The sequence below is a fragment of the Amblyraja radiata genome, chromosome 1 (genome assembly GCF_010909765.2).
Source record: "Amblyraja radiata isolate CabotCenter1 chromosome 1, sAmbRad1.1.pri, whole genome shotgun sequence".
Classification (NCBI taxonomy): Eukaryota; Metazoa; Chordata; class Chondrichthyes; order Rajiformes; family Rajidae; genus Amblyraja; species Amblyraja radiata.
Window position 1 is genome coordinate 139,816,843 of NC_045956.1, and position 72,089 is coordinate 139,888,931.

Genomic DNA, 72,089 nt, shown 5'->3' on the forward strand with positions numbered 1-72,089 from the left:
GGTATAAGGACAGGCGTTGCAATATCCTGCAGGGGAACGTACCTGGGAGGTGGTGGGAAGGGATAAGTGAACCAAGGTGTTGCAGAAGGAGTGGTTCCCACGGATGGGAAAGGGAAATGATTACCGATTTGCATTTAAACCCCTGAAATCCTTGCACTTCAGATTCAATTAAATGAGATTTGTAACTGTTTTATACAAGAGTAAATAAATACTAAACAACCAGTAAATAATAACAACTTTTTCGACACTTTGTTCTAAATTATTATTTACTCAACTGTATTCAAGTTTAAGTCGACAAAAAAATCCTACAAACAATTTGCAAACAGTCAAAATGTACAGATCATTTTATTCTTTGTGGATTTAAATCAGACAATTCATTTGGTGTTAAATATTTGCTATGTACACAAAAGTATTTCTAAAATTAACCCGAATAGAAGTGCCTTATTTAAGCCTCTTTGTTTCAGTTACACTAGGAATACAAGCAGAAATACTTTAAATCAATATATTCACAACTATTTGGAAAATTTCCCAATTTTGACTGATTATATAAATAAATGTGCAAATATGCTGTTCATGACCGTACATATTCATAGATACTATATTTTTCAATTTTGACATTGCAATCAAAGCAAATCTTACCAGAAATGAAATTTGAAATCTGGATTAAAAATATTAGCAAATTTAATAATTTATTGATCTGAATCAGGAATCATTGACACTTTAGGCCTGAAAGCAAACAACGTTTAAATATTAACCTGCCACTCTACAATAATAATTGTTCTGTGCCAAAATAATCATGACTTTTGCATTAACATTAACAACTATCATGGCTGACTGAAAGGCCAATTCTCATGGTAAATACAGAGCCACAGTAAATCGGAGGATTTTCTATAGATTTGAATATGTTAACATGTCAGTTTCCCTGCATTACAATTTTTATTGTTCAGCCATTCTATTTTACTGGATATACCAATGCTTAAGTATAAAGGGTCAATTATGTATTTTTAAGGATATTAATTGATATAGTTGAAAGCTAGATAATCATGCATGCTCCTCAATGAATTATTACTCAAAATTATTCTTGGAATTAAGCAACAAAAAGGAATATACATGTTTTAAATACATTCATGAATACATTTAAAACAATAATAATGGTATATGGAACACATCCAAAATTGCAGTTGGGAGCAGTGGTACATTACTGAATGAACAAAGCAAAAGAATACAATAAGAAATGGCCTAAAAATGACCAATATCATCAAAAGATAACTAAAGGATCAGTTGACTCAGTTATGTATTTTGTTTAGTGCTAATTGCATACTCCAAATGCTTAACGGTCTCATATATGCCAGCGAACGATAAACGTTCTTCTTGCAGTAAGCTTCTGGGGTCTGAAAAGCCATGCCAAGCCGTTCCCACACTGTCCTGTAGGCACCTTCTGCAGTTTTGAAACCTTCATTGACAAGCCCCTGTAATCCCCAGAAAAAAAATTTATAATGCATTAGCCTTTATCAAAATAGTGTGGATATTGTTCAAAGTTTCCTCATTCTTCCAAATATACCATAGGGATTTCAATGATATACAAAGTAAAATGCAAATTTGTGCTCTTATGTTAGGTTTATCTTTGGGTTAATATTTTCAACATAAACAAGTTTTGGAAAGATTTTTGTGCATGTTTTTCATATTTGAATCCCATTTCAATGACATGATTGGCATTTCTATGTTGCACTGCAAGAGAAAGCGCCATCTAATTTTGTCCTTCCCCGAAAACCACAAGTGTAAATTCCAACTAGATTTTTTCAATCAAAATATGGCTTGCTGCATGGATTATTCATGACAATGCCCCAAGTACATGCATGAGATATGTCAGAACTACTAATTAAATCATTCAAAACTATTGGCACCATTTCAACACCATGAAGTTCTTCCAAAAAAATTAACATGCACATGAATACACTTCACATTCACCTATCCTTTAAACTGCTTATGGATCTAATTATTGATACTCTCCATTATCACTTCTGTCCTCTCTGGCCATTCACCCCTTATTCTTGACATTCCTTCAATTTATCCCACTATAATTAATTCCTACTCTGTATATGTTCTCTTCATTGTACCTATGCAAGGCGACTTTGTAGGTGGCACGGATGACAGCTATAATGAAAAAGATTTAGAAGAGTTTCAAAGAAAGTCAGACAAATGCTTTAGGAAGTTTCTAGCATTTACAAGGTGTTTCTGGATGGTGTGCAGGCAAAATAAAATTGCAGCAGCACTGGGAAGTATTAATTTGACATTTGCTTTGGGCGATTACTTGCATTAAATTTGTTCATATGAATTCCAGGATTACCTGTGGAAGATTTCAGCAGCCACGAAACTACACAAGTCCAGTATAAATTTAAAACAAGCGTATGCATACATTCATATAAAACTGTGGATTTCAATTAGGCTTCATCTTCCAAGTAGACCTCCAGTAAGATGTTTGATCAGCATGACATTCAAAATGTGACTAATATCTTGCAATCACTCATTTCTAAATTGTGGCAATTTCCATTAAAGGATTTGGATGAAATGGAGATTAATGAAAGTAGGTCTAATAGGCAGTGGCGGACTGGCCAGGGTGTCAGCTTGCCCGAAGGCAAGTAGGCCCCTGATGAAGTGATAGCAAGTGATGGCAAGTGGGCCCCTGTTAAATGATAGCATTGTAGTTGTGGGTGGCCCCCTTTGTCTCCTGGCAACCAATATTTTTAGACCCAGTCCGCCTCTGCCAATAGGTATAATTTGTAACTAAAATATGCTCAAAGCCAATATGCTCAAATGAACACTATTTTCAAACTACCAGTGTAGTTCACTATACACTGTAAATCTTGAAACTCAAACATGCAAACATTTCCTCAGTTATAAACAAGCAGAATATTTTTTTTTTTTTAAATGTTGGAGATCTGTGAAGGGGCGACTCTTCACCACAACTGATGAAGAGATGGAGGATCAACAAAAATAACAATTACTTTCCACATATCCTGCCTGATCCAGTGAGTATCCCCAGCTCTTTCACATTCCACCATTTCCAGTTAATTATTTTAGTCCAAAACTCAACAATATAAACATTTTACAGGAATAATGTGCGTAACCACAAGTTCAAAATTATATTTTAACAACTCACCTCTTGTATCATTGTGGCTGCCAGACCATAGACCACTCCTGTCCAAACTTCATCTGACTGGACACTGGATGTGTCAATTGTACCATCAGGTCGCATTCCATTCACTGCTCCCATTAATCCATTAGCAAAACTCATTACATTTAATTCAAAAATAGTCTTTAGTGCACATTGTATATGAGATTTTGGAAATACCTGCAAATATAAAGCAAAATAGTTCAGATGCAAATCCTTCAGATTCTCATTATTTTTATCCTAATCAGCTGAGATAATCAATTAAAATGTAACCAACTCGGAATTTGTGTTCAGATTTGGATTTCACCGCTCACTGACAGGTTTTATGAAATCAGCTGCCTGCACGTGGTCTGTATCACTCCATTTCCTGCCCAAAAGGCCCTTAAAAATGCAACACATTTTTTACAGATTTTACATACTGTACAAAATTTAAAATAAATTAAAGACACTGCAGAGACTTTAGAGATACAGTGCGGAAACAGGGCCTTCAGCTCAACGTGTTTGCGCCGACCAGAGATCACCCCATGCACTAATACTATCCTACACAGCCAATGAACTGAAAAACCTGTACATGTTTGGAGTATGGGAGGAAATCAGAGCACACAAGAAAACCCACGCCGTCAGAAGGAGAACGTACAAACTCTGTACAGACAGTACCCGTATTCAAGATCAAACCCGGGTCTCTGGCACTGTAAGGTAGCAGCTCTACCACTACGGCACTATCCCAGTCAAAAGCAGAGATCAGTACAATATAGTTTTAATTTAAGTTCATCTGAATCTACATGCTTTTTACTTTCCATTAAACTTTTTTACCATCTTGAAGTTTACTGAAGTGTTGCAGTTTTAATATCATTCAGATGGAATGACACATTTTTATTTAGTATTTAAAGACAATAGAGCTAATGAAACTCAAAATGAAACAATGGAGGTCAATAATGTTAATTATGCGCATATAGAACATTCAGGTTAATTACATGTCTTAAACCATATGCTGTCAATAATTCATATTTACATTTTTCAGTGACATTCAATATGAAGCAGCAGAAATTTGTGTGGATAAATACCAAAGAAGAGCTGAATAATCAAATGTTCCAAAACACTATTATGGCAAAGAAACCGAGCAGTTACATTTATCCTCAATTAAACATTTAGAATTTTAATTGTACTAATCAACTTTGAAATGACCAAGTTCAATAAAATTACCTCATATTCACCATCTCCCAGGCCACAGGCACGTACAAACCACTGTCCAGCACACTGGTCTGACATCACACTGTTTGAATAGCACTTTTTACTGCTGTCATAATTGTAGTATTTACCTAAAAGATTTCCAAAATTCATATTCAGTTGGAGATCAAACATAAAGAATGCCACTTCAGACAATTCTGGACAGATTGTTGCTAGCTATCCTGCACTTAAATGTTGGTATTTACTACTATAAATAACAGCAAGTTTGGAAATCCCATGCAAATATGCTAGCTTAAAAGTTGCTGAACATGCGCTGCCAGTGATTTCCCAATTAATAATATTCCTTCATTGCCACAGATGGCTGTAGAGGCCAAGTTCTTGGATATTTTAAAGCAGAGATTGACAGGATCTTGATTAGTACAGGTGTCAAAATTACAGGGAGAAAGCAGAAGAGTTGAAAGGGAAAGATAGATCAGCCATGATTAAATGGCTGAGTAGACTCGATGGGCCAAATGGCCTAAATCTGCACCTCTGACTAATGAAGTGATTGGTTGAAAGTAATTTTTCAGAAAAAAATGAAATCTCCAAGAAAAATCTGATAGCTCAGTTCACTATTAAAGCTTACCATTCCATAATAACCTCTCAAATGCTTCTTTCCCTCTTTTTAGTATATCTTGGTATTTTTTGTATTCATCATCTTTTTTCAGGATCTCCGCCATTTTGCACATAGCACAGACAGATGCCAGCCAGAGCCCTCCACAGTAGGCGCTACATTGTGTGTAAGAGGTAAATTATTTAAAGAGTAGGGACATGGTTTCCTTACAGAACTACCCAAAATAAAATTAGTTTAATGGACATGCATATCAATAGCTAGAATCAAAAAAGGAAGCAAAAAAAAAAAGAAAATACAACGCACGTTTGGCAGCATGTGGGGAAAAGAAATGGTTAAGATTTCAGGTCAATGATTAGTTTAGATGAAAAAAATTAATCGATCTTAAATGTTGACTATTTCTTTTCCTGCGGATGCTGCTTGACGTGCTGAGTATTTGCAAATTTTTTCTCCGTATTTCAAATTTCCAGCTCCTAGAGTATAGTTTTAATCAAAGTTAAATTTCACTTTACACTCAAAACTATCAAGTTGATCAGGTTTTTAAAAACAGATGTGATAATGCAATGAATTGGTGTATAACATACCAAATCAAAGTTCATATCCGAAATCTAACAGCATAAACTAACGCAGTCATGAAGCAATGAAGATCATGATTCAGTTTATTGAGCAATCAGCACATCTACTAGCTTAATTGTCTTAACATTTTTATCATCACTCTCTTGCAAACCGTTTTGGGAAATGTTACTGTGTTAAAACACCGCAATGTTTACAAATGCTTATTATCATCATTGAAAGAAACAGCCAAATTCAGAGGAGATTGCATGTCTAAGAAAAATTATTACACCAATGGAAGAGAATAATCTGAAAATCTGAATGAAAGCATACATTTTAATTATACAACAGATTTATTGGTTTTAAATAATAATAAATGACAAACATTTTTCCTACCTAGGTCCTGTTACAGCCCATCCATCATATGTCTGGTCTGCATAGCCAGAATTTTCAATAAGTCCATCTCCATCAGTATCAAACTTTAACTCTGACTCCATGACAGCCTACAAGTAACAATCATTAATTGAAGTTACATCCTCAGTTTAGCTGTTTAATGGTTTAAGTCCCTCCTACTGAAAATTTATAATATAAAATCCAGAATCCAGAGGAAATATGGAAGGTGTGCACTTTCGTCATTCTCTTAATGCTGTCAGCAAGAATAGGGAAATACCCAAATACCCAGCGCTAAGACGTTAAAGAACATTTCATTCTGTAGTCCATGTATCATTAACAATTTTCTCCCATCAACTTTCAATTGTAGTTCCTAGGTATCAAACGTTAATTTCCCACTGCTGTGAGGATTAAGAATAAAGATAACACTTAATCTAATCAAGAAAAGGATTGGATTAAATTTTGTTAGGCATATGAGAATCAGAGTTATACAGCAGAGAAACAGGTCCTTATGCCCAACTTGTCCGTGTCGACTACATTGACTATCCAAGCTAATCCTGTTTTCTATCTCCATCCATCTGCCAATCACCCCCTCACCTACGTCACCTATTATTTGCCAGGCTTTGCCACATCCCTACTTTTTGTTCCAGCTTTGTCCCCAAATCCTCTCCACCACTGCATACACCTGAAGGGTCTGACCCAAAACGTAATTTGTCCAATCCCTGCACAGATGCTGCCTGACCCATTGAGTTCCTCCAGCACTCTATAATTAGCTCCCATTTATCTACGTTTGGCCAACATTCTTATAAACCTTTCCTATCGATGTATCTAAATGTCTTTTAAACGTTGAAATTGCACTCTGCTCTATCACTTCATCTGGTAGACTGTTATATACCTACCACCCTGTATGAACAAGTAGTGCCCCTCAGATCTCTCAATTCTTTCCCATCTCACCGTAAATCTATTCCCTCCAGTTTTAAACTCCCAACTGTGCAGAACATTTCTGAGCATTCACCTCATCGATGTCCCTCATGATTTTATCTACTTCAATTAGGTTATCTCTCAGCCTCTTACGCTCTAGGACAGCGGTCGGCAACCTACGACCCACGGGCCTAATTCGGCCCATAACGCGAAATCATCCGGCCCACAGGTGTATTTTTTTTTCCTGTCATCTAGACTTCTTTAGACTGTTTAATACTGTTGGCCAACGAAATAAAGACTTGCTTTAATGCTCCTAGCAATCCAGTTGGCTGATACAAAAAATCGGAACTGATATAATCCCACGAACTGGGCAAAAGGTTAGTTGGATTGGTGGGTGCTGATTCACCGATATAAAAGTGCAGTTGCAGCGGCTGCGGTGCCTAGTGTGCCCCGGAACCATAGAGTCTAGGGTAAAAACCCCCATCTTACCCAGTCTCTCCTATAACTAAAGTCCTGCTAACATCCTTGTTCATCTTTTCTGTCCCCTTTCCAGATGAATCATATCCTTTCTTTAGTTGGGTAACCAGAACTTCACATAGTGCTCAAAATAGTCTCACCAATGTCTCATGTGACTGTAACATGACAACATTAACACAACAGCCTAAAGCATTTAAGGGAGAAAAAAAGAAACTAACTGCATTTAAATATCAGCAAATACACTTTCACTGCTTTTAGATGCACAAAATTGTAACTATTTATAACATTGTTTCTCACTTCATTTTTATTTACAGTGAACACTGATTGACCAAAAAAAATTCCACCAATACAGTTTGAAAAATATATAACCATATTTATTCAGAAAATAATACGAGTACTGTATTGCAATACATCTATTAGGAACCATAAAGCCAACAATTATTTTAAAGAAACAATTAATGTAAAAGTGGGAAAGGGGAAAGTGTTTCAAGTCATAGAGATGGTGGAAAAGGATGTTTAAACTGAGGGAAACATTTGCAATAGGTTAAAGGGGCTGTCCCACTGTACGAGCCAATTCAAGAGCTCTCCCAAGTTTAAAAAAATAATCAAACTCGTGGTAAGTACGTAGAATGTACGTAGCGGGTACATCGGAGCTCGGCACGTCTCTTAGCAGCTCGTAACACTAACGGCAGGTACTCGGGAAAAACGGTAAGTTCGTGAAGACTTTTCAACCTGTTGAAAAATGTCCACGAGAGCCCCGAGTACCTACGAGCGGCTATTACCATAATTCTCCGAGTTTGAATCAGGGGAAACTCGGGAGAACTCTTGAATTAGCTCGTACAGTGGGACAGCCCCATAAGGCTACGTTGTCAATGGGAAGGTTAGAGGATAACAAAGGAGTGTCATTTAATGCAAATCACAAGCCTGGATATGGTCATGGAAAAAACTGTGCCAGTATCATAGACTTACACAAAAATTACCAGTCCTGACAAACTGAAGCAGCAAGATTTGGAAAGTTGAAAAATTCGCTGTTGAGTCCAGAAGCCTTCAACATATCCAGACAAAAGATGAAGAGCTATTCCTTGAGACTGCATATGGGTCTTACTATAGCAGCGCAGGAGGCTACAAACAAATAGGTCAGAGTAAGAATGGAATGGAGAATTAAAGTAGCAATATTGCATCTACCAACTTGAATGCAGCACGCAATAAAGCAAACACCCAAATTTGTGCTCATGCTCTCATTTTAAACAAGATGTGTAAACTAGATTGGCAAACATGCTTCACAGGAAAGGCAGCTCAATTGCCTGGATGTGGAAAGAAAAGAGGGGGAAGGACACATGTTGGTCTTCTGCAGTTGCTTGGGAAAGTCCATTAGGACAGGAGTGGTTAATTGGTACAGATAATAAACACGAATTGTGTTGGAGCTAGCAAAAATTGTAAAAGAGGATCCGTTGAATCGGTTAGTTTGTGGGATGGAAGAGTTAAAGGACAACTCAATCCTTGCCCTTCCACAAGAAGGGATGATAGCAGAAATATGGAAATAAATATGAAATGGTCAAGGGCTCTGTCCACTGTAATAGTGGGAAGGCCACTGTTCAAGGAAGAAGATATTTCAGAGACAAATGTGGACTGTCTCATCACAGGGACCTGGACGAATGGAATGACACAAAAGTTTTCACTGTACCTCTGTGCACGTGACAATAAATTAAACTCAGCTCCTTACAGGAGACAAATGGGTGGAAGTATAGTTAAGATTGTTGTGGATGACAGACCCAGAAAGGGGATATTGTAAAGATAGAAGCAGGGTGGAAATTAGTACCAAATGTAATAAAACTTTCCCGTATAGATACAGGAAGCAGTATTAATGCAATTGCAAACAAACCAAAGAGTTGGCTGAGAAAGGCAACTAAAACAAATATTGTTCCACAAGGCAGACAGGCATAACTTGAGTCCATGCGAGATCTCTTTGTAAAACAAAGTGCTGGAGTAACTCTGCAGATCAGACAGCATATTCCTGGTGGACGTGGATGGTGACATTTCAGGTCAGGACCTTTCTTCAGATCCCATAGTCAGTCCCAGAATCAAAAGAAGGGTCCTGATCTGATACGTCGCCTACCCATGCTCTCTGCTGACTGATGCGTTGAGTGACTCCAGCACTTTGGATTGTGTTCTAGGCAAGATTCCAACATCTGCAGTTTAAGAGATTCTTAAGGTACTGCTTTGATCTGAAGAAGGCAACTCGTTTTAAAGTTCTTGTTCACTGCAACTTACATCTGTGGCCTCCTGCATCAAGATCCAATGCAAGCTTGAAGAACAACACCTCATCTCCTATTTGCACATGTAGCAACATCCTGGTCTCACTATCAAATTTGCCTCCGTGATATAGAAGTAGCAGTTAGTTATCGAAGGGACCCATCTGTGTTACTGACTCAGCTATTAGGCCTCACTCTCTATGCACATGACCATACTCAGAGACAGCTCCGATTCCATCTTTAAATTTGCCAATGATGCCACCATTGTTAGATACATTTTGGGTAAGGATGAGTCAGAATACAGGTGTGGTGCCAGAACAACACATTTGCTCTTAACGTAAACAAGACCGAAGATCTGGATGATGACTTCAGGAAGCCTGCATCGGCAGGGCATTGGTTGAGTCAACAGCTTCACGTTCTTGGCGTTCACACCTCTGATGTTTTGACCTAGGTTCAGCACATAAGTAAAGTAAAGTAAAGTAGCCTTTATTGTCATTCAGACCTTGCGGTCTGAACGAAATTTTGTTGCCTTGCAATCCTACATATAGTAAAAAATGGCAAAAACACACACAAAAAACACAAATTAACATCCACCACAGTGAGTTGAATACTCCTCACTGTGATGGAAGGCAAAAGTCTTAAGTTTTTGTCTCTTTCCTTCTTATTCTCCCTCTGCGCCGAGGCGATCCAGGCTTCCGATGTTGTGACCCCGCCGGGCGATGGTAAGTAATGTCAGTCCCGCGGCTGAATCCAAGCTCCGCGAACGGGCCGGTTCAGCTCCGCGGCCCGGGGTGGTCGAAGCCGCCGAAGTTGTGGCCCTCCAGTCCAGAGGACACAGCTGTTGTCGCGGGAGCTCCGTAGAACAGGCCACCAACCTGCGAGCTCCCGACGATGTCGTCCACCGGGCCCGCGGCCGGTCCTCCGAGGTCGGATCGCTGCTGCCGCTGCCGCTGCCCGCTCCGAGGTCTGGTGGCTGCTGCCGCAGTCGCTGCCCGCGCCGGGGTCGGGTCGCCGCAGCCGCTGCCCGCACCGGGGTCGGGTCGCCACTGCCGCAGCTCCGAGGCCGCCAGCTCCACTATTAGGCCTCGGTGCAGGCGGAGACGGAGACGGGGGATACGACAAGAGAAGTCGCATCCCCCCGAAATAAGAGACCGAAACCATGTTTACTCCCCCCCCCACCCACACACATACACAATAAACCAAAAATGAACTCAAACAGGGCAAAAGAACACAAAAAAAAATAAAAACATTGATGCTATCGTAAAAACTCATCAATACCTCTACTTCCTTAGAAGGTTGAGGAGATTTGGTATGTCATTGACTACTCTAATGAACTTTTAGAGGTGAATGGAGAAGATACTGTAAGTAAGCATGCAGGTACAGCAGGCAGTAAAGAAAGCAAATGGCATGATGGCCTTCATAGAAGAGGACTCGAGTATAGGAGCAAGGAAGTCCTACTGCAGTTGTACAGGGCCCTGGTGAGAGCACACCTGCAGTATTGTGTGCAGCTTCGGTCTCCTAATTTGAAGAAAGACATTCGTGCTATTGAGGGAGTGCAGAGTAGGTTCACCAGGTTAACTCCCAGGATGGCGGGACTGACATATGATGAAATAATGGATTGACTGGGTTTATATCCACTGGAATTAAGAAGGAAGATAGGGGATCTTATAAAAACATAAAATTCTTAAGGGATTGGACAGGCTAGATGCAGGAAAAATGTTCCTCGTGTTGGGGGAGTCCAGAACCAGGGGTCGCAGTTAAGGGGTAGGCCACTTAGGACTGAGATGAGGAAAAACGTTTTCACCCAGAGAGTTCTGAATCTGGGGAATTATCTGCCACCAAAGGCAGTGGAGGCAAATCTGGATCTTTTAATGGATGTACCAAGTAAAATGGATAAGGGAGAGCCAGTGTATGTGGTGTATCTGGACTTTCAAAAAAGCCTTTCACAAGGTTCCACACAAGAGATTAGTGTCCAAAATCTAAGACATGGTATGGATATTGACATGGATAGAGAACTGGTTGGCAGGCAGGAAGCAGAGTAGGAATTAACGGGTTCATTTCAGAATGGCAGGTAGTAACTAATGGTGCCGCGAGGCTCGGTGCTGGGCCCATTATTTACAATGTATATTAACGATTTAGACAAGGGAATTAAATGTGACATCTCCAATTTTGTGGATGACACAAAGCTGGTGGCAGTGAGAGCTGCGATGAGGATGCTATGTGGCTGCAGGGTGACTTGGACAAGTTGTGTGAGTAGGCAGAAGCATAGCAGATGCAGTAAAATGTGGATAAATGTGAGGTTATCCACGTTGATGGGAACAACAGGAAAGCAGATTATTATTTGAATGGTGTCAGATTAGGAAAAGGGGAGGCGCAACAAGACCTCAGTGTGCTTGCACATCAGTCACTGAAGGTAAGCATGCAGGTACAGCAGGCAGTGAATGAAGCTAATGGCATGTTGTCCTTTATTGCTAGAGGATTTGCGTTCAGGAGTTATTCAGGGCTCTGGTGAGACCACACTTGGGAGTATTGTGAGCAATTTTGGTCTCCTAATTTGAAGAATGACATTATTGCTATTGAGGGAGTGCAGTGTAGGATCACCAGGTTAATTCCTGGTATGGCAGGACTGACATATGATGAAAGAATGGGTCGAATGAGCTTGTATTCACTGGAATTTAGAAGGATGAGAGGATATCTTAGAAACATTTACAATTCTTAAAGGGTTGGATAGTCTAGATGCAGGAAAAATGTTCCCGATGTTGGGAGAGTCCAGAACCAGAGGTCACAGAATAAGGTGCAGGCCATTTAGGATGGAGTTGAGGAAAAAAAAGTTTCACCCAGAGAGTTGTGAATCTGTGGAATTCTCTGCCACAGAAGGCAGTGGACGCTAATTCACTGGATGTTTTCAAGAGAGAGTTAGATTTAGCTCTTCCGGCTAAACAAATCAAGGGATATGGGGAAAAAGCAGGAATGGGGTACTGATTTTAGATGATCAGCCATGATCATAGTGAATGGCGGTGCTGGCTCGAAAGGCCGAATATCCTACTCCTGCACCTATTTTTCTATGTTTCTAATCCACTGGATGTATTCAAGAGAGAGTTAGATATAGCTCTTAGGGCTAATGGAATCAAGGGATATGGGGAGAAAGCAGGAACAAGGTACTGTCAAGTCAAGTCAACTTGATTTGTCACATACACATACAAGATGTACAGTGAAATGAAAGTGGCAATGCTCGCGGGATTGTGCAAAACAACAGAACAGAACCCGTATCCACAGTAGTCCCATTAACCCCCAGTGGCATGTACTTCCTTGGTTGTTGTGCCCTTCTGAAGTCCACAATCAGCTCCTTAGTTTTTGTCACATTCAAGAGGAGGCTGTTATCCTGACATCAGAGTGCCAGGTCAGCCACCCCCTCCAGGTAGGCCTTCTCATCGTTATCAGAGATCAGGCCCACCTGTGTCATCAGCAAACATAATGATGGAGTTGGAGCTGAACCTGACCACACAGTCATGTGTGTACAGGGAGTACTGTAGGGGGCTGAGGACGCAACCCTGGGGGGATCCTGTGTTCAGGGTGAGGGAGTTGGAGGTATGTCTACCCATCTTGACCACCTGGGGCCTGGCGGTCAGGAAGTCCAGGACCCAGGCACACAGGGGAGTGTCCAGTCCCAGTTTCAGCAGCTTATCAGCAAGACTGGTGGGGACAATGGTGTTGAAAGCTGAACTGAAATCAATGAACAGCAGCTTCACATAGCCCCCCTTCTAGCTGTCAAGGTGGGAGAGAGAGAGTGGTGTGCAAAACCTGGGAGACCGCATCATCCGTGGATCTGTTTGGACGGTATGTGAACTGCAGCGGGTCCATGGTGCGAGGGAGGAAGGCGCAGATGTAGTCCTTGATTAGCCTTTTGAAGCATTAGATGACCACTGAGGTGAGGGCCACCGATCATTCAAGCAGGCTCGAGAGGCATTCTTAGGCGCTGGGACAATAGTGGATCTCTTGAAGCAGGTAGGGACCATGGACTTGGCCAGGGAGAGGTTGAATATTGTGGTGAATACTGGAGCTAACTGATTAGCACAAGACTTTAGTACTCACCCAGATATACCATCTGGGCCTACAGCTTTTCTTGTGTTCACATGCGTGAGAGCCCTGCTCACGTCATGCTCGGACACCGAGAATGTGTGCTCATCCCCAGCGGTGTACCTCACTCCAGCCTCGTTAGCCAGCACGCTGACAATGTTGTTGTTAGCCAGCGAGCTAGGGGTGTTGTTGCCCGCCTCAAATCGTGCATAGAAAGAGTTCAGGTCATCAGCTGAGGAGGTACCGGCACTCCCGGTTGGGGGCGGGGGAGGGGTGCTGATCTGGTAATTTGTTATAGTCCGTAGCCCCTGTTTCTGGATGATCATCCATGATCATAATGAATGGCGGTGCTGGGTCGAAGGGCCTAATGGCCTACTCCTGCACCTATTTTTTCTATGTTGCAACATGGTCGGATTTAGTAACTCGAATGCTCAAGATCATGGATGGCCGAAGGAGTGGACATTACCCAGTCTATCACATGCATTTACTTCTCCACCATCGAAGGAATATACTGATGTGCTTCCTCAAGGCTGCAGCGAATATTACCAAAGACCCACACCAACCTAACCACATTCTCAACTTGCTGATACCTTCGGGAAGGAGGTATAGGAGTCCAAGAACTGTTATCTCTAACATCAAGAACAGCTTCCTCACATCAACTTGTAAATCATACTCTACACACAATAACGAGCTACAACAGACTTTGTATAAAGTTGCACTACTTTGACTTGCATTATTATGGTCTGGTTACTTAATATAGTTGATAAATATATTATAAACAATAATACAAGTTATTTGTTGTAATTTTGCATAAATGCGCTTGTAAAGGCTGCAGCCAGTAAGAATCCAAAGGCTGCAGCCAGTAAGAATCCACAGGACACAGTCAATTAAACACTTTTGACTGTGGTTATTATACCCATCTCCTTTAGTGCACCTTAAAATGTTGTCTGCAATAAAACATGGTTGTTTGTTGCCCTCTAACTGCTTCTAACTTCGCACCAGAACCCTGGTCTCCTATCAGCTTTGTACTAGCCTTCTTCCACATTCTCCAAGTTAAAACAAACTTGTTTCTCTTTTCCACTCTTACACATGGTCGCCAACCTGAAACATTCTTCTATTGATGCTTTATCCTGTTATGTGTTCCTTTTCTCCAGAGATGGTGCCTGACCCGCTGAGTTACTCCAGTATTGTGTGTATCTGAAAGCCCTGCCCCACGGTACGAGTTCATTCCAAGAGCTCTCCCGAGTTTTTTTTAAAATCGAACTCGTGGTAAGCGGAGAATGAACGTAGCGGGTACGTCGGAGCTTGGGGACGTCTCTTAGCGGCTCGTAACACTAACGGCAGGTACTCGGGAAGACTCGCTAACGGCAGGTAAGCACGGGAAGACGTGAGGATTTTTCAACATGTTGAAAAATGTCCACGAAAGCCCCGAGTACCGACGAGTGACCATTACCGTAAATCTCCTAGTTCGAATCAGGGCAAACTCAGGAGAACTCTTGGAATGAACTCTTACCGTGGGACAGGGCTTTTAAGTGTTTCCAGTACTTTGTTTTTGTTTCTGATTTGCAGCATCTACCTTTTGCTTTTCAAAATATTCATGAAATGTAATTACACAAGTTCCAGCCAATATATGTATAATATAGTTCTCAAAGAGATTGTAATTGAACAGTTTGTCATGTATATTTTATACCCTAGGACCACACTTCCCTCCTCGTGTGCCACTTTGATCCCCATTAACAGCAGATAGGCCAGGAGGAGCTGAAGACCATAGTGGACGGCACCTGGCAGATGGAAAACAGCTGCACAAACAATTCTCTGGACTGAGCCGAGGCTACAGCCAGAGGAACAAAAGTTGCGTCCAATTAGCTGTTGTTGGATTGACCCACCTGCACTTCGTCACCCTCTTCCTTAAAAACTAAGAAAAAAGGAAGAAAGAATGAAAGAAAGTGGGAAATCTCCTATTTCGCAGTGTTTCTCTTTTGCAGGCTTGGAATGAGCCACCGCTACAAGCCCAAGATCGCCAGCTCCTCTTCGAGGCCAAGACTGAGTCACGGGACAAACCATAGTCAACCCACGCCTCCTCACCTGCCCAGAGACAATAAAGGCCTATGCCCCCACACAGAGTGCTGACTGAGCACCAGTACAAGCCCTAGACTGCTGGTGCCCCCTTTGAGGCCAAGACTGAGCTTTCAGAATGTCCAAGCCTAAATGCGCCTCCTTCAAGGCTAGGACTGAGCTGCTGCGACAAGCCTAACCATCAGAGCTAAGCCAAGAGCAAGCTGCCAGGGCATGCCCATGTCCACCAGCTCCTCCTCTTTGAGACCAAGGCTGAGCCGCCTAGACATGCTCGAGACTGCCATTGCCTCCTCTTTGCACCAAGGCTAAGCTGCCGAGACAAGCCCAAGACTGCGAGCATCTCCTCATTTTCCCACAGCCGACGAGGGACTGCGCCCCCACATGGGCACCTGTCACATTAGTTCTATGTTGTGTTTAATTTGTGTATTGGTGATGTCCTTATTATTTATTTTACTCTGACTATATGTTTTTTCTCTCTTGTTAATTTTCTGTAAGGTGTCCTTGAGACTTTGAAAGGCGCCCGCAAATAAAATTTATTATTATTATTATTATTATTATTATTATGATGATGATGTTGTCCCACTGCTACTTCCAGGTTATCATCCATGCCCTACACAGTAGGGGCAATTTACAGGTCAATTAACCTACAGATCCACATATCTTTGGGACGTGGGAGAAAATCTGTGCACGTGGAGGAAAGCCACTTGGTCACACAGAGAAAGTGCAAACTCCACAGACAGCACACAAGGTCAGGATCGATCCTGGATCTCAGGCAGGAGACATGAGCTCTCAGTGTGCCACTGTGCTACCCTGTAACATGATGCAGAATTTAGGTTGTAAATTACTAATTTTTAAAAGAGGATTTGTCAAAGTTAGTTGATACACCTTGCAAATTAAATTTGAAACCATTCCCAGAACATCTTGTTTTGTTGTTCATTCATCTTATACATAAAGAATTTGATTTCTTAATGTGAACAGGGTTCACGTTAATTGTTTCATACCACTAAACTTCATTTGTTGGTTTCATTATTTAAGTTATAAATCCTCAAGAGCAAGTCACCACAGCTAATTACCACACCAAAAAATACTGTGTTTGAATAAGCGGAGGTAAAATAAAAAATGGTCAACAATTAAAACATCAAAAATTCCAGACAAAATGGATTCCATGTAGAGCTCAATGTCAAGAGTGTAAGAACAAGATCTGGCACTATCAATTTTACACTTATTAGGATAAAGTCAGACTTGCATCACTTGGAATGGGTGAATGCCAGAGGTTCAAAATATTTGTTCTATAATATTCTAGAATATTTCAATTTTAATCCAGTTTGAATATTTACCCTTTCAATATTAATCCAGTTTTGTGTTTTGAATCATTTGCTCAACTGTGCAACTCAATTAATTTTGATCGGAGGCTCATCAAACATTATTCAAATTTATATATGCACACGTTTTTGAAACAATTAAAATAATTTTGAAACAATGTTTTGCTTGAGTTAGAAATTGGGCATTTTGGTATTTTAATTTAACAAGTTAGGAAAAGGGATCCAAAGCATTAGGTTAGCATTAGGTTAGATATTTAGCTTTAAAAAATGTCTCTATGAAGTTGTGGAAAATCTATCTAAAGTGTGGTGGGGATGCAAGGAACTACAGATGCTGGAATCTTGAGTAGAACAAAGTGCTGGAGTAATACAGCAGGTCAAGCTTCGCCTCGTGAAAACAGCCATAGGTGATAATCTGGGTTGGGAACCTTCTTTCGATTGGAGAAGTAAGGGCAACAAATCAATGCCTGAAAATGTGGTGGAGGCAAAAACCTCATCACATTTGATGCACACTTACACAAGCAACTGGAAAATTGCAAGACCACAGATAGAAAACAAGAGTAAAACACACAGTTCATCTTTGGTAGGAATGGGCTGATTGGACTTATGTGCTATATTTATTTTACGATTAAAGGATTTACAGAACAAAGACTGGTCATCAACATTAACAAATAGATTCCAATGCCAAAAGAGAGTTGAGAACCACTGGTTTAGGTCCATTGAAGCCACTCTAAATACATATTATTGCCCAATTAAATTCTACATACCTGACAGACAGGCCACATGTCTTCAAGGTAAGTGCCATCATCAGTTAGATAGTAGTCTCTATACACTTGTAGAACAAATTTCAAGTTGAGATCTTTCCAGTCAGCTGTGTCATGAATCAAGTAAGCATTGACTCTCTCCCAGGGCTCATCATCTGTTGGGGAAAAAAAAATAGTGACTGTTTGTTTTTAAAAACCAGAATCAAATTTATCGAGTATATATTTGAATAAGAACAGTATATTTGACAAAATAAAAACTGAAAGGCTCCAAGTTTAGAAGACACAGACTCACTCTAGATAGAGCTCCAAAGTATTTACTTTATCAAAAGACACACATGCAAGATAAAGTTGATTCATTTTTATTTCCTCCCTAATGGTACTCTTGATATTTCTATTTACCATAGACATTCAATAGTTGCATTTCTGAATTGTTAAACCAAAGTATTCATTTGTATTTAAACTGCAAAGTGAATATAATGTCGGTTGAGTTGTTAAGTTTGACCATCTGCTATCTTGTGCATTGAGAAAATATAAATCTCCAAGTTAATGATCTTCGTTCAAAAACTCCACAGCTAGTCAAATGAAAAAATAGTGTTTATATTCTCTAGACCTATCCATCATATTCAATTCCCAGCTGAACTTGGAAAAGCATAACTGCATTAAAGGTTTGATAAATGTTTTGTCCATTTAAGGAAACAGTGGAGGAACTGTCAAGGATATTATTAAATATATCTGCTGTTGTAGAGGCACCAAATGTGGTGAACAAATGGGTTACTTTATTCAGGCATAATATGTTTGTTATACATGCACGATGGTCCTCCAACATAAAGTTGTTGTTGCTGCTGTGAGGCTGTCGCCTCGTGGGCTCGAGCTGAGCCCCTGCTGAGGTGGAAGGACACTCACCCCTAGAGAGAAGAGTGCTGGTCAGCTCGAAGCAAGAGAGAGAGGGCAGTCCTGGAGTTCGTTATTTATACCAGGACACACCCCTATACCCCGTGACTACTCCTCCCTGCCATTGCCCAGTCACGTGACCTTACCCCCAACTGCTGAGGGTTCGTGTAGCTAGTGGCCCAACCACCGGGTGACGCTACACTATACCCATTTATTTATAACTTGACACATGCTTTAACTCTGCTGCCAAATATCTTGTACGTTTTAATAATAATATCCAAACTACAATTTAGAGAAAATTCTTAATCATATTAGCCAATTGTAAATATCTCTGGAAATAACTTGGGCTTCATTAAGTAAGTCTATTTTAAATATTTTATCCAATTATACAATTGCCTTGCCCATCTTCTGATGAAAAGTAATTAAATTGTGGGCACACACATTGGTCAATAGACAATAATAAATTTTATATTTAATGGGCGCCTTTCATACAAAATCTCAAGGACACCTTACATAGTAATCGAAATTAAAACATATATTCGCAGTAAAACAAGTAATTAAAGACATCACAATGACACAAATTAAAAACAGAATTCAATCCAAAAACAGAAAATCAAAAACACAGTGTGAAGAGAGAGCAGCGGCAACCAATTCGTGCCAGCGTCCACTCTCCCTTCACGGCAGCCATCTTGGACACAGACCTACAGGACTACAGTTAGACCAAAAAAAAAAAAAAAAAAATAGGTGCAGGAGTAGGCCATTCGGCCCTTCGAGCCAACACCGCCATTCAATATGATCTTGTCTGATCTATGTCTATGTAAAAGGGAGTAAAAGGGAGTATAATTTCAAAAACATTAACACCTATGCCTTAGTTTAACATTCAACAGAGCAAGCAACAAAACAGAGATCTTTCTCCATTTTATTGCTCCATCGCATTCTCTTCAAGGTTTGCCGCCTGAAGTAGTTTTCTTGTGCCACCAAACAAACATAGAAGTGTTTATGATTACTTCCTCGGATCTGGAAAGCAGTATGGGATTGGAATTTTGGATAGTAATAGCAAGGTGGATTAGTCTCACAGACAGCCTTGATCCACAGCAGTCCGCCTAATGTCGTAACAGGTCTGCGGCAGGCACCATCTCCCTGCCCCAAAATGACTGGAATTTCTAGATAACAAGGATACCCATGTCAGACTCCAATTTATTGATAGTACTCTGCCTTCAACACCATAATCCCAACCATACTCCTGGATCTATGGGGACAATTTGCAGATTAACCCACCAGCACATCTTTGGGATATGGGGAAAAAAAACTGGAGCACTAAGGAAAACCCAGCAAGTCAAAGAAAACCTACAAACATGAGACATAACAAGCAGTCGGGATCAAACTAGACTCATTAAACTCTGAAGCAGCACTACCAAGCCACCCACAATGATGTAACCTGATTAAAAGTACTTATCGCATTTTTTTTCTACTTTGAACTATTAGGTGACATTTCATTTACAGCTTGTATGCAAAGTTCCACTTCAGCACACAACATTTTGTAGGCTCTTTATAACCTTTCCAGTAAACAGAAGTGCAAAATTTCCACGAAATAATGTCAAACCATTCTGTAGCGCTAATACGTCTCATCAGGTGCACATGACTATACTTGAAAATTAATGTTTCCAAGATGCCAACAGAATTTATAAAGCTACCTTATATCACTAATATTCTGGTGACCATGATGATGTGTTTCTTAACTGTAAATGACAAATACATTCTGAAGCACTTCGGTACAGTCAACATCAGTGGGAAATATCACAAGCAAATGTGGAAAGAAATTTAATACACTGAAAAATATGCTTTTTAGAAGAAAAATGCAATACATGCTAAATAGTGATATTTTAAAGTTGCTGCAGGAATGGAGACAATATGAAGATGAATATATTGATAAGCCTATCACGATACCCAGGATCTTGGGCTTCAAAACACAGCAGGGAGGAGTGGAATTAAATACATAGTGCTGCCATTAGCACAATAGGTCAGATGGTCTCCTCCTGTACTGTAAAAATAATTGACATTTGTATCTGAAAAATATATCCTGAGTCAAGAAATACAAAAGCAATATGTTGGCCGAGAATAACTCAAGGAGTTTATTTAAAAAATGGAGATAAATAGATACTCACACCCTCAGTATGTGTCAAATTGTTTCACAGTTTAATGTTGAAGTACATTTTTTAAAACAAATGTGATAGAGAATTCATAGCTGCATTGTTAATAGGACTTAGAAAGCAACTTCTGACATCCGTAACAGTCATAGATTACAGAAATTTAGAACGCATCTCCACAAACTTCACTACATTGATGCCACACTGACAAATTCAGGAACAAATTATGAGCTGCAAATTACTAAACTATTTATTACTCACTGAATAGCCAGATATTAATTAAGGTTTAATGAATTTAAGTGACATTATAAAAACCACCTAACATGAAACCACTGAAAATCTACAAATGCAGATTTGGTAACCATTTTGCACAGCACATCACAATGCCAACAAACCTCCAAAACAAAAAGCAAACCTAACAGCTTTGTCATATGATAATGCAGCCTGGGCAGTTATGAATTTAAAAACATTGAAGATTTAGAAAAGATATTGGAAAATATAGGAATGGGAATTAGGGAAAGGAACAAAGAAGCAGGTCTAAATGAACTAATACAGTTGCCCTCCATAATGTTTGGGACAAAGACCCTTAATTTATTTATTTGCCTCTCTATTCCACAATTTGAGATTTGTAATAGAGAAAAAAAAATCACGTTTGGTTAAAGTGCACATTGTCAGATTTTGGTTTCACCATGTAGAAATTACAGCTGTGTGTATACATAGTCGTCGTCCCCCCCACATGGCTTCACAGGTGTTTGTAAATGCTCAGGTGTGTTTAATTGCCTCCTTCATGCAGGTATAAGTGAGCTCTTAGCACCTAATCTTTCCTCCAGTCTTCTATCACCTTCGGAAACTTTTATTGTGGTTTATCACGGAAACAAAGTTGTGTCAATGAAAGTCAAAGAAGCCATTATGAGACTGAGAAACAAAAATAAAACTGTTAAGAGACATCAGCCAAAACTTAGGCTTATCAAAATCAACTGTTTGGAACACCATTAAGAAGAAAGAGAGCACTGGTGAGCTTACTAATCACAAAGGGACTGGAAGACCAAGGAAGACCTCCACAGCTGATGACAAAATAATTCTCTCTATAATAAAGAAAAATCCCCAAACCCCTGTCCGACAGATCAGAAACACTCTTCAGGTGTGGATTTGTCAATGACCACTGTCTGCAGAAGACTTCAAGAACAGATATACAGAGACTACCCTCCAAGATGCAAACCACTGCTTAGCCGCAAAAATAGGATGGCCAGGTTACAGTTTGCCAAGAAGTACTTATCTGCTCAAGTTCAAACAAATGCCTCAAAACTCATTGACCGGCGGTTCATTCTACAACAAGACAATGATCCCAAACATGCTGCTACAGCAACAAAGGAGTTTTTCCAAAGCTAAAAAATGGCCAATTTTTGAGTGGCCTAGTCAATCACCCAATCTGAACCCAATTGAGTACGTCTTTTATATGCGGAAGAGAAAACTGAAGCATAAGCTAAAGATGGCTGCAATACAGGCCTGGCAGAGCATCACCAGAGAAGACACCCAGCAACTGGTGATGCCCATGAATCGCAGACTTCAGGCAGTCATTGCATGCAAAGTATATGCAACAAAATACTAAACATGACTACTTTCAGTTAAATGACATTGCTGTGTCCCAAACATTATGGTGCCCTGAAATGGGGGGGATTGTGTATAAACACTGCTGTAATTTCTACATGGTGAAACCAAAATGTGTAAAAATGGCCTTTATTAAAATCTGACAATGTGCATTTTAACCACATGTCATTTTTTTTTCTATCACAAATCTCAAATTGTGTAGTACAGAAGCAAATAAATAAATGACGGGTCTTTGTCTCAAACATTATGCAAGGCACTGTATTTCAGAGATACCCTTGATCAGCATCACGCAAAGTACAATTTCTCTTATTAATGCCGCATATCTTATACGCGACCTGTCGTCGCTTCCAAGGTGAAGTATGCCGGTGATTCTGACTGGACAGAGCGAAGGGAGCAGGTGGCGGCAGTCAAGCGGGGTGTGGACGAATCCACAGCCAACAGCAAATGACAGCAAGTAAGGTGGGAGGGAGTGCCATGGTGAATTAACACGTCCTGCCGGTGGAGGCAGCCTGAAGAAAGCGTTGCACCAACAGCGTGTGATGGGGTAAAGGATTCGCTGGTGCATCTTGTGAATCTGGAGTAGGGTCAGAAGCCAGGGCTCTAAACAGCTGGGGAGATGGTGGGAGCCTGGGGTGGGTCATTCCATACACATTCAGTTTACATTTAATATATTTTTTAATGAATTTTCTGGCACTCCATGGGACTGGTGTCATTAGCAGGCCAGTGGTGCATTGGCGTTTCATTATCACGTGATATCTGTTGGTATGGAAAGCAGATCATTCAGAAAAGCTGTGGAACCAAGGGTGCCGAAATATTGGTGTTCAACTTGGCCTGACATGTTTAAAAGACTCAACAAGTTATAGAAAGACAGTGATGGGAATACATTTGCAGACCTCCAGTTAGGGTAGTATCCTAGTGGCGGCGCGGCTCTGGCTGCAGCGGCTCTCCGGCAGTCCTGTTTGTTTTGTGTTTTTTGGGTTGTTTATTTTCGTTTTGGTTAGTCTAGTTTTGGTTTTTAGTTTCTGTTTTGGGGGGGGGGGGGGGGGTTGAAACGGGGCTTGCTGTCTCTCCCTGCGGGGGAATGCGACTTTGTCGTATTCCCCTTCTCTGCCTCCGTCTGCGCTGAGGCCTAATGGCGGAGCTGGCGACCTCGAGGCTCAGGAGGCAGAGCCCGCCAGGACTCGCACTGAGCTCGCTCTCGTGAGGGCGGCCCGGCTCGGGGCTGGAACAGGGCTTCCGTGAGGGGCTGTGACGCTCCCGTGAGGATGGCCGGCCCGAGGAAGGAACGGTGCTCCCGTCGGAGTGGCCGAGCTCGGGGAGGTACGGCGTTCCCAGCCCAAGGGAGGAGTGGCGCCCAGTCGGGGCGGCCCAGCCTGAGGGAGGAGCGGCGCCCGGTCGGGGCGGCCCAGCCCGAGGGAGAAGCGGTGCCCAGTCGGGGCGGCCCAGCCCGAGGGAGAAGCGGTGCCCAGTCGGGGCGGCCCAGCCCGAGGGAGAAGCGGTGCCCAGTCGGGGCGGCCCAGCCCGAGGGAGAAGCGGTGCCCAGTCGGGGCAGCCCAGCCCGAGGGAGTAGCGGCGCCCAGTCGGGGCGGCCCAGCCCGAGGGAGGAGCGGCGCCCGGTCGGGGCGGCCCAGCCCGAGGGAGAAGCGGCGCCCAGTCGGGGCGGCTCAGCCCGAGGGAGGAGCGGCGCCCGGTCGGGGCGGCCCAGCCCGAGGGAGAAGCGGTGCCCAGTCGGGGCGGCCCAGCCCGAGGGAGGAGCGGCGCCCAGTCGGGGCGGCCTGGCGCGAAGCTGAGACGGTAATGGCACTCACGTGAGGGCGATCCGGCTCGGGGCTGAAACGATGCTCCGGTGGCTGGAACGGTGTTCTGGCGGCGGTGGCCTGAGTCCGGGGTTCGGCCGCGGGCCAGCGGCTGCGTCAGCAGGACTGGTGGGCGGCAGCTTCGACCACCCCGGGCCGCGGTGTTTGAGCCGCGGGACAGTTGTAACATCGCCCGGGGGGTATCGCCTCAGCGCAGAGGGAGAAGAGGAGGGAAGAGACTGGAGACCTAAGACTTTTGCCTCCATCACAGTGAGGAGATGTTGGGTGGACTCACCGTGGTGGATGTTAATATGTGTTTATTGTTGTTTTTTATTGTATTGTATGTATGGCTGCTTCAATTTCGTTCAGACTTCGGTCTGAATGACAATAAAAGGCTATCTAATCTATCTATCTAATCTATAGATACAAATTAAAGAACACAAGGAATTTCAATATTTTAAAAGATATTCTGAATAAAGAAACGTTAGCGATTATGAACAAGAAAAAAGGTTACATTTAACACTGCCACAGAAAATCTCACCTGGATCTCCAATATCATGTGGAACCACATTTAGTGTATTCACTTTTGCTAATCTTCCAGTCATTAGGTGTATTCGTTGTGTACAGTCTTCCTTCATTACAACAGCAGCTAAAAGTAAAGTTATTTTTTGTCTGAAAACTACCAGGAGACTTTACAAAGACGTACTTTTATTTGCAAACTAAAATATAAGTTACTTGTCAAATGTTACACTAACACAATTTAAATTCAGATTAATTGGTGTTTTCATTAGCAAATCCCACCTGCCTCACAATTGAGTTTACTATTTTCCATGATAAAGTTCTGTGTTATTGATATGAAGGCATGAGCTCATATGCTATCTTGAGGTTGCTAAGGAGCACTAATGGGACAAATTAAACAGGTTGGTGGTTTAGAAGCTTGCTATCAATTTCTCCAATAAATAGTCATAGAGTGATACAGTGTGGAAACAGGCCCTTCGGCCCAACTCGCCCACACCGACCAACATGTCCCCGCTACACTAGACGCACCTGCCTGTATTTGGTCCATATCCCTCCAAACCTGTCCTATCCTGTTTTTTAAACGTTAGTATAGTCCCAGCCTCAACTACCTCCTCTGGCAGCTTGTTCCATCCACCCACCTCCCTTTGTGTGAAAAAGTTACTCCTCAGATTCCCATTAAATCTTTTCCCTATCACCTTAAACCCATGTCCTCTGGTCCTCGATTCACCTACTCTGGGCAAGAGACTACCCGATCTATTCCTCTCATGATTTTATACACCTCTATAAGATCACCCCTCATCCTCCTGTGCTCCAGGGAATAGAGTCCCAGCCTGCTCAACATCTCCCTATAGCTCAAACCCTCCTAGTCCTGGCAATATCCTCGTAAATCTTCTCTGTACCCTTTCCAGCTTGACATCGTTCCTATAAGATGCCCAGAACTGAACACAATACACTAAATGCAGTCTCACCAACATCTTATACAACTGCAACTTGACCTTCCAACTTCTATACACAATACTCTGACTGATGAAGGCCAATGTACCAAAAGCCTTTCTAACCACCTTATCGACCTGCATCTCGACCTTCAAGGAACCATGCAATTGCACTCCTAGATCCCTCTGCTCAACAACACTACCGAGAGCCCTACCATTCACTGTGTAGGTCCTGCCAATGTTAAGGCTTCGCAATGGCTTTGATTAAACCATTGAAGTTTGTCAGAAACAAAAGTTATTTTAAGGTGTGCCCTCAAATTTTCAGCAATCCAGTCAAAAGCAGATATTTACTACTCTGGAGTAGGAAACAAATTCAGTGATGACAGCTTTACCAACTTTCTGATTTAAATGTGCAATATGTCATGTTTGTGTTTTGGTATGCATTTTCTGTAAGGACTAAAATATTTGCAATTAAATATTAGTTTTCTAAAAGCCAAAAGCACAGAAAATAAAAAACCTAAATGGTTAAAATTAGCACTAGAATTTAATAAATGCAAAATAGATCTTAAAATAGGAGAAATACAATGGTGTTTTGATTACACTTGGACAAAATCAGTTATTTGCACAATAGGTTCATTGGCAATTCTTTAAATGGGTATTGTAATCTTTTTAACAATTTTTTTATAGAAGGTCAGGTAATTATTTTTGGACCATGAAATCTGAATGCTCCATTTTTGAAAGGAGCACTAAATATCACTTACCGATATCATATTGGAGACTAATTTCTAATTTGGGCCACAGCATGATTAGTGCAAATGATGCATAAAAATGTACATCATATGTATTGTACATTCGATATTCTTGTCCTACAATGCAGAAATAAAAACATTTACATTACAGTACATAATTCAATACGTGCATCTCCAACAGATAGTAGGAAATAATATGCAATTCTTTTGGGTACACATTTATTTCTATTCACTGTATTTTGCAAGATCACATGCTAAACTAAGAGACTAATTGGATGTTTGAAACTTTGGAATTGCTAATTTGATAGGAAAAGCCTTTTTCCAATAAAAACAATCTGATCAAAAGTTCAGTTAAAAAGGCACAATTTCTACAATATTTAAAAAAACATAACACTACCAATCTACAAATTATGTTTAATTTTGAAATATAATGAACTCATCATACTTGGGGTGAAAGAGTAAAGTACGTCATGCTAGAATGAAGGCTAAACTGAACCCTGTTGGGATACACGCACACACTTACGGAACATCTGCAGTACCTTCTAAATATGCAAATCGCCCATATTCCTTCAGCACTTTGGGTAAAGGTGGAAGTCCAGCCGTCTGACTACTGAAGTCATTTGTTATATTTAAATCATCAGGCACCTGTATCCAGATAGTCCCTCCATCAGATAAAAAATATAGTTCATTAAATAGGGCTGACTTATACCAGTCAGGCAATTGGCTGCAAAATAGGAAAATGTGAAATTAAAACCCTAAACCTTGTTCTATGTTAAAGGAAAAAAAATCAAGAAAATGTTTATATCAATGCAGCTTTGGGCACATCCAACCAAATAGTTACAAGTTAACCAGAAATAAAGAGATACTTTCACCAACTCAGAAATGGGAGATTCAATGTGATAATGGGTAGAAACACTTGAGGTACCTACAGAATGCAGTTTTTAAATAGTATCTAGCAAATAAACACATCCTTCCTATTCACTCCACAGGAATTCATATCCTTTGGGTTGACACTGACTTTGGGTTGCTCCCCCCTCCTCCTTGAGAATGTTCTGCAGCCACTCTAAGACATCCTGGACGCTGGAACGAGGGAGGCAACATACCATCCTGGAGTCTTCTTTGCTCCCAGAGAATATCCTATCTGTCCCCCTAACTAACGAGTCTCCTATCACTATGGCTTTGCCTGACCCTTCCCTGCTGAGTCAGGCCCAGTGCGACAGACCCAACTGCTGCTGCTCTCCCCTGATGGGTCACACCCCCCTCCTGAACTGTGACCAAAAGAGTATACCTGTGTTGGAGAGGAAGGATAGGAATTGCCATGGGGGTTTCCTGCACTCCCTTTCCTGTTGGCCACCCATCTATTCTCTGCCTGTACCTCAGGTGTGAGCATGGGGTGGAAGATTGCAACCTTCATGTGGTCCGCCCTGTTTCGACGAATGCAATCAACCCGGCGTGCACAATCAAATAAGATCAAATAGAACAAGTTGACCTACAACTTTAGACTGTGCAAGCCATACACAAGAAGAAGAAGGTGTGAGCACCTTACTTGGCATGCAGCCCTTTGTGCTATGTTTAGCCAAATTGGTGTTAAGCAGTCCAGGCAAAACCCAACTTGGGCATTAGTAAGGGAGTTACTGCTAATTGTCACAATACCAATAAACTTGCTATTCAAACTTAACTTCGGAAGCCCATAGAAATCTCAAATACTTGAGATTGTATTAAACCTTTATGACAATTTCAATATCTAGGGATAAAAATGTAACACTTGTTTCACATCTTGATAAGCAACAATTGACAGAATGTTTGTCGAACATCATAATCTCCAGAAAACATTTGAGCTCAAATGGTTAGCTCAAACATTTTTAAAAACAAGTACTTAATATTTCAATACTCACTGATTTTCTAAAATTGGACGCTGCCAATCATCAATCTTTTGCTCCCATTGTTTGTAATTAGCTAACGAGTAGTGACTTAAAGCAGGAGCAGCTTCACCATGTGTCCCAAAAAAGCGGGTGTACCATCTAGAAACAAAACTCAACTTAATAGAAAGTGCAGCAAATTCTCCAATGCTTTCAGTCTCCTTAATGTAATAAACATCCCGATTAATTTGAATTTAAAAAAGTACTTTGAAAATAAAATTTGGACCCACTGAATATTAATTCAACAGCTGAAAGCATTGACCACGACAAGATAATTTCTAACAATATCTCCTCTAATGACCTACTTTCAAGGGTTGGATTTAACAAAATATTTTATTAATTGGATAAGAAACAATGAACATCGACTTTTGTGATACATTTAGAATATGACCACGTAAACATACAGATGAGATCTGCAAGTAACGATAACTGGTTAATATAACACACTTTAGTTTTGATCCAATACCATTGGAATCTCAAACTAAATTAAGTCTTGTTCAGGGAGGATCATCAACACAACGCTGTCTCTTAAAGATTACATGATAAAGCAAGTGAAGAGACAAATGCAGCCATTTGAGTGTTTTATTCCTTTGTTTTTTTTTGCAAAAGGGAAATAGCGAAACTTTGCTTAACTTCTTAATGACTATAGCCCATTGATACAACAATTGGACAAAGGGGTCTGAAAGGCCAAAAATCATACAAGCTAGTCATGTGTTCACAAGCAAATGTGTACCCAATTCTGATTTTTCTTACCTTGCATGTTCCTTTTCTCTCGATCCAAAATAGATCTTGGGCATATCCCATGCAAGACAAAACTCAACAACACCTTGACTTTTTGCTGGAACACTGCAGGTAGCTGCAACAGCTGCTGCAGTAATTTGTCCTTTTTCTGTTGGTTTACTTTTACCTGGGGGACACAAATGAAAAAGAAACACTCAAATTTGTTGTTACATTGCCCAATTCAGCACACTTGTCTTAACACATTTTAACAAAAAAACAGCAGATAGTTCAACTGACGAGAAAGGTCAGGGATGACGATTCAAATATTGCTCACAGTGCAATTACCATTTACTTACTTAATCCCAAATGAAAAGCATGGTCAAAAAAAGTTTTGAACACTTCTTAACCTGCTGCATAAAGCTACTGAAAAAACAATCATGCCGATTCCATGTGTTTGCAAAGATTTTCACTACACTGTACTTGTTCAAATGACAACTCTGATCGATTATCAGACTCATCTTTCATATTTGATCAGGTATGCTTTTAGCCGATATCACTTGTCATTTTCTTGTCGCAAAACCCTGCATAGGTAAGCTGTGCTGACATTAGGAATATAACTTAATGGGTAGCGAAGGAAACGGTTCCAGCACACAGGTTTATCCCAGGAAAATCCATGATCACCTGTTTTTTTTGTAAAACATATTCAGCCTTCTATGACTTTTTGCATCAATTCCATTCATCATCACACATTCATTTACATTAACATTTCACACAGTCACAGCTAATGTCCTGTTTTTTAAAAAAAGGGGAAACCTCCAAGAAGATCAAAATAAGCTGGGAAAACACATATTCTAATCTTATAAAGCACTTTTCAGTGTTGTAATTTGTAATGCAGAAAATTCAGTAACAAATCTGCATGTATCTTACAATGAGAAAATAACTGGATGATTTGAGATATTGGTTAAGCATTAAGTAAATATTTGCCAGAGCACTTGGAAGGATATATTTGCACTTTTGACTTTAGTCAGTAGAAGTGTGAATAAAAGCAAATGAATGAGATTTATGGGCCAAACTACTGAGATTGTGGGCAGATTTGCCCAACTGGGTACTTTTTGGATGTCGACAATATTGAAAAAGAGTTTTTGTAAACAGCAGAAATGTTTAGAAACCTTGGATCTACAATTTGTTGTTTGGACTGAAGAATACAGTTAACCGTACATTTTATTTATTTCCAAATTAAAAGATTAAAGTTAAAAAAAATCAATTCAGAAAGTAAGAAACTAAGAAACTAAGAAATTGATCGACTGGGTTTATATTCACTGGAATGTAGAAGGACGAGAGGGCATCTTATGGAAACAAAATTCTTAAGGGATTGGACAGGCTAGATGCAAAAAAAATGATCCTGATGTTGGGACAGTCCAGAACCAGGAGTCACAGTTTATGAATAACGGGTAGGCCATTTAGGACTGAGATAAGGAAAAACCTTTTCACCCAGAGAGTTGTGAATCTGTGGAATTCTCTGCCACAGAAGGCAGTGGAGTCCAATTCACTGGATGTTTTCAGGAGAGTTAGATATAGCTCTTAGGGCTAACGGAATCAAGGGATATGGGGACAAAGCAGAAACGGGGTACTGATTTAGGATGATCAGCTCAAAGAGCCGAATGGCATACTCCTGCACCTATTTTCTATGTTTCTATAAATGTAGTGGTTACAAATGCAATCAGAAGTTGGGTATGAAACAGGAAGCTACTTTGTTTCTGACACTACAAGTCTCTTCACCAACTACAATGCACAAGATAGAAGTGATATAACACTCCCCAGATGCCCAGATGAGCAAAACAACATAATCAGCTTGACACCATTCAGGAGAAGGCAACCCACTTGATGAACAACCCATTTTTGCTTATCGAAACGCCGATTCCCTTCACGACTGATGCACCATAACCAGAGATTGTACCATCTGCAAAATAAATAGTAGCTACTTGCCTGGGTTATTCCTATTGCATCTCCTAAACCCAATAACTTGCCACCACGAAAGAATGGTTGATGTTTCAGGTAGAGTCTGAAGAAGGGACTCGACTTGAAACGTCACCCATTCCTTCTCTCCAGAGATGCTTGCCTGTCCTGCCGAGTTACTCCAGCTTTTTGTGTCTATCTTCGGTTTAAACCAGCTTTTGCAGTTTCTTCTTGCACAACTTACAACCAAGGACAGGCTAAACAAGCATAAAAGAATACCACCATCAACTGCACTGGTGATGTTACACAAGTATTCTAATTATCAACACTGAAGCTTAATAAATAAAACATGTTGAAAAGTTAGCTAACCCAATCAAGAATCACCAAAGACACAGAATGTATAGCAATCATTGTAGACAAAAGCAACAAATTGAAAAATCTTGATAGGTCAAGCGTGTGGGCATAACTGCAGCAGGTGAATTTTTAAGCAGTTAACCAATGTCATCCATTTCAGACCACAAGGATACCTTCATTTATATTTCTTTGATAAAATGCAAGAAACAGTGGAGGTCCACCCCTTTGACGTTCTTGCCAACAAATTGCTAACATACAGCAGAGGTTACACAGAAGAAACTTGTGGATTAAATCTATAACTCCCTGAAAGTGGCAACCCAAGTAAATAGAGTGTTAAAGGCAGTGCATGGAATGCTTGCCCTCATTGGTCAAGTTTTGTTAGTATAAGAGCCAGGATGTCATGATGCAGCTTTATAGGTGTTCAGTTAAGTTAAAGCTGAAGTTGTGTATACAGTTATGTTGGAGTTGTGTGTCCAGTTCTGGTCGCACAATTACAGGAAGGAGGTGGAGCTATTGGAGAGAATGTAGAGGTGGTTTACCAGAGTGTTGCTTAAATGAGAGGGTATTAGCTACAGGAAGAGGTTGGATAGACTTGGATTGAGATTTAGTTTAGTTTAGTTTCATGTGTACCGAGGTACAGTGAAAAGTGTTTTCTCTGGAACGTTGGTGGTTGCGAAATATATAAAATTACGTGAGGCATAGATGGGGTAGACAGTCAGAAATTGCTCAAAAACTAATAAAAGCAATTGTCTATGTGATTATAAGCAAATATTACTGAAGGTCTGAAAAAACACTATATTTAGTACAAGGCTATAATTGAAACAATAATGAATGTTAGTAGAGTTTCAGTATGCTCATTTTGAGCCATCTACAAATGCACAATAACTGTAATATTGTTTAAATGGAAGAAAGATTTCAAAAAGAATTGAAGCAAAAAAAAAAAAAATCAAGAACGTTCATATAAAGTACTTCAGCGTACACTTACCTGGTGGAGAATCTAATTTTCCATCCTGAAGCAGGTCCGTCCAAATGTCTTGCCCCAAGTCATTCGGATTAAAATCAGTCTGATGACTAATTGTTGCACTTTGCTGTTTAAAGAAAAAAATTGATTCAAACTACATTTATAACACAATCTTATATATGTATATATATATGTATATGTATATATATATAAATGTATATATGTATATATATATAAATGTATATATGTATATATATATAAATGTATATATGTATATGTATATGTATATGTATATGTATATGTATATGTATATGTATATGTATATGTATATATATATATATATATATATATATAACATTCAAGTAATAAATATATATATATTCAGTCACTATTGAAGAATTGTGTATGCTAGTACTGCTCTCTCACTTCTACTTCAAAAGGTGGCTACAGCAATCTGAATACAGAAAGCTAGATTTGCATTATCTAGAATCTGTTTTGATCCCAGGAAACAAAAAATGTTTCACAACCAATTACTCAATTTACAAATTCTCAGTCACTGATATCTTCTTCTTCTTGCGTATGGCGTGCACAGCTTAAATGTAGGTCATAGGTAGACCTGTTTATAAGTTTCTGCACGTTGGGTTGCTTGCATTATTTAGTTGTGTATGTGTGGGGGGTGGGTGTAACATGTTTTTTGACTCTTCCTTCGGGGGGATGCGACCTTTCCTGCCGTATCCCCCGTCTCCGTGTCCGTCTGCGCTGAGGCCTATCGCGGAGCTGGCGGCCTCCAACTGCGACCGACCTCGAGGCTGCGGAGGCAGAGCCAGGATTTACCAATGCGAGGCTGGCCGACTTCGGGGCTGTGGTTGCAGGGCGACCCAACTTCCGACCCTCGAGCCTCGGAGGCTCAGCCGCGGACCAGTGGACGACATCATCGGGAGCTCGAGTTCTGTTTTCCGGAGCTCCCGCAGCTACAGCTGCATCCGCTGGACTGGAGGACGGCAGCTTCGACCGCCCCGGGCCGCGGAGTTTGAACCGGCCCGTTTGCGGAGCACGGATTCAGCCGCGGGACTTACCTACCATCACCCGGCGGGGTCGCAACATTGGAGGCTTGGATTGCCTCAGCGCAGAGGGAGAGCAAGGAGGGAAGAGACAATGACTTTGGGACTTAAACTGTGTTGAGTGTTTGTTATTTATTCTATGTTATGACTGCAGGCTAAACCATTTCGTTGCACTGAAAAGTGCAATGACAATAAATTGAATCAAATCAAATCAAATCAAAAATTGGTCTAAACAGGATGGACCACGTGTAGGTTATAATCTTCCACCCCAGTCACTGATATAGGAAGAAGGTATACAATGTTTACATTACAACCTTCCACAAAGTAATATGAAAATAACCATACTAAATTTGGCTATCCTTTCAAATCAGATGCCTCATGTACTTATTAAATGGCAGATCAGGCTTGATGGGCTAATGGCCTACTCGTGTTTTTAATTTACACGTTTGTATTGTCAGACTAAAGAAATTCTTCAAATACCTGGAGACGAGCCAAACATGGGTGATTACTTGGGAAAGCCAACAAATTAGCAATGTGAAAGCCAACAAAAAGCCAACATGGCCAATTAAGACATCCTCACATTCATCAACCACTCTAAAGACTGATTGCTTTCAACAATGCAAACAAATTCAGAGTCTTGGTATCCAGGGACATGAATACAGTAGCATAGTGGTTACATCCCTAATGTAATCTAAAAGCCTGGACTAAGGAATTAAAAAAACAGAAGTTTCTGAATCAAGAATAAGCGAGTTCGGTATTCCGAAAAACACATGGGATCATGGGATTTGTTAAAGGTCACAAGCGATAAAAATACTCGGCAGCCGTGCCACGCATGGACATAGACCTGCGCCTCATCCACAGCCAGGATCGATCCCGGGTCTCCGGCACCGCAATCGCTGCCGAACCGCCACTGGACCATCCCCAAGATAGAGACAATGGTGGGAAGATTTGTCTGTGTGATGGACTGGGCTACATCTACAGTTCCCTGCAATTTCTTATTGACTTGGGTAGAGCTGTTCCCAAACCAAGCTCTGATGCAACCTGACAGGATGTGTTCAATGGTGCATCTGTCGAAGTTTGTAGACATCATTGGAAAAATGCCAAATGTCCTCAGTCTCATCAGGAAGTAGAGCCTTCTTGGCTATCAAATCAATGCCTTTGGTCCACGTCACATTGTTAGTAATATTAAAGCCAAGGAATGTTTTAAGCACAAGAGATCATTTGACCACTGTTGCCACCTCATCAGAACAACCATACACTAAAGCCAACTCCTCTTGTTCTCTCCATAGTTTATCTTCTTCTGCTTCACTATTTATGACATTTTGTCCTGTAGGTTACATGAACCAGGTTCCAGAATACTATCTCAATTTTCCCAAACCATTCCTGTCGGTGTCCATTTTTAATTAATCTGTCATTGACTCTATAAAACAGTGGATGTCCAGATGTTATCCAGCCTAAAGTGATAAATTCATTTAAGAAAGAGTTCAATAAAAATTCAAGATTGTTGCCAAATGTTATCCTGAAGGCTGGAAGAGTAATATGATGTAACTTACTCACCGTGTGTTTTGCTGAAATTGCCATTGTATAGCCATTTACAGGTGTGCAGTGATGCAACAACACTCCTGAAATGCTCTCTTCTTTATCCAAATGGAACGGTTCATTCCAGTGACCCCCTCTTTGATCATCCTTGGTCCCAGTACCATTCCTCAGAGTAAACATAAGGGAGACTTCCAGGTCATGTTCATTTTGGTTTTCGATTTCCCATACAAAGACCCCAACTGGTAAACTAGTGTCCTGAGGGGCAAGGGATATTGAAGTTAAGTGCATTGCATTGCTTTTTCTATACCATTTACTTTTCAAAAATACAATTTCATTTGACAATAGAGGGGGGGGGGGGGGAAGCGATGTAGATAAGGATAATACAGCATTTTCAAGCAAAGTCATAGCACAGGCTGAAAGTTGGGTATAGTGGCAGAAAGGCCATATTTGTACCAAAACATTTCAGGCATTGATAACCAATACGCCACAGAAGAGACATGGAATAGATAGAAACATAGAAAAATAGGTGCAGGGATAGGCCATTCGAGCCAGCATAGCCATTCAATATGATGATGGCTGATCAACTAGAATCAGTTCCTGCTTTTTCCCCATATCCCTTGATTCCGTTAGCACTAAGAGCTAAATCTAACTCTTGATAGGACAAAGGAAATTATCATAACCAAGGAAAGGGCAGGGAAGAGGACTAGCTCAATTAGATAGTCAATAGCACAGTTTAGGAATAAATTCCTTTTTATCAGAATAAAGTAATCATATGGTCATAAGAAATAGACCATTCGGCCCATCAAGACTACTCCACCATTCAATCATGGCTGATTTATCTCTCTCCTAACCCCATTCTCCTGCCTTCTCCACATAATCTCTGACACCTGTACTAATCAGGAATCTATCTATCTCTGCCTTAAAAATATTTACTGGCTTGGCCTCCACAGCCTTCTGTGGCGAAGAATACCAAAGATTCACCACCCTCCGAGTAAAGAAATTTCTCCTCATCTCCTGCCTAAAAGAACCACCTTTAATTCTGAGGCTATGACCTCTAGTCCTAGACTCTTCCACTCGTGGAAACATCCTCTCCACATCAACTCTATCCAAGTAATGGTGTGAGATGAGATCTGAGATGTCTGCGATGAGATCAGGTGGAGATTATTTGCCCCTCATATTCATGATGCTTCCATTAACTCAAAATATATCACTGGGAAGATCAGAAGTACTTGTGGCAAAAATACTGGGTTGTCTAATTCGGTCATGAGACATTTTTGGGAAGAGCTGCATGGATATAGTTAAAATAAATATATACTGTTGGAACTGACATTTTGCAGTTTTAAGTGAGTGAAAAGCTGACAGAGTTTGACACAAAATACTGATATCCACCCTGCAAATTATAACCCTTTGAGTGATTTCTGGAAAGGGATAATAATGCAAATTCAATGTTCACTCAAAACTCATTAAATCTTCATCCAATATAGCCCACAACACTGGATAAAGGCAATGGAGGTTGCAACTAATCATCTTCCAGATTTTATTTTTGGTGATCCTTTTTCACCCAACCCTATTTTTCTTTGCAATCACGGGTGGATCTGTTCTTGCTACAATCAAGCTAAAACTTCTGCAATTCCATCTATGCCTCCATTCTCAGGTCTCCATCAACAAAGTGCTATGGATACAGAGCCAAATTTCATATGAACATCAATAAGTTTTATCATCTTCACAAGACCCAAATTCCCAAAGCAGGCTTTTGCTCAATAAAATTGCACATTAGCACGTTTCTTCAAACCCCACTTCCAGATTTAACTATTTTAATATTCTACTAGCTTCAGCTCATCCAAAACTCTGATGTATTTGAGCTAAACCTTTCCCCACCTATCCCAACTCCTTATGTGTAGAATCTTTCAGTAACAATAGTATCTCCATGATACTCAAGCTTTCTTACCTCAGAACATTGCAATCCCACAACATAGTCACTGTTGTAATGTGAAATTATTAACCAATTTGCACACAGCAAATGAACATGCAAATAACCAGACATTCAGGGCATTGGTATCAGGCACAGAACTCGCTATCAAAATATGGAGGGGACCGGGGGACAGAGGGGACACAATTTTTTGGCGGCCACGCGTGCATGCGCACACTCACACACACATGCGCGAGGCTTAGGAGGCACAATCCAGCACTAAATGGAGCTCAACTCTGCCTGTCTCGCCGGGTTAACCTGCAGCCCTGACTGGACTGACGGGATACCAGCGCTGCTTCTCCACGCTGGCCATATTTCCCGCAAGCCCAGGCAGGTTCACCTGCAGAGTTGAGCTGGGTTTAGCGCTGCTCCTCTACGCTGGCTGTGGTCCTGGGGGCACCGCGCCCGTCTAACTCCCGACCTCTCTGGTCACCCGTGGGGGGGGCACTCGGGTGGGGACGGGACAGCGCCGGAGAGCCGGCCGGGATAGATCCTGGCTATGGATGAGGCACAGGTCTGTGCCACATCTCCCTCCTCCCATCACCGCACCATATCCTCAGTCCCACCCCCCCCCCCCCACTCCAGTCATTGCGCTGAATCATCATGCCCCGCCCCCATTGCCTGCTGACTGACGTCTCTCTCGTCCAATCGGCACCCTCGATCAGCAGTCCCACCTCCACTGTCTCGCGGAAAGCGGAGATTTTAAAATCCGGATGACCAAAACTTGGGGGGGGGATGTGCCCCACCTCTCAAAACATGGGGGGGGGGGGGGGGGGGAGTGTCCCCTCTGGCCCCCCCCCGGGTTTTCCACCCCTGGTTGGTATTACATTCAGATTAAAAACACAGCACTTTCTGATGTACATGGACAAAACAGTCTCATATTACTGATCAAGGGAGAGCCTCAAAGGCCTCGTTACCTTTCTATGAAGTAAACACATGAAAATAACTGACAAAGGAGAATCAAAAGAACTGCAACTAAAAACCCAATTTAAAAAAATTATACTTAATTTTCATACAAAAATGGCAACAAACAGTCGTAAAAATACTCCAGATTAGTAGATAGTTATATTTGCTTTCAAAGCAATGCACAGGGAGTGCTCCGATGCTTCATTACTGCAATGATAGTTTTCAATCGTGAGACTTTTGCTCCCTTCAATAGATTCCTTAATCATTAACCACATCAAAGTGTTCAAAAATAATGCAAATGGTGAAAATGAGAAGTAAAAAGTGCTGAAAATATTCTGCACTGTCATCACCAGTCAAACTATTAACCACATCCAAGGTCAACTCAAATGTTAAGAAAATAAAATAATTCTCAAAGCCTAGTAATAAAAAAATGTATATGCCTTTCTGTTAAAAAAAAGACCTATGTGCATGCAAATCAGTGCAGCAGGCCAGTTAGAAATAGATTTAAATCTTTTTTTTCAAATACATTTAACATTCAGTAAATGTCAGCTAACATCTACATGTCCTTTCACGTTAAAGGTTTATTGATCTTTCAAAATTCACATTGGAAACTTAAAATTCTGACAGTATTTCAGTACTAACCATATAATTGTGAGGAATAATTGGAGATATCTGCCGACATGTCAGCGTTACATTTTGCCCAGGAAGTTCGTAAATTGTCCAAGCACGTGGATAAAGGGCGTGGTAAAAAGCATACTCTCCACAGTATCCCCAATTCCAACTCTGGAGCTTGTGCGGCCTCTCAACTGAAAGGACTTGTTGATAAACAGTCGTTCCATTCTTTCTTAAGCAAACAGTAAACTGGAAATACAAAGAAAGGTCAGTTTAAGAGTTACCATGCTAGAAAATTAGTTACCAACACTAACAAAGATTTTAAATAAAGGTGTACCAGAGGACATCACATAGCTTTAGGATACAGTGCCCTCCATAATGTATGGGACAAAGACCAATCATTTATTTATTTGCCTCTGTACTCCACAATTTGAGATTTGTAATAGAAATAAAAATCACAAGTGGTTAAAGTGCACATTGTCAGACTGGCTCACTTAGCTTCATTGATGATACAACTGCTGATGGTAGTAGCATCATGAATTCTGAAGTGTATAGACGACACATCCTATCTGCTCAAGTTCAAACAAATGACTCGAAACCCATTTGCCGGCGGTTCATTCTACAGCAAGACAATGATCCCAAACATACTGCTAAAGCAACAAAGGAGTTTTTCAAAGCTAAAAAATGGTCAATTCTTGAGTGGCCAAGTCAATCAATGGATCTGAACCCAATTGAGCATGCCTTTTATACGCTGAAGAGAAAACTGAAGGGGACTAGTCGCCAAAACAAGCATAAGCTAAAGATGGCTGCAATACAGGCCTGGCAAAGCATCAACAGAGAAGACACCCAGCAACTGGTGATGTCCGTGAATCGCAGACTTCAAGCAGGCAAAGGATATGCAACAAAATACTAAACATGACTACTTCCACTTACATGACATTGCTGTGTCCCAAACATTATGGTGCCCTGAAATGGGGGGACAGTTATAAATACTGCTGTAATTTCTACATGGTCAAACCAAAATGTATAAAAATGGCCTTTATAAAAATCTGACAATGTGCACTTTAACCACATGTGATTTATTCTATTACAAATCTCAAATTGTGGAGTATAGAGACACATAAATAATTGATGGGTCTGTTCCATGCATTATGGAGGGCACCATTGGTGGAAATCCCAGGGGGGGGGGGGGGGGGGAAAACGTCACCCCGAGTTTTGAGAGGTGGGGGACAACCCCCTCCCCATATTTTGTGAAACATGTATTTTGCAATCAGTTCCCATCCGATTGCACGCTGCATGGTCAGCTGGCTCAGACTCTGAAAAGAAGACTCTGAAAATGTCATACTTTGTTAATAATGTGCACGACGTGTGTGTGCAAGACGCATGTGTGTAAGATGTGCACGTGCGTGGGGGGGTGGGAGGAGATAAAATTGTTGGCTGTCAAAACTTGTCATGCACACTTGTCATCGGGCCACCAGAAAATTGTGTGCCCCCCATGTTTTAAAAGCGATTTCCGCCCCTGCATCTGTTTGCGGTTCAAACTTGTCCTTCTAATGAGAAGACTTACCAAAAGCAAAGAGAATAAATATTTGTTTAATTAAACTTCTACAGGGTCAGTAAACTATGGATGCCACCCAAAAACAAGATACTGGAGATTACATTTTTGTTCCTTGCTTTCCTCATATGCAATTTGAAGAGCGAGATTGTATCCCTAATCTTTCAACCAGCATATTCACATTCTTAGGTGCAGATAAGACCATAGGCAAGCAACATCAGAAAATTCAAGGACATAGACTTGGTGGGTGAAGGATATGTGCAACAAACTGTTTGAGGAAGCAATTGAGGTATATATAAATACAATGCATAAAAGACACTTAGACAAGTTCATAGATTGTAAAGGTTTAGAGGGATATGGACTAAATGCAAGCTAATGGACTAGGTCAGGATAACCTTATTAGCAATCTCTGAATAAATTGCTCAAAGGATGTATTCCTAATCTGCACGTCTACCTCGTTGAGGCTCTTGTACTCTTTAATCAAGTGTTTCTCTGTAGCTGTAACTATATTCTGCACGGTTTTCTTTCTCCTATTGCACAACCTGCTGTCCTTGTATATGGCTTGATTGTACTCATGCATGGTATGATTTACCTGCAGAGCACACAAAACAAAGCTTCTCATTGTATCTCAGTAAAGCAATTCAAGGAAAGCACTTTGGTGAATTAGGCCAAAGGGCCTGTTTATGACAATGTGCCTCCCTACAAAGAAGAGGAAAGATTCAAAGAGGGTTAGGAATGCACAGGGGAAAGGGGTGGATTTCTGGCGCGCTAGTATGGGTGTTGTGGGCTGAAGGGACTGGTTTCCAGAGGGCTAGTATGGACATTGCGGGCCGAATGGATTCTTGGGCTGGCGGCTCAGTCACTCAAGCCTGTTGTGCTGGCAGCTCACTCACGGCTGGTGGGCTGACAGTTGACTCATGACTATTCCATTTCAAGCAGGGTGCAAGGCCACCAAATTCAAGTGCAGTTTCTTACCACTTCAAGCAGGGTGCAAGGCCACTAAAGACAGCGAGTCGTGACCTCTCCCTCCTCCATCTAGCAGAGACCGAGCCACGCCCACACTTCTGGGTTTTATAGTCCCTCCCCCCCTCCCACCATAAGGGTCATGGCCTTCATGGCGTGATTGACAGGAGAGAGAATCTCATCATTTTTTAAACACTGATACCTCTTTTATTTTTTATCGATGGGAAAAATCCTCTGCACCCGATGAGCAGAGGGGGACTCTGAGTAAGATGGACAAAAATCACAGCCGTACATGGTAGCGTTTTTTCTAAAATCAATATAAAGCACAAACAGGAAGTGGTCAAGATTAGACTTTTAATTATATAGAAGGCAAGGCAACTTTAATTAGGCAAGGCAACTTTAATTAGGCAAGGCCGATGAGAGTCGTCCCACCCCCCCCCCCCCCCCCCCGATCAGCCATCCCCACTCCCTGCCTTGTGCCCAAACTAGGATCGTGGGACCAAAATGCAACCAGAACTTGATGAGCAGCCCCTTCAGATATTGGTAGAGGGACGGCAACCTCATTACCGTTGGCAACGTCCCATTGTTATGTCATTGTGGCAGTTGGCAGCCAGCTGGAGAGCCCATTGTGATTGATGCACTGAGAGAGGCATTGTGACATCATCACTGTGAGAAGGCTGGAAACTGTCCGTGAGAAGGCAGTTTTGGCCGTTTTTTAAATTTTAATGATTAATAACTTCGGAAATATAGGTGGAAATGCGACGAGAAGATGTTTATTGCCACCAGGGGAAACATGTGAGTGGGATGTGTGAAAATGGGAAGGCTGTGGTCTAGCGTTTGAACGAAGATAGGAATTAACCAGTCTGTATTGAGTTTGTACGTTCTCCCCGTGACCTGCGAGATCTTCGGTTTCCTCCACACTCCAAAGATGTACAGGTTTGTAGGTTAATTGGCTTGGTATAAACGTAAAAATTGTCCCTAGAGTGTGTCGGGTCGTGTTAATGTGCAGGGATCGCTGGTCGGCGTGGACTCAGTGAGTCGGAGGGCCTGTTTCCGCACTGTATCTCTAAACTAAACTAAATACACATTATTAAATGAACATCGCTTAGATTCTTTACATTTTCATGATTAAGACTCAGGTACCAAATGTTTATCGATTATTCCCATAACCAACATCGGGTAAATAAAATTAGTTGTTTAAAAGCCTTATTCATGACATCCACTGACAAAATTGTTAACTTCATTGCAAGATCACTCTTAAGATACTACATCATCAAAAAGCTAAAAAGTTTTATAACCCACCACTCATTGTTTCAATAAAGATATGATAAAATAATCATGCAACCAAGATATCCTAATTCTTGCCACCAATAATTTATGAAAACAAATCAACCTCAAGTTTCGGTGTCACCTTGGACAACCAAAAATACCTGGTTCTCAATCACAGTGTCGTAAGTATACATTCCTGGATTTAGTTGCCATCTGCAGAACTCTCCTCGCCATCCTCTTGTAATAGTGCCTCCTCCAAAACCACCCAATGGAGCTCCTGTAAAGAAACATATGATTGGTATTTCAACAATATTAACCAAAGTTAAAGCATTTTTTAAAGCCAACCTCAGGGAAACTGAAAAAGGATGAAAGTCCTAGAAATTTAACTCAGGAAATTCTGATGTATATGACTGTAAACAAATTATTTGTTTCAAAGCATCAGATTATTTTTTAAAGTTTGTAATGAAAATGATAAACTATATTTTTACTGAAATAAAAAAGCTCTGGTGCGGAAAGTAAAATAACTTGAACATGTACAACAGATCAGACAAACTTGGAGATTAAAAAGTCTTTACCAGAGAACAGCAGAGGGTAGATGTCAACAAGATAAGAGTCAAGTGTTTTATTGTCATATGTCCCAGATAGGACAATGAAATTCTTGCTTGCAGCAGCACAACAGAATATGTAAACATAGTACATAACTGGAGAACAAAAGTTCAGTGTATATATATACACACATGCAAATAATAAACAAATGTAGTGCAATAATAATAATAATAGTCTGTTCTAGTTCAGAGCTTATTTGTTGTCGTGTTAAATGTAGTGGTTCGCGTTTTTTAATACTGTTTTTAACTGTGTATATGTGGGGGGCGGGGGAAACTTTTAAATCTCTTCCCTGCACGGGAGACTCGACCTTTTTCCTGTCGGGTCTCCGTTGTCGTTGGGGCCGAGCACCGTGGAGCAGCCTCCAACCAGAACGACCTGGGGGCTCCAGTCGCGGAGCCTGCGGAGCTGCGGATTCACCATCGCTGGCCGGCCTCGGAGCGTGGGGAACGGTGGTGGCTCGCTGCTGCGGCCCGACCCCGGAGGCTCCAGCTACAGACCGGTGGACTGGGACATCGGGAGCTCGCGGGTCCGGGTGGAGACCGCTTTTCGGAGCTCCGGCAACGCAACTTCTTCAGCCCGTGTCGCGGGGTTGGAACGACCCGGAGCCGGGCTGTACATCGCCTGGCGCGGCTTTCATGGCCGTGGGACATTCCAGCACCCGCCGGGGGCTCCAACATTGTGACTTTTGGGCCTGGAGCGGGGCTGTACATCGCCCGGCGCGGCCTTAAATGGCCGTGGGACTTACCATCACCTGCCTGGGGCTTCAACATCGGGAGAGAAATGGTGCAGGGGAGATAAAATACTTTGCCTTCCATCACAGTGAGGAGATTCACTGTGATGGATGTTTGTGTAAATTGAATTGTTTGTATGTCTTGTAGGAATTGTCTTTGTTTGTATGGCTGTGGAAACTGAGTTTCATTTGAGCCTCACTGAGGTTCAAATGACATGTAATAAATATTGTATTGTATTGTGTTTAATAGCCTGATGGCTGTGGGAAAGAAGCTGTTCCTGAACCTGGACGTTACCAGTTTTCAGACTCCTGGATCTTCTTCCAGATGGCAATGGTGAAATGAGTGTGTGACCAGGATGGTGTGGGTCTTTGATGTAGATAGGGTGGTAAAGAAAGCTTTTGGTGTGCTGGCCTTTATAAATCAGAGCATTGAGTATAGAAGTTGGGATGCAATGTTAAAATTGTACAAGGCATTGGTGAGGCCAATTCTGGAGTATGGGGTACAATTTTGGTCGCCTAATTATAGGAAGGATGTCAACAAAATAGAGAGAGTACAGAGGAGATTTACTAGAATGTTGCCTGGGTTTCAGCAACTAAGTTACAGAGAAAGGTTGAACAAGTTAGGGCTTTATTCTTTGGAGCGCAGAAGGTTAAGGGGGGACTTGATAGAGGTCTTTAAAATGATGAGAGGGATAGACAGAGTTGACGTGGATAAGCTTTTCCCACTGAGAGTAGGGAAGATTCAAACAAGGGGACATGACTTGAGAATTAAGGGACAGAAGTTTAGGGGTAACATGAGGGGGAACTTCTTTACTCAGAGAGTGGTGGCTGTGTGGAATGAGCTTCCAGTGAAGGTGGTGGAGGCAGGTTCGTTTTTATCATTTAAAAATAAATTGGATAGTTATATGGACGGGAAAGGAATGGAGGGTTATGGTCTGAGCGCAGGTATATGGGACTAGGGGAGAATACGTGTTCGGCACGGACTAGAAGGGTCGAGATGGCCTGTTTCCGTGCTGTAATTGTTATATGGTTATATGGTTGTTGGCTGCCTTTTTGAGACAGCGACATCGATAGATCCCTTCAATGGTGGGGAGGTCAGAGCCGGTGATGGACTGGGCAGTGTTCACAACTTTTTGCAGTCTTTTCCGCTCCTGTTGCCGAACCAGGCCACGATACAACCAGTCAGTATGCTCTCTACTGTGCATCTGTAGAGGTTCAAGAGAATCCTCTTTGACATAGCGAATCTCCATAGTCTTCTCAGGAAGTAGAGGCGCTGATGTGCTGTCTTTATAATTGCATCAGTTTGCTGGGACCAGAAAAGATCTTTGGAAATATGCACAGCCAGGAATTTGAAGTTTTTGACCCTCTCCACCATCGACCCATTTATATAAACAGGATTGTGGGTCCTCGTCTTTCCCCTTCCAAAGTCCACAATCAGTTCTTTGGTTTTACTGATGTTGAGAGCCAGGTTGTTGTGCGGGCACCATTTGGTCAATCGGTCGATCTCACTTCTATACTCTGACTCATCACCATCTGTAATTCGTCCAACAACAGTGGTGTCATCGGCAAACTTGATGATGGAGTTCGCACTATGTCTGGCTGCACAGTCATGGGTATAGAGTGAGTAAAGCAGGGGGATGAGCACGCAGCCTTGAGGTGCTCCCGTACTGATTGTTACTGAGGATGAAGTATTACTGCCAATTCGAACAAAATGTTCTGTGGGTGAGAATCCAATTGCAGCGGGATGCACAGAGAGCCAGTTCCGTGAGCTTGGTAACCAGCTTGGAGGCGATGATGGTATTGAACGCCGAGCTGTTGTCTATAAGCAACAGCCTGACGTAAGTGTTTTTATTGTCCAAGCGGTCCAATGCTGACCGGAGAGAACCATCAGAGAAACCGAGAGAACCATCAGTTCTCCAAATTCACTGGACAGATGATTAAACCAAAGTCAGCTTAAGCCAACATCTCGTGCACCGAAGACCTAGTTACATATTGTCATTCCTTCGGATGGCCAAAATGCTCCGATGACTGCTAGACTCCTGAAATAGATCCTACTTTGAGCTGATGTAGGAAGATATTAACAGAGAAGATATTAGAGAGAAGTGGGGGTTAGAACAAAGCCTGGTAAGTGATTGGTGGTAACAGATGAGAGGACAGTGTTGTCCAATAGTTGGGTGGAGCAAGTGAAAGAGGCTAAAGATAAAAAGGAGATAAAAGGGTGTCAGATAAAGAAAGAGGATGTGAAATGCAAAGCTAGAGGGAGAGACAATGGTAGTAGGGGACAGGAGAAAAGAGGTGGGGAAGGGAAATGGGGGATGAGTGTGGGAAGGAAGAGAAAGGAGCAGGGTGACTGAGAGGGTTAAGAGGTGTTGGAAGAAATGTGTGCACACCAGGGTGGTTGGGATTTTACTTTTAATTGAAGAATTCAGTATCCAAACCAATACCCAAGCAGAATATGAGATGCTGTTCCCCAGTTTGTGTGGCCTCACTGTGGCATTGGAAGTGGTCCATATGGGAATGGGAGTTGAAATTGTTAGCAACCAGGAGACCTAGCAGACCTTGACAAATAGCACACGTGTTCAGGGAAACGATCGCCTAGTGTATGCTTGGTCTTGCTGATGTAAAGGAGACCACACAGGGCTCTCACTTATCTTTTCTTCTGTTTCCAGCCGGGCAACCTTGGCAGTTTTTTAGGTTGCCAAATTACAGTTTAGATGGTCATTTAAGACAGCTTGCATGACGCATGCGATAATGTGCTCGGACAAAGTGTGTAGTTACCAGTCGGAATTATGCTCAATGAAGCATTCGCATATTATTTCTGCTTCAAATAAAGTCACAAACTAAACATATTCACCAATCAAGACATTATATATAACACAATGACATGCAGCAATATTATTATACAGTATAGACAGTATCTCAACTCTTTTTACACGTTGCGATGAATGCAATTTCTATTATTTCTTTCCACTTCCAAACAAAAATATGGTTGGATTATTCAGCGTATGATCAACCTCAGTGAGACCAAGCCCAGGCTTGGCGATCGCTTCGCACAACACCTCCACTCAGTTCGCAATAACCAACCTGATCTCCCGGTGGCTCAGCACTTCAACTCCCCCTCCCATTCCGAATCCGATCTTTCTGTCCTGGGCCTCCTCCATGGCCAGAGTGAGGCCCACCGCAAATTGGAGGAACAGCACCTCATATTTCGCTTGGGTAGTTTACACCCCAGCGGTATGAACATTGGCTTCTCCAATTTCAGGTAGTCCTTGCTTTCTCCCTCCTTCCCCTCCCATTCCCAGCTCTCCCACAGCCTACTATCTCCGCCTCTTCCTTTCATTTCCCTCCCCTGACATCAGTCTGAAGAAGGGTCTCAACCCGAAACGTCGCATATTCCTTCGCTCCATAGATGCTGCCTCACCCGCTGATTTTCTCCAGCTTTTTTGGTCTACCAACGGGATCCCACCACTGGCCACATCTTCCTATCTCCTCCCGTCGGCTTTCCGCAGAGACCGCTCCCTCCGTAACTCCCTGGTCAATTTGTCCCTTCCCACCCAAATCACCCCCTCTCCTGGCACTTTCCCTTGCAACCACAGGAAATGCTACACTTGTCGCTTTACCTCCCCCCTTGACTCCAAGGACCCAAGCCGTCTTTCCAGGTGCGGCAGAGGTTCACCTGCACCTCCTCCAACCTCATCTATTGCATCCGCTGCTCTAAGTGTCTGCTGCTCTACATCGGTGAGACCAAGGGTAGGCTTGGCGATTGCTTTGCCCAACACCTCCGCTCGGTTCGCAATAACCAACCTGATCTCCCGGTGGCTCAGCACTTCAACTCCCCCTCCCATTCCGAATCCGACCTTTCTGTCCTGGGCCTCCTCCATGGCCAGAGTGAGGACGACCATAAATTGGAGGAGCAGCACCTCATATTTCACTTGGGCAGTTCACACCCCAACGGTATGAAAATTGACTTCCAATTTTAGGTTGTCCATACTTTCTCCTCCCCTTCCCAGCTCTCCCTCAGCCCACTGTCTCCCCCTCTTCCTTTCTTCTTCCCGCCCCCCCCCCCTCACATCAGTCTGAAGAAGGGTCTCGACCCGAAACGTCCCTATTTCCTTCTCTCCATAGATGCTGCCTCGCCCGCTGCGTTTCCCCAGCATTTTTGTCTACTCATTCACACAAGTTCTGTTATGCCACTTTCCTCACCCACTCCCAACACATTAGGGGGCACTTTTACAGACAAGTTAACCTACAAAGCCAATGTGTCTTTGGGATGTGGGAGGAAACGCACACGCTTGCAGGGAGAATGTGCAAATTCAACACAGACAGTGCCCGAGGACAGGATCGAACACAGATCTCTGGCGTGTGATGCAGCAAGCCCACCAGCTGTGCCACTATAATTTGATTTCCAACACAAAAAATTATACGTTGATAGCTTTGGTTACTAAAAAAAAAGAAACCATCCATTTTCAGTCTTAAATGTCTAAATTAAGCTATGTCCCCCTTTACAGCTACTCTATGTTTTAATGCAGTTCAAGACTATGGGGCAGTATGTTGGCCATAAGGTTGCTGCCTAAAAGTGCCAGAGACCCGTAATCGATCCTGAATATGGGTGCTGTCTGTATGGAGTTTGCTCCTTTTCCCGTTGATCGCATGGGTTTTCTCCGGGTGCTCTTGTTTCCTTCCACATTCCAAAGGTGTGCAGGAACCTTTTTCAGACTCAACCCAAAACATAATATTTTTCATTTGTCCAGAGATTCTGTCTGACCTGTTGAGTTACTCCAGCTTTTTGTGTCTATCTTCAGTTTAAACCAGCATCTGCAGTTCCTTCCTACACACGATACTATACCATATAACTTTATTAATCCCAGGAAGGAAATTGTGTGTATGTGTGCGTATATATAACACGTGTGTGTGTGTGTGTGTGTGTGTGTGTGTATATATATAGCACGTGTGTGTGTTGCTGCAAGTAAGGATATTGTGCTGCTGCAAGTAAGGATTTCATTGTTCTAACTGGGACGTGAGAGAATAAACCACTCTTGACTCACGTCGCTAACGTGTGGGATAGGACTACTATACGGGTGATTGGTGGTCAACGTGGACTCGGTAGGTCGAAGGGCCTGTTCCAAGATACAAGATACATTTATTTGTTACATGTACCAATTGGTACAGTGAAATGTGTGGTCGCCACGCTGTATCTTTAAATTAAACTAAAACACTAAAACCAGAGGAAATCTAAAGAAGGGTCTCTACCCGAAACGTCACCCAATTTCTTCTATCCAGAGACGCGGGCTGCTTAATGGAGTTCCCCCGCACAATTAAAGCATGGAGTAGTCTTCACCCTACCATAGTTTACCAACCAGGCGTAACTAAATTTAAGGTAGTTCTTTTTTCCCCCCCAAGAACCCTTTTTTGCTTAAAAGCCCTATCCCACTGTACGAGTTCATTCAAATGCTCTCCCCAGTTTAAAAAAAAATCAAACCCGTGGTAAGCCCGTGGAATGAACGTAGCGGGTACGTCGGAGCTCGGAGACGTCTCTTAGCGGCTCGTAACGCTAAAGGCAGGTACTCGGGAAACGCGGTAAGCTCGGGAAGACTCGTGAAGATTTTTCAACATGTTGAAAAATGTCCACGAGAGCCCCGAGTACTTACGAGCGGCCATTACCGTAAATCTCTGAGTTCGAATCAGGGGAAACTCGGGAGATCTCTTGAATGAACTCGTACAGTGGGACAGGCCTTTAAGTCCAAGTCAAGAGAGTTTTATTGTCATGTGTCCCAGATAGGACAATGAAATTCTTGCTTGCTGCAGCACAAGGGGGAGGGTGAAACAGGGCTTTCTGTCTCTTCCTTCGGGGGAATGCGACTTTTTTGTCGTATCCCCCTTCTCTTCCCCCGTCTGCGCTGAGGCCTAATGGCGGAGCTGGCGGCCTCCAACCTGCGACCGACCTCGAGGGTCCGGAGGTAGAGCCAGCCAGGACTCACCAACGCCAGGCTGGCCGTCTTCGAGCTGCGGCTGCATTCGGGCAGCGGCACGATTCGGCGCTCCGGTGAGGACGGACGGCGCGGGGCTGAGACACTCCCGTGCGGGTGGCGCGGCTACCGGCTGGAAGGTGCTCCGGTGAGGGCGGACCGGCTCCCGGCTGGAAGGTGCTCCCGGGGGGCAGCCCGGTGCGGGGCGGAGACGGTGCTCCGGTGGCGGCGACCTGGATCCGGGGCTCGGCCGCGGGCCAGTGGATGACAATGTCGGGAGCTCGCAGGTCACAGGCTGGTGCCTGTTTTCCGGAGCACCCGTTGCAACAGCTGCGTCCGCTGGACTGGAGGACGGCAGCTTCGACCACCCCCGGGCCGCGGAGCTTGAACTGCGGGACTGACTTACCATCGCCCGGTGGGGTATCGCCTCGGCACAGAGGGAGAAGAGGAGGGAAGAGACAGTAACTCTAAGACTTTTTGCCTCCATCACAGTGAGGAGGTGTTTGGTGAACTCACTGTGGTGGATGTTAATTTGTGTTTATTGTGTGTTGTTATTATTACATGTATGGCTGCAGGCAACAGCATTTCGTTCAGACCGAAAGGTCTGAATGACAAATAAAGGATTCAATTCAATAAAGGATTCAATTCACAACAGAATATGTAAACATAATACAGAACAGGGCATAAAAGTTCAATGTGTCTATATACCATAGACCATATATAAACACAATAAGTAAACAGATAAAGTGCAATAGGCTGTTATTTTTCAGGGTTTGGTGGTGGAGGGTCAACTCCAGTTTAAATTCCGTTTGGAATATTTTTGGAGGGCCAGGAAAGCAAGAAGCAAGAGTTACTCCAGGTCCAGGGAGTGATTCTGCGTTGGTTTTCAGCAGTCGCGGCGAGGCGGCGACCGGACAGCAATGGCGGCCTGATCTCCCACAATGCAAAGGGAGGGAGAAATGCCCAGCGCCATAGGTGTCCCGGGTGCTTGCCAAGCCGGGCAAAATGGCACGGCCTTTAGGTTGCCCGGCGGGACTTTAGGTTGCCATTGACACCCGGGCAACCGTTAATTTTAAGCCCTGCCACATCTTCACACCAAAAGTAGAAGAGACTGGAAGAGGTTCACTTGAACGTGCCTCCCCTGGAAGGGCTGAGAGTGTCCCTGGATGGAAGTAAAAGAGGATTTTTGTGTACCTTCCACCCATCACTTGCCAGGCTTTCTCTCCCCCCCCACTTCACCAATCAGTCTGAAGAAAGGCCCTAACTCAAAATGTCTGTCCATTCCCTCCACAGATGCTGCCTGACCCACAAGGTACCTTCAGCACTTAGTGTTTTACTCCATGTCATTGGTCTCCTTACACTGTTCCAATGAAGGAATAGAATCCTGACGGCACATTACAGTCTTGAAGGCTTGACACTGAACTCAAAACTTTCAGAAATTGACTTTTCCAGTCTGTTAGCCATTCTGATGAAACATCATCAACGTGGAACATCAACCGTTATTCTTCCCACAAATGCTGTTCGGTCTGCTGAGTGTTTGCATCATTATTTTCATTTGCATTTTATTTATTGATTTCTGTACTGTATCCCTTTGGGGATACTTAAATCTGTTATTCCTCAAACATCTACCGACAGTGACTCAAACGGTCTATTCTTCTATTTGTATTTATGCAAATACTGTCATTTTTAAAATAGTGGAATGCTAAACTATATTCACAAATAAAATTAAGCTATTGGAAGAGCAACATTGAAAAAAATGACACCAATGTACTCACCATAAATCTGTCGCAAAGGTATGGAATTAAATGTGTCAATAAATGGTGCTTTCTTCTCTATTCGTGTTTTCCTGTACCACCATTTCAAATACCTATAGACACAGCACAAATTAACAAGCTGAAACCACACTATTGGATATTAACAAAGATTTTATTCACATCATATCAGCCTTATAGAGCCACTGCCTCTCAACACCAGAGACCTAGATTCAATCCCAACACACCCGTGTGTTTTCTCCCCCGGTGAGCTAGTTTCCTCCCACACCCTATACAGATCGATAGGTTCATTGACCACTGAAAATTACCCCTTGTGTAGGTAAGAGGTAGAACTGGAGGAATTAGTGACAAAATGGAGAGAATAAAGTTGAATTCGACTATTGTAAGATAAGTGCAAATGGGTAGTTGATGGTTAGCAGTCTTTGTAGGCCAAAGGGCCTGTTTTCTTGCTGTATCTCTCTACGACTGTGACCAGTTTTATCCGAGCCTCATTGAGTATACTTTATTCATTCCAAGTCAAAGGTGAAGCAAATAATTTCTGTCAAGGATATGAGTTTAAAAACAATTGCTAGGCATCAACGAGAAGTTGTGCTATGATGCCTTTGATTCATTCGGATAAATGTCTTTGACATGATGCTACTTCATACCATAAATATGCTTGCCAGCTGCAATGCACAGGAATACATTATACACCAAATTCCATAATGCATTTGGCATAATGCACTTGATGAAATGGCCTCCAAAAACACAAAGCCAGAGTCAGAGTCACACAGCATGGAAAGTGGGCCTGCGCATGCGCAGATTGTTCTCTCCGTAAAAATAAAAAATAAAAACAAAAACAGTAACAATTCAATTTGCCCAAGGCTTCCTAGTCTTCTTTATTCAGAATTACTGAATGGGTGGGGGTGAAGGGTGATGGCAGGTGGAGAGATGGTGGGGAAAACAGGAGCACAGGGAAAAGTTGAATCAGTTGTCATCTAATTGAATGACAACACTTGTTCGAGGGAGCAATTGGGGGGACAGTTCCTTTCACAGCGTGTGGAGAGTCTGTGCCAGGGGGAAAGTTGCGCGGAGGGCAGGAGTGTTGAGAAGGAGGGGGTCAGGGATAATGCCTGTAACTCACTCACCACTGCAGCAGCGCTCCGGGCGTGGAGCCACCGCATTGTAGCCGGGGATAGAAGCAGCTCGGGTAGCTGCGAGCGGCTGCCGGGACCCGACAGCAGAACTGGCCTCCACTTCAGCGCCTTCTGCCGGCCCGCTCACCACTGGCAGTGCTCTCCGTCTGAACACCTCTCACCTTTCACTCGCCGACTTCCCTCATGTCAGCTGCTTCCTGCAAATCTTTAAATTCCCACAGCCGAGTAACCTCAATCGCGCTGTCTGAATTTAAGGATTTGAGGGACGCGGCTGACATTAGTGAGGCCGGCGAGCGGCAGGAGAGGTTTTTAGACGGAGAGCTGCCAGAGGTGAGCGGGGGCCGACCTAAGGAGCCGAGGTGGCGGCCGGTTCCACTGTCCGGCACGACGGCTGCTCGCAGCCACCCGAGCTGCTTCTACTTCTACCCCCACCACCACCACCCCCCCCCCCCCCCTCAATGCAATGGCTCCGTGCAAGGAGCGTCGCAAGTGGCATGCTCCTGACCCTCTCCTTCACAACATTCGTGCCTTCCCCGCAACTTTACCCCGGGCCAGACTCTCCAAACGCAGTGAAAGGAGCTCTCCCTCCACCCCCACACCCCGGAAAATACGGTATCTAAAAACATAAAACACCAAGAAATGTATTTACCACGTTATTGGTACACAAACTCCATTCTTCACTCTTTGTTTCCTAAGATACACTTAAAATAATGGCAATCCAATGTTTGAAAACCCCGCTAAGAAACTAGCGCTGCGCATGCGCAGTAGGCTGTTGCGCCCATGCCTTTACTATTTATATTTAGTAATTACCATGTTATAATTTTAGTCAGGGTAGGCAGTACCTACCTTCCCAGAGTACTTATGGAAGTAGCCCCAGAAATAGTGGATGCATTAGTGATAATCTTTCAAAACTCATTAGATTCTGGAGTAATTCCTGAGGATTGGAGGGTAGCTAATGTAACCCCACTTTTTAAAAAGGGAGGGAGAGAGAAAACGGGGAATTACAGACCAGTCTAACATCGGTAGTGGGGAAACTGCTAGAGTCAGTTATTAAAGATGGGATAGCAGCACATTTGGAAAGTGGTGAAATCATTGGACAAAGTCAGCATGGATTTATGAAAGGTAAATCATGTCTGACGAATCTTATAGAATTTTTCGAGGATGTAACTAGTAGAATGGATAAGGGAGAACCAGTGGATGTGTTATATCTGGACTTTCAGAAGGCTTTCGACAAGGTCCCACATAAGAGATTAGTATACAAACTTAAAGCACACGGTATGGGGGGGGTTCAGTATTGATGTGGATAGAGAACTGGCTGGCAGACAGGAAGCAAAGAGTAGGAGTAAACGGGTCCTTTTCAGAATGGCAGGCAGTGACTGCAAGGGTCAGTGCTGGGACCCCAGCTATTTACAATATATATTAATGATTTGGACGAGGGAATTGAACGCAACATCTCCAAGTTTACGGATGACACGAAGCTGGGGGGCAGTGTTAGCTGTGAGGAGGATGCTAGGAGGCTGCAAGGTGACTTGGATAGGCTGGGTGAGTGGGCAAATGCATGGCAGATGCAGTATAATGTGGATAAATGTGAGGTTATCCACTTTGGTGGCAAAATCAGGAAAGTAGACTATTATCTGAATGGTGGCCGATTAGGAAAAGGGGAGATGCAACGAGACCTGGGTGTCATAGTACACCAGTCATTGAAAGTAGGCATGCAGGTGCAGCAGGGAGTGAAGAAAGCGAATGGTATGTTAGCATTCATAGCAAAAGGATTTGAGTATAGGAGCAGGGAGGTTCTACTGCAGTTGTACAGGGTCTTGGTGAGACCACACCTGGAGTATTGGGTACAGTTTTGGTCTCCTAATCTGAGGAAAGACATTCTTGCCATAGAGGGAGTACAGAGAAGGTTCACCAGACTTTCCTGGGATGTCAGGACTTTCATATGAAGAAAGACTGATCAGACTCAGCTTGTACTCGCTAGAATTTAGTAGCTTGAGGGGGGATCTTATAGAAACGTACAAAATTCTTAAGGGGTTGGACAGGCTAGATGCAGGAAGATTGTTCCCGATGTTGGGGAAGTCCAGAACAAGGGGTCAAGTCAAGTCAAGTTTATTTGTCACATACACATACGAGATGTGCAGTGAAATGAAAGTGGCAATGCTCGCGGACTTTTGTCCGTTGCAGTGGTGGAAGGGGTCTCTCATGATATTGTTGGCTCTGGAGTTGCACCTCCTGATGCATAGTTCCTGCAGGGGGACAAGTGAAGTTCCCATAGTGCGTTCGGCCGAACGCACTACTCTCTGCAGAGCCTTCTTGTCCTTGGCAGAGCAATTCCCAAACCAGATGGTAATATTCCCGGACAAGATGCTTTCATAGAAGCTGCATAGAAGCACTGGAGGATCCTCGGAGACACTCTGAATTTCCTCAATTGCCTGAGGTGGTAAAGGCGATGCCTTGCCTTACTCACGAGTGCTGAGGCGTGTGATGCCCATGTCATATCCTCGGAGATGTGGACTCCCAGATATTTAAAACAGTTCACCCTATCCACAGGATCCCCATTTACAGGTCAGTTTAAGGATAAGACAGAAATCTTTTAGGACAGAGATGAGAAAAACATTTTTCACACAGAGAGTGGTGAATCTCTGGAATTCTCTGCCACAGAAGTTAGTTGAGGCCAGTTCATTGGCTATATTTAAGAGGGAGTAAGATGTGGCCCTGGTGGCTAAAGGTATCAGGGGATATGGAGAGAAGGCAGGTACAGGATACCGAGTTGGATGATCAGCCATGAACACATTGAATGGCGGTGCAGGCTCGAAGGGCCGAATGGCCTACTCCTGCACCTATTTTCTATGTTTCTACCCTGACGGCACGTGCCTGCAACCAACATGCCCCATCGGTACTAGTCTCACAGTCCTTGGTCACACTCCCTCTAAATCTCTCCTATCCATGTGCCTGTCCAAAGTTTCTTAAATGTTGTGATAGTACCTGCATCAAATACCTCCTCCGGCATTCATTCCATACAGCCACCAACCTTTGTGTAAAAAAGTTGCCCTCAGATTCCTATTAAATCCTCCCCCCGTCAACTTAAACTTATGTCCTCTGGTCCTCTATTCCCCTACTTTGGGTACAAGGCTCTGTGCATTTACCCAATCTATTTCTCTCATGGTCTTGTGCACCTCTATAAGATCCATCACTCATCATTCTGCGCTCCTGCTGTCCTAACCTGCTTAATCTCTCCCTATAGCTCAGGCCCTCAATTCTGAGCAACATCCTACAAAATCTTTTTCCTGATTACTAACATCAGCTAGCATCAGGACCAAAGTTCTCCCCTGGTTTAACTTTGGGTGACTTTGTTTAACGGGGGGAGACTGGTGCACAGGCAGCCAGATCTGGGTCAGGATCCGGTGGCATGCAGTCCAAGACGACCAGAGACCCTTTTCTGCTGCAGCCTTCCCAGCCTTTGTGACGCTGCACTAAGGTCAGCCATCGTCCTTCGCCTGTTCCGCCGTTGAGGTCTTGGTTGGATTACTCTTTGTCAGAGACCTACCCCTCGACATCACTGCCATGGGTGGCCCTACCAGGAGCTTAGCTCCAGATGGCGTCGCTCTCAGATCTACATAAGCTTCTCCACCACGACAAGGTGACAACCCACGGAGAAGCTCGTATTCATGAACTCCCTGGCATTTAAGGCAACAAGCTACATGTTGGAAAATGTGATTAGCATAGATAGGTACATTGATGGTCTATTTCTTTGCTGTATTACTAATGGACCTGTCACACGTAGCGATTTTTTTAGGCAACAGCCGGCGACAGTCATAGTCATAGCAGGTTGCCGAAAAACCAGCGACTGGACTAATGGGCCTGTCCCACTTAGGCGATTTTTTTAGGCTACAACCCATGTAACCAGGCGACAACCTACGTCATCCTGGCGACAACCTACGTCATCCTGGCGACAACCTACGACAGCACCTACATCAGGAGAAGTCAAGCTACACTCATTGGCGTCAAGCCCACTTGTCACCACCGTCGCCGAAAAATTATCAACATTTTGAAATTTTGCGGCGACCAGAAGAATCTTTGGGCAACTGAGACTATTCATGACCATACATACGACACCCCGGCACCACCGTCGACCATGTGTCGACAACCTAGTCACCTGTAGTTGCCTAAAAAATGTGTGTTTTTTTTTTTTTTTAAATCGCCAAGTGGGACAGGCCCATTGCACAAAGAACTAGTAGTATTAACACTTAGCCACTTGGACTGCTCTGCCATTCCATGTTATTGCTGATCCTTTACATCACCACTACTACAAAGCATCTCGCAATTTGTCTTGAATATACTGTCATTAGCCCTCTTGGATAATTAATTCAAAAGATTTACCACAACCACCATCCCCTTAAAGATATTTATTTTTGTCTGTTACGAATGGGGCTAAGGGAATCAAGGGATATGGGAGAAAAGCCGGAACAGGGTACTGATTTTGGATCATCAGCCATGATCGAATTGAATGGCGGTGTTGGCTCGAAGAGCCGAATGGCCTACTCCTGCACCTATTTTCTGTTTCTATGAATTGCCAATTTCTTCTTTTGTACCCCTTTGAGAATTTTGTAAGAGTCAGTAAGATCATCTCTCATTCTTCTAAAGAGATAGCACAGGTATATTCTGCACATGTGGGGCTTACAAAGGGTAGGGACTCAACCAATTTACAACCCATGCTATAGGGAGAGGTTGAGTAGGCTGAGGCTCTATTCCTTGGAGCGCAGGAGGATGAGAGGTGTATAAAATCATGAGATGAATAGATTGACAAGATTGCCTAGAGTAGGTGAATCGAGGACCAAAGGACATAGGTTTAAGGTGAAGGGGAAAATATTTAATAGGGAGGTTTCACGGCAGTCGGGTCACGACCCATGACCCGTACTGTTGCTACGCTACTCCAAGTGGAGTACACGCGATGAACTGCAGGTAGGCACTTACCATTGTTTCCAGCATAGCGGGCCCGTTAAAACCCGCCGAAATTGTCAATTTTTGCGCTGTAAATAATTATGGAAATCGGGATAAGCACGAGAGACATTTAGTCTACTTCAGAATTCCAAAAGTGAGGATAATTGACGGTAGATAGAAGTGAGAGCTGAAGGGACAACAACAGACAGAGTGCTTAGCGAACATTAATTGGCCGTTTGCTCACTGCATTTCATCAACTAAGCCATTATTTGTGTTTTTTCTTGATTCCTTTGGCATCTAAAAAGTTTCAGAAGTGATAAATCTGGCTGTAAATTTTTTTAATCGCCCATGGTTCTCAAGTGGGTTTTTACATACAAAATGAAAACACATCTGAAGAAAAATTTACAGCCAGATTTATCACTTCTGAGACTTTTTAGATACCAAAGGAATCAAGAAAAAACGCAAATAATGCCTTACTGTTGATGAGATGCAGTTAGCAAACGAGATAATTCCCAATATTTTCAATTCCGATATGTTCGCCAAGCACTTTAGCTGCTGTTCTCCCTTCAGCTCTCGCTTCTCTTTACCTTCATTTCGCTTCACTTTTGGAATTCTAAAGTTGGGCACATGTCTCTCACACTTACCCCGAATTCCACAATTCTTTTCAGCGCAAAACTTCAACATTTTGGCGGTTTTTAACAGGTAGGAAAGTACGCGTTCCTTGCATTAATAACATATACCGGAAGTTACGGATGTCCTCCAGATGGATTGAGCGGCTCCGTGCGTCAAGCCCTATGACCCAGTGACCTTACGGAGAGGTAACTTTTTCACACAAAGGGTGGTGGGTGTATGGAACAAGCTGCCAGAGGAGGTAGTTGAGGTTGAGATTATCCCAACATTCAAGAAACAGTTAAATAGGCACATGGATATGACTGGTTTGGAGGGATATGGACCAAACGTGGGCAGGTGGGACTAATGTAGCTGGGACATGTAGAACGGTGTGGGCAAGTTGGGCCGAGTGGCCCGTATCCACGCTGCATCACTCTATGGCAACACTGAGAATTCCGCCTCCACAGGAAATAAATGTATTTCCCAATCCCGGACGTGCACGGCTCAATAATTCTCATAGTTGCTGGGGCGCAGGGTAAACATATTTTTGATCCATTCGGTGATCTCCGCACATCCCGGACTTCTAAGTGGGCACAGATCTGACATTGCTCAAACAAACCGTAAAAACAAACCGTAAATGTCTATGGTTACTTGTATTAGATCGGAGCAAAAACAACACAATCTAAAGAAACCTAGTGTCTAGCAGATTCTGTGCAGGGAAAAGAATTGCCGACGTTTCATGTCAAGACTCTCCGGGTCAATTCTGTTCCCTCCTTGGATGCTGTTCTACCTGCCGGCAGCTCGCTTTGCTCCAGACTCCAATCATCTGCAGTCTCCTGTATTTCCTTTAGATCAATCCTTTTACGGTATGGCTAAATTAGAACTAGGCTGAAGAAGGGTCTCGTCCCGAAACGTCACCTATTCCTTTTCTCCAGAGATGCTGCCTGTCCCGCCCAGTTACTCCAGGATTTTGTGTCTGTGAGCGACAATGCCGGGCAGGTGAACCAGTTCCAATGATTTAAGATTCTAAATCATTGATAAGCGCTGGGAAACAACTTCTGCAGAGGATGGCCAACAATTTCTCCCCGAAACACCGTGCGCGGGGCGTTGGCAGCCAGTGAAAATTCGATGGAATTTTAATTCCTGCTGTGTTGATGTATTTTCAAATAGGATATTGGGGTCAGTGTACGAATTACAATAATTCGTTCACTGCCTGGGCAGCCGTCAGTGGATACACCTGGATCCATTTCCTACAACCTGAATCCGTCAAGCCAGAGCTACGGCTGAGGCGGCGACGCTGCCGTCCCCAGGGGCGGTGCCGGCCGCTCACTCACTCGCTCACTCACCGGATCCCCAGGCCCAGGTGACTGATCATATGCGACAGCGACACATCGGTGGCCTCGAACGGCTTCCTCCGCTCTGTAAACTCGTGCGCCAGGCAGATCCTCCAGCCGAAGTTGGGGACACCGGGCTTGTCCGGGCAGCAGCCGCCGCCGCCCACGTACTTGAGCATCAGCTCGTTGCTCTGCGGCTCCTTGCTCCCCATTTCCCGGTCGCCGCAGACACTCCACCAGAGATTATAGAGGAGCTATAATCTTTGCACTCCACTGCCCTCGGCTCGGCTCCGCCCACTCTGCCGGCCGCCCGCCCGCCGCGCATGCGCGCCACTCCCGATTTGCCGTTACTTTTGAAACCCAGGAGGGGGCGCGTGCGCGCAGCGGCGCGAGTAGCAAAGGGCGGGGCGTGCGCGCGCGAGGAGTGTCGCCCGCTGCGCGTGCGCCGTGCGCGCACCCTGCCGGCGGCGCTGGGAAGCGCAGGCCACCGCACTGGGGAAACTGCAGGTTCAATAGGTAGTCAAAAATGCTGGCGAAACTTAGCGGGTGAGGCAGGCAGCATTTATGGAGAGAAGGAATAGGCGACGTTTCGGGTCGAGACCCTTCTTAAACAATGAAATGTCACTGTCACATTTACCTAGGTACAGTGAAATTTGAAACTTGTTTTTGCTTACATAATCATTGCTTACAAAATCATTAGCAATGTTACAAAATTTTGAGATTTTAAAAATCAAGTCTGCAATTTATCCCATCAGATAAAGCATAAAAAGAAGTTTAATTTGACACCTAATTCACTTTCATATCTGCAGTATTAAAAAAGTTATGGCCATTTTCATACTCTGAAATTAGCATCTTGTTCCCTATTGCTTTTCCATTGACTTAACTCAAAAGCTGTGATCGAGGACAGTCAAAAGCCCATAACTTTCTTAAAAATTAAGAGAACTGAATAAATGTTTCCGTTATTATTGATTGAAGCATTCTGAAACAAATATGAAACAATCTTACTTGGATGACCTGAAATTAAAGCATATAATCAGTTAGTTACCTAATTGTAGCTAATTACAAAACTCAATGACTAGATCTAAACATCTATCCATTTGTTAAGAAAAGGTTAACATTTTTAAATAGCCTAAGTGTCCAAATATCATTCACACAAGAATTCACAATATAACATGATTTTTTAATCACATTGTCATGAATGTATAGGCCAAATGGAAGGAATTTAGTGTTTAATTCCCGTAAATTAATGGCCATTTAAATCATCTTGCGAGTGGGATTTTGTAGAACGCGATCGATTGGAACGTTGCATTTGGGGTGAATTTGAACCCCATATCGGCAGGAAAAACATTGCCGGTTCGTATGGGGCCTAAATCACCTTTTCGCAAAGTAACATTTGGATTAAAGTCTTCCTAAGAAGCACGTTTATATGTAAAATAAACGGCTTACCTTTATCTGTCTCGTACGTGAGATCCGTCCCATTGTCGGCGTTGACGGCTTTAGAAGTTGATTTTTATTTTACTCCAGCAATTAAATTATCCAGCGATGTTTTTAAAAAACTTGATAAAACGCAAGTCGGATCAATTATTCTTCAGCAGCTAAACAGCCTGACAAAGATCGACTTCGACAGGCAGGAGAAAACAGCGTTTTAATCCCGCCCCCCTCTCAAAGGCACCAAAGTCGCGCACACGGCCAGTGGCAGAACTGCAGCGCCGCTGAAGGTAAGTTTTGTAACATACCTAAAATCATACAGCAGAACACAAAGAAAGAGTCGCCACATATCTGGTGTCGACAAAGTTTCAAGACTTTCAGTTTTTTAAAGTTTTCCTGGGGGGGGGACACGCCATCCCCGTCCCCCCCCCCCCCCTAGGATTTTCACCCATAAGCAAAGCAATACACAGCGCTACAGACTTGGCATGCAAATAATACACACAGCACTACAGACAAGGTGTGTAAAGGTAATACACACACTTGTAGCAATGTTACAACATTTTGAAATTTTAAAAATCAAGTCTGCAATTTATCCCATCAGATAAAGCATAAAAAAGTTTAATTTGACACCTAATTCACTTTCATATCTTCAGTAATAAAAAAGTTATGGCCATTTTCATACTCGGAAATTAGCATCTTGTTCCCTATTGCTTTTCCATTGACTTAACACAAAAGCTGTGATCGGGGACAGTCAAAAGCCCATAAATTTCTTAAAAATTAAGAGAACTGAATGAATTTTTCAGTTATTATAGATTGACGCATTCTGAAACAAATATAAAAAATTTTACTTGGATTACCTGAAATTAAAGCCTATAATTAGTTAGTTACCTAATTGTAGCTAATTACAAAATTGACCGTTGTGACGGAAATAATAATAAACACCCAGACTGCCTTGAAAATTAAAAAATGTGATATTCTCAAGATCAGAACTTTAATATTATTGTATTATATGTTGTAAGGCTGTAACAGATAGGTAATTAATTACAATTTCTAGCAATAGACCAAGTTTTTATGGCGAAGATCAGTTGCTACCTGGTACATTGGCATATCATAATCAATAGCATCATCATACTCCTCAGATTGTAACCATTGAGTAACTCTGTACACCTTGTTTTCCTCAACTTTTCAATTTTGGCATTGTAAACTACGTTTTTGCTCTTCAAGCCACGCATGACATGCCTTTCTGCCCACTACTTTCCCATTAAGAATGTCCTGTAGATTCCATTTCTTAAGAAAAGGATAATAGTTTTAAATAGCCTAAGTATCCAAATAACAAACTAATCCCATTCACACAAGAATTCACAATATAACATGCTTTTTAAATCTCACTGTCATGAACATATGCCAGATGGAAGGAATTTAATGTTTAATTCGTATTAATTAATATAGAAACATCTACTTTCAAAATTATTATTTTTTGCACAATAAATGTGGATAAAGCTGTTATGTATAGTTAGTATTAAAATATTGATTATACAATTACACAAAATATAGACGATTTAGATGTTCTTTTGACATGATTGTCCAAAAAAAAAGAGGATTTTAATCATCTTGCGAGTCGGTGTTTCTGGAACGCGATCGATTGGAACGTTGCATTTGCGGTGAATTTGAACCTCATATCGGCAGGAAAGACACTGCTGATTCGTATGGGGCCCAAATCACATCTTCGCAACGTAAAATTAGATTAAAGCCACCCCAAGAAGCAAGATTATATGTAAAATAGACGACTTACCCTTTGTTTTGTCCCGTTCTTGCAATCCGTCACGTTGTAGGCGTTGAGGGCGTTAAAAGTCGCTTTTTATTTTAATCAAACTATTAAATTGTACAGCGTTTAAAAAAAACAAACCGTGAATCGAAGTCCGATCGATTTTTCTTCATCGACTCGCAGCCCGAGGAAATCCCTCTCCGATAAGCAGTACAAATCTGCATTTTAATCCTCCCCCACCCCCTCAAAGGCGCCAAAGTCGCGCACACGGCCAGTGGCAGAACTGCAGCACCGCTGAAGGTAGGCATTGTAACATCACTACACACAGTGCTACCGGTTGGCGCGCAAAGCTTAAACAGTGCGCTGTTAGCTTAACGCGTGGAAATTTAATCAAAGAGCTGTCAGCTGCAGTGCTATGGGTTATTAATATAGGGTTAGGGTTAGGGTAACCCTAACCCTAACCCTAACCCTAACCCTAACCGGTTGCAGCACTATGGGGTTTAAATAAATTGCTACCAGCCACAGCCCTATGGGCTTTAAACATAGCGCCATGGGCTTTAAACATGTGGTCACAGCTCTATGGGTCGCAAATTGTTTGGGAAAATTCTCGTATAACACCACTCCCCATTGTTCTTCATGGCGGTCTACCCATGCCGGGTCCCCATTGTCTTCCCCTCCCCCACTCACGGCCATCGACCACGAGGCCCCACCTCCACCGAGGCTCCCGTTGCTGCCGCGAACCACTGTTGCGTCGAGTCTCTGGCTGCCGCTGAGGTACCCGCTGCCGCCACTGTCTCCTGCTGCCGCCGCCAAGGCTCCCATCGCTGCCACCCCTGAGGCTCCTTCGGCCCAGATAGGCCTCGCCGCCCGTTCTCCGCAGTCCCCTGGGAGGCCCGTGGGGTGAGTCGGGCCTCCCAGGGTGCGTTCCGGTCGTTGGCTGCCGCTCCGGTCGGTGCCGCGTTTGTTCAGCGGGTGGATCGGGCCCGCGCGGCTCCCTGGGACACTCCCGCTGCGAGTTTGTGTTTGACCATGCCCATACACACATATCTAGAACATCTAGATGACATGGACACCAATATCAGACTCCTATTTATTGTCTATGGCTCTGCCTTCAACACCATAATTCCAATTTTACTTCGGAGTCACATGAGTGACTACGTGAAGAAGACCCCATACAGCCGCACACGCGTCATATCGTCAGACGCATAGCGGTAGCGACCGGTTGTGATGAGCAGAGCCCCTGCAAGCGGTGAGTAAAAAACCTGAAGGTAAGTGCTTTCACTTTTGCTTTCAGGTCGCTTTCTGCCGGGAAACTTGTGCTGTGTACCAGACAAGTTTAACAATGGAGAAAGTGCGTAAAGGCAAGGGAAGGCATACCGCAGGTAAAACTCGAGAAGACCGCGGGTTTGTGAGTAGCAGGGGCGCCCGATTAAAGAGTTGGTGGCAGCAAAGCCAGCGAATACAGAAGCGGTAACTCAGAGTACCGTTACAGCACCTGTAGGGTGCAAGGCAAAGAAAAAATCTGTTCGGCCAGTAGACTCTGAGGTGTCAGATCCGGAGGTTACCCCGCCTCAGACAGACATGATGTCCACTCGGGTCGCAAACCTAGAATTCTTGATGGGGAAAATGATATATCAAGACCCACTCCAGGAAGAGTATAGCCCGCGTTGGCCTACGGGAGAGCCAGCGCAGGGAATACCTGGAAAAAGTCCGGGTCAGCGTTGGCCTACAGGAGAGCCAACACCAGCAATGCCTGAACAAGGGCAATTTATGCGTTGGCCTATGGGAGAGCCAGCACTAACAATGTCTGAAGGAAGAGAGTATAGACATTGGCCTACAGGAGGGCCAGCGCTAGCAGCACCTGAAAGAGGGCTGCCTATGCGTGGGCCTACGGGAGATCCCGCGCGGGGTGCACCTGAAAAAGGGTTTACTATGCGTGGGCCTATGGGAGAGCCAGCACTAGAAACACCTGAAACAGGCATACCAGATCGCCCCCACCAAGAGGAGGAATATTTTCCGGGGCAACAAGATTCAGATGATGAATCATATGAGGACCAAAGCCCAATAACAGAGCCTAAAATACCAGGGCAGGCACAAAAATTTGCTGTTCCCCGACTAACAGGGGAACCATTGGGAGATGAATTAGCAATGACAATAAATTACTTACTCTCCCACCAGCTCCAGGAACTGACCATGGATGAGTCTGTTAAAAAATATGAAACCCCACAGAATTGCGCACTGCTAGCAGTCCCAGCAGTGAATAATGTAATATGAGGCTATTTGGGCATTGCAGTACGCCCACAAGAAATGAAATTACAGCGGGTGTTGAAATTACTGGGGTCAGGCATTACGGCTTTCGCAAGAGGCTTGGATGAGGAACATGTGTCTGCATCACAACAGGATGCCTTGGCACTCATGTGTAGTGCGCACTATGAAATAAACTGTATTCGTAAAAGTGCTATAAGACCTAACATACATCCTAAGTTTGCGGGGCTCTGTAAACCATCCAATATTCAATTGCCTAATCTGCTTTTTGGAGAGAATCTAGCCAAAAGGGTAAAAGACCTGAATGAAGATGCAAAAACCGTTGGGTTGAACCGGTGCTTGGCAGATCAATGAGAAGGCAATTTCTCTACTGATGTGTGATGACTGGGGCCAGTGAAGGAACAAGTCGGACTTTCCCATATATGCGTTATTGGCGCACTGCTCCGGGGACACGTGGAGGTTACAGTATTCCCACTAAGAGCAGGGGACAACAATTGCCAGCGGCACACCCAGAGGTAGGTGGGTCGGGTCCTGTAAAAGACATAGTAAATGTCTCACTTACAAGTTGGAGGAAGATTACAATTCTTCCTAAAAGAATGGCAAAAAATAACATCTGATACATTTATACTATGCAGTATTGTAGGGTTTAGAATTGAATTTTACCCATATTTTGATCCTCCCACCCAGCATATTTCAAGCAGGACACGTATTTTCTCAAAAGAAGAGAATATGGAGATTCAGGCAGAACTTGAAATATTGTGTAAAAAAGGGGTAATCGAGAAGTCAGTTCACCAAGTTCAACTTTATTTTGATTTACAGTTAAGCTATAGTGCAATCAATACTGCAAGAAGTGCCCTATCTGCATATCTATGGAGAAAATCAGAACAAAATCCAGTAGGGTCACACCCTTTGGTCTGTAGGTTCATGAAGGGAATTTTTAATTCGAAGCCTCCTGGACCCCGGTATACGGAAATATGGGATGTAAGAGATGTGCTAATGCTCCTTCGTCAATGGACTCCTATTGCAGCTCTGTCCTTGGCTAAAATTACCATGAAGGTAGTGATGCTCATGGCACTGGTTTCAGCACAGAGAGTGCAAACATTGCAGAAACTACGAATAGACAGGATGAAAATAGCAGCAGATGCCATTACATTCTATGTCTATGACTTACTTAAACAAAGTAGACCGGGGTCACAGGATGTAAGTTGTTTTTTTCAGCATATCCTACGGATCCATGTCTATGTGTAGTATCACACTTAAGGTGTTACATTGAATCCACCAGAACCTTAAGAGGTGCAGAAACAGCATTCTTTATCAGCCATAAAAAAAAACGCACAAAAAAGTATCAGTTCAGACTATTTCAAGGTGGCTGAAGCAGGTGTTGGTTGATGCAGGTATTGATACTGACAAATTTAAATCTCATTCCACCAGGGCGGCATCAACATCGGGTGCCAAGGATTTGGACGTCCCAATAGGCCATATCCTCGCGGCCGCAGGATGGGCAAGTGAACAGATGTTTCACAAGTATTACCATAAAGAGATTACAAAACCTGGGGTATTTGGTGATGCTGTGTTGGATTCAGTATTAAGTTCCGCCTTGGGATAAAGGGGTTACTATTGTTGTGATAAATAAACCATTAACTGATTTAATCTATGTTATGGTTATGCATTGTTGATTGCTTTTACTCATTTAGAGTCAATCAATGCAGTGAGATGCCTGGATTTGAATCTACGGCATGAAATCACAGAGCTTTAAAATCTTCACGTAGTCACTCACGTGACTCCAAAGTAAAATAGTAAGATTAAACGAGAACTTACCAGTTTGAAGTTTGATCTTTATTTTATGAGGAGTTACGATGAGGGATTACGTGCCCTCCGCTCCCACCCCTCATAAAGGTCAACTGGTAGTTCTAGTCTTCACGTATCTTACTATCATACTTCAGTAATTATTATCTGTAATTTCACACCGCTGCTTTGAAGATTGACGCATGTGCGGCTGTATGGGGTCTTCTTCACGTAATCCCTCATTGTAACTCCTCATAAAATAAAGATCAAACTTCAAACTGGTAAATTCTCGTTTAATCTTACTATTAATCTCATCTCCAAACTCCTGGGCTAGAGGTTAGCACCTCCCTCTGCCACTGGATCCTTGACTTCCTGACCCATAGATCACAATCAGGGAGGATATGTGACAAAACATCCTCCACAATAATTCTCAACACTAGTCCCCCTTAGGGATGCATTCTCAGCCCTTATACTCCCTATACTCAAATGGCTGTATGGCCAAACTGCTGTCACTGCATTTATACGTTTGTAAATGACACCACTGAAGTGGGCCAGATTACGAACAATGACGAGATGGAGCATAGTGAAGAGATAGAAAACTTAATTACATGGTATCAGGACAACAACTTCTCCCTCAATGTGAGCAAGATGAAGGAGCTAGTATTAATTTGAGGAAGCGAGATGGAGTACACACCCCAATCAATATCAATGATGCTGAAGTGGAGATAGTCAAGAGCATCAAGTTCCTAGGCATAAAATCATCAATAATTTGTCCTGAACCAACCACATTGAAGCTATTACCAAGAAAGCATATTTCCAACGCTGTTACTTCCTCAGAAGGCTAAGGAAGATTATCACTTCTCCAATCATTCCTACTAACATGTACAGATGCACTGTAGAAAGCGTACTAGTCAAGAGTCAATTGGGATGCATCACAGTTGGTTGAGGTACAGCTCTGCCAAGAAAGTGTACAAACCTATGAACTTAACCCAGTCCATCAGGTCAACCAGTGGGATGGGAGATTGCAACCTTCACATGTTCTGCCCTGTTTCGACGAATGCAATCAACCCAGCATGCACAATCAAATAAGATCAAATAGAACCAGTTGTCCTACAACTTTAGGCTGTGCACACCATATGCAAGAAGAAGACGTAGACCAGTCTCCTCACCATTGATTCCATCTACACTTCACACTGCCGTAGGATAGCAGCCACCATAATCATGGACCTTTATTCATCCCAGTCATTCCCTCTTTTCCTCTTCCCGTCGAACAGAAGATACAAAAGCTTGAAAGCACGTATTTCACCAAATTAAGGAACAGCTTCTTTCCATTTTCACACATGACAAGAATAAACCAATTTCGACATACTTACTATAAATCCACTGAACCCCATCACTATCTTGATTGCACCTCCTCCCACCTGTCTCCTGTGAGGAGTCCATGCCATTTTCTTAGTTTCTCCATCTCCACTGTATCTGTTCTCAAGATGAGGCTTTCTGCTCCAGGTCATTTGAAATATCATCCTTCAGGAAATATTTCCTCTGCTGTGGCGATGGAGTGCTCATATTTTCTCCATTTGTCATACCACCTCTTAACAGCCCCACACTCTCACACACCCAGATGGCACAGACAGAGAGTGTGGGAAGGAACAGCATATGCTGCTTCCCTTGGTCCTTACCTTTTACCTAAATAGCCTCCACATCCAACTCTGCGTCCTTTGTCGATTCTTCCAGCTGCACCAGAATAGAACGTAGAAAACATAGAAAATAGGTGCAGGAGTAGGTCATTCGGCCCTTCATGATTGATCATCTAAAATCAATATCCCGTTCCTGCTTTTTACCCATATCCCTTGATTCCATTAGCCCCAAGAGCTAAATCTAACTCTCTTGAAAACATCCAGTGAATTGGCCTCCACTGCCTTCTGTGGCAGAGAATTCCACAGATTCACAACTCTCTGGGTGAAGAAGTTTTTACTCATCTCAGTCCTAAATGGTCTACCCCTTATTCTTAAAGTGTGATCCCTGGTTCTGGACTCCCCCAACGTCGGGTAATTTTTTTCCTGCATCTAGCCTGTCCAATCCTTTAAGAATTGTATATGTTTCTATAAGATCCCCTCTTATATTTCTAAATTCCAGTGATTCCAAGCCCAGTCGATCCATTCTTTCATCATATGTCAGTCCCACCATCCTGTGAATTAACCTGGCGAACCTACGCTGCACTCCCTCAATAGCAATAATGTCCTTCCTCAAATTAGGAGACCAAAATTGCACACAAAACTCCAGGTGCAGTCTCACCAGGGCCCTGTACAACTGCAGTAGGACCACCTTGCTCCTAACCTCAAATCTGCTCGCAATGAAGGCCAACATGCCATTAGCTTTCTTCACTGCTGTACCTGCATGCTTACTTTCAGTGACTGATGTACAAGCACACCCAGGTCTTGTTGCACCTCCCCTTTTTCTAATCTGACACCATTCAGATAATAATCTGCCTTCTTGTTCTTGCCACCAAGGTGGATAACCTCACATTTATCCACATTATATTGCCTGCCATGTATCTGCTCATTCACCTACCCTATCCAAATCACCCTGCAGCCTCATAGCATCCTCATCGCAGCTCACACTGCCACCCAGCTTTGTGTCATCTGCTAACTTGGCGATGTCACATTTAATTCCCTCGTCTAAATCATTAATATATATTGTAAATAATTGGGGTCCCAGAACCGAGCCTTGAGCACCCCACTAGTCACAGCCTGCCATTCTAAAAAGGACCCGTTAATCCCTACTCTTTGCTTCCTGTCTGCCAACCAGTTCTCTATCCATGTCAATACCCTACCCCCAATACCATGTGCTCTAATTTTGCCCACTAATCTCCTATGTGGGACGTTATCAAATGCTTTCTGAAAGTCCAGATACACCACATCCACTGGCTCTCCCTTATCCATTCTACTTGTTACATCCTCAAAAATTCCAGAAGGTTAGTCAAGCATGATTACCGCTTCATAAATCCATGCTGACTTTGACCGTTCCTGTCACTGCTTTCCAAATGCGCTGCTGTAACCATATAACCATATAACCATATAACAATTACAGCACGGAAACAGGCCATCTCGACCCTTCTAGTCCGTGCCAAACACGTATTCTCCCCTAGTCCCATATACCTGCGCTCAGACCATAACCCTCCATTCCTTTCCCGTCCATATAACTATCCAATTTATTTTTAAATGATAAAAACGAACCTGCCTCCACCACCTTCACTGGAAGCTCATTCCGCACAGCCACCACTCTCTGAGTAAAGAAGTTCCCCCTCATGTTACCCCTAAACTTCTGTCCCTTAATTCTCAAGTCATGTCCCCTTGTTTGAATCTTCCCTACTCTCAGTGGGAAAAGCTTATCCACGTCAACTCTGTCTATCCCTCTCATCATTTAAAAGACCTCTATCAAGTCCCCTCTTAACCTTCTGCGCTCCAAAGAACAAAGCCCTAACTTGTTCAACCTTTCTCTGTAACTTAGTTGCTGAAACCCAGGCAACATCCTAGTAAATCTCCTCTGTACTCTCTCTATTTTGTTGACATCCTTCCTATAATTAGGCGACCAAAATTGTACACCATACTCCAGAATTGGCATCACCAATGCCTTGTACAATTTTAACATTACATCCAAACTTCTATACTCAATGCTCTGATTTATAAAGGCCAGCACACCAAAAGCTTTCTTTACCACCCTATCTACATGAGATTCCACGTTCAGGGAACTGTGCACAGTTATTCCCAGATCCCTCTGTTCACCTGCATTCTTCAATTCCCTACCATTTACCATGTATGTCCTATTTTGATTTGTCCTGCCAAGATGTAGCACCTCACACTTATCAGCATTAAACTCCATCTGCCATCTTTCAGCCCACTCTTCCAACTGGCATAAATCTCTCTGTAGACCTTGAAAATCTACTTCATTATCCACAACCCCACCTATCTTAGTATCATCTGCATACTTACTAATCCAATTTACCACACCATCATCCAGATCATTGATGTACATGACAAACAACAGTGGACCCAACACAGATCCCTGTGGCACCCCACTAGTCACTGGCCTCCAACCTGACAAACAACCATCTACCATTACTCTCTGGCATCTCCCATTCAGCCACTGTTGAATCCATCTTGCTACTCCACCATTAATACCCAACAATTGAACCTTCTTAACCAACCTTCCGTGAGGAACCTTGTCAAAGGCCTTACTGAAGTCCATATATACAACATCCACTGCTTTACCCTCATCAATTTCCCGAGTAACCTCTTCAAAAAATTCAAGAAGATTAACCACACATGACCTTCCAGGCACAAATCCATGTTGACTGTTCCTAATCAGACCCTGTTTATCCAGATGCTTATATGTATTATCTCTAAGTATCCTTTCCATTAATTTGCCCACCACTGACGTCAAACTAACAGGTCTATAATTGCTAGGTTTACTCTTAGACCCCTTTTTAAACAATGGAACAACATTCCGCCGGCACTATTCCCGTTTCTAATGACATTTGAAATATTTCTGTCATAGCCCCTGCTATTTCTACACTAACTTCCCTCAATGTCCTAGAGAATATCCTGTCCGGACCTGGAGACTTATCCACTTTTATATTTCACAAAAGTGTCAGTACTTCCTCTTCTTTGAATCTCATAGTTTCCATAGCTACTCTACTTGTTTCCCTTACCTCACATAATTCAATATCCTTCTCCTTGGTGAACACCGAAGAAAAGAAATTGTTCAATATCTCCCCCATCTCTTTTGGCTCTGCAGATAGCTGTCCACTCTGACTCTCTAATGGACTAATTTTATCCCTCGTTATCCTTTTGCTATTAATATAGCTGTAGAAACCCTTTGGATTTACTTTCACCTTACTTGCCAAAGCAACCTCATATCTTCTTTTAGCTTTTCTAATTTCTTTCTTAAGATTCTTTTTACATTCTTTATACTCCTCAAGCACCTCATTTACTCCATGCTGCCTATAATTGTTGTAGATCTCTCTCTTTTTCTGAACCAAGTCTCCAATCTCCCTTGAAAACCATGGCTCTTTCCAATTTTTACTATTTCCTTTCAACCGAACAGGGACATAAAGATTCTGTACTCTTAAAATTTCACCTTTAAATGTCCTCCATTTCTCTTCCACATCTTTCCCATAAAACAAACTGTCCCAATTTACTCCTTTTAAATCCTTTCGCATCTCCTCAAAGTTAGCCTTTCTCCAATCAAAAATCTCAACCCTAGGTCCAGTTCTGACCCTCTCCATAATTATATTGAAACTAATGGTGTTGTGATCACTGGTCCCGAACTGTTCCCCAACGCATACCTCTGCCACCTGACCCGTCTCATTTCCTATCAGGAGGTCCAGCACCGCCCCTTCTCTAGTAGGTACTTCTATGTATTGCTGCAAAAAACTATCCTGCACACATTTTACAAACTCCAACCCATCCAGCCCATTTACAGAATGTGTTTCCCAGTCTATGTGTGGAAAATTGAAATCTGCCACA

At 42.8% G+C, this 72,089-nt stretch overlaps 1 protein-coding gene across 1 annotated transcript; it reads right to left on the bottom strand.

The window, feature by feature from the left end:
• Window positions 1–255: 255 nt before the first annotated feature.
• On the bottom strand, window positions 256–59,679 carry gba2 (glucosylceramidase beta 2). The gene is made up of 18 exons (XM_033031514.1): window positions 59,593–59,679; window positions 59,331–59,555; window positions 51,302–51,393; window positions 42,386–42,501; window positions 38,468–38,686; window positions 34,969–35,205; window positions 32,375–32,477; window positions 29,113–29,266; window positions 28,336–28,461; window positions 26,980–27,164; window positions 26,453–26,557; window positions 24,782–24,889; window positions 17,802–17,953; window positions 5,919–6,025; window positions 4,986–5,128; window positions 4,376–4,491; window positions 3,161–3,352; window positions 256–1,469 (listed from the first exon to the last, which is right to left on the bottom strand). Exons 2-18 carry the CDS (start codon window positions 59,528–59,530, stop codon window positions 1,287–1,289), a joined length of 2,538 nt encoding a protein of 845 aa, XP_032887405.1. The 5' UTR covers window positions 59,531–59,555; window positions 59,593–59,679; the 3' UTR covers window positions 256–1,286.
• Window positions 59,680–72,089: the final 12,410 nt, after the last annotated feature.

What these genes read in the sequence shown, in the direction of transcription:
- gba2 (XM_033031514.1), bottom strand. Translation starts at nt 59,530, where the DNA reads ATGGGGAGCAAGGAGCCGCAGAGCAACGAGCTGATGCTCAAGTACGTG. An exon ending in ACATGATATTGGAGATCCAG is followed by an intron (nt 17,954 to 24,781) that starts GTGAGATTTTCT and finishes TTTCCCCAACAG; the next exon opens with ATGATGAGCCCTGGGAGAGA. An exon ending in TGAGAGGTTATTATGGAATG is followed by an intron (nt 4,492 to 4,985) that starts GTAAGCTTTAAT and finishes GAAATCTTTTAG; the next exon opens with GTAAATACTACAATTATGAC.